The sequence below is a fragment of the Folsomia candida genome, unplaced genomic scaffold, assembly GCF_002217175.1.
Source record: "Folsomia candida strain VU population unplaced genomic scaffold, ASM221717v1 Fcan01_Sc065, whole genome shotgun sequence".
NCBI classification, from domain to species: Eukaryota; Metazoa; Arthropoda; class Collembola; order Entomobryomorpha; family Isotomidae; genus Folsomia; species Folsomia candida.
In genome coordinates, this window is record NW_019091257.1 from 99,346 (window position 1) to 170,330 (window position 70,985).

A 70,985-nucleotide genomic window follows, 5' to 3' on the forward strand; every position below is an offset into this window, starting at 1 on the left:
ATGGTGAAACGCTACATATTTGCACTCTGCGCTTTGCCAGAATTGAAAAGCGAAGAGTGCAAATTGAAAAATGCAAACTGGTGAAACGATCCCCTGGTATGGTCAAATTGGAGTTAGATTTGAGACTGTCAATGAAATACATCATTTCAACTTAAATACTGGGGTTTCACTATAATAACACCTTTAATAACAATTAAACACTCGAATTCAATCAACCTTTCACTGTCTACAATTCAAAAGAAACAGTATATAAATATTTAAATATATTTATAATTCGTCAACTACTTGATTTTAATATTAATAGGTTAAAGACTATTACATAACTCATAAATTTCTTAATTTACTTCGTCCACTCTATTCTTATCCTTGTTTAAACAATATTTAGAACTCACAATTTGCTTGCTTAGTAATCGCAAGAAATTCCATATTTTTCGTGCCACTTTCCCAAATCCTCGCAGTACCCAACTTCCACAATTTTTCAGTCATCCAATTTTCCACCATAAATCCAATCACTCCAATCGCCATGACAATACCACAGAGAAAAAAAGCTGGCAGAATTAGATCCATTGAGACGCGACGCGATTCATGAAAGGTCACAGGTTCCTTAATGTTTCCAAACGCTAACTGTACAGCCTTTAAATATTTCTTTTCTCTCAGAAAATTTTCCTTATCTTCTATAAAAAGGCTAGATGTTAACGCATTGTACCACATTTGAACCAAACCGGACTCACGTATTCTACCCCATTTATAAAGTAAGAACTAAACAGATGTTTATCCCCAGTTATCCAATCTAACGACTGAAATGGCGTGTCTCCCTTATTCCGCACGTAACGACGGTTGAAACCCGATTTTCCCACATTTACGAAGTAATCTAGCACAGCTTCTTTCATTAACAAGACAATCATTGGCGAACCTATCACCTCCACTTTGTCAACCATACTTTCCGCAAATTTGTTATGAATCGGTAGAACCTTAAGTTGTAACTTCTCTAAATATTTAGTAAGCTCAAGATTTTCTCGAGTGTTTGAGACTAGATCCGGGATAAGGTCATCCAGAAAATCGTCTCGTTTGAACAAACCAAACTTACTCAACAATGGCATATAGTTAAAAAGCTTGAATTAAACTATGGTAAAACAACGTACCAAATATTTTACAAAAGTACTGATTGTACTACCCAGAATATGTAAATCGTCCCCTTACATTAGAAAGTGGTTATGAAATCGAACAATTAAAATACTTCAAATATTTGGGAGTAGAGCTTGACTCCACACTTAGTATTAAGGCACATTACGACTCTGTAATTAAACGTGTTTTAATTAATATTAGTAATTTGTATGAGATATTTTATTGGCAAAGTAATGATGATTATGGTAAACTTTCATGTACTCTCGTTAATTGATTTTTGTTTAGATATATGGGCAAAGTAGATAAATATCTTATTAGTTATTTTCTACCTGCTATTGCAAAGAAATTAGGTCACATTAGACAAGATGGTACAGAGAATTTAGACATTAAGTGTTTGTTATAGAATTAGCGTTAGCGTCATGATTCACAAAAACCAGTTTGTAGTAACTGATAATTGTTTAGACATGAATAGAGAATTACTGAACTGAACTGAATTCGAACAGTCGTATGTATTTAATTTTAGAAATCCAACAATATGAACTCAGTTTATTGCGTCTTAATATGTTCAAAATACCATTGTAGACATATGTAAGGGTAAAGCCGAATTGAATGCTGGAAATATTTGTATTATCGCTGTCTGGCTCCTAAATCTGAATATTTTATAGCCCTCGCCAGGGGTTTGCTGGATTAACACGCCAACTACTATTATTAGAAGTAGATTCATGTCGATAAACGTCGAAGGTGGGCGTATATTAAATCCTGCAAATCACTTATGGAAATATACAGAGTGGTCAACTTTTATCTGATACCGCTGGTGGGCATTTTATTGGTGACAGTTTACTTTTTAGTAAAAAAAATAATCTTATGTCCAATTACGTCATGGACTAATATATAGTCGACCCTCCATTGGCAGAAATTATATTCTACGCTATTTTTCATATTCAAACTGAAATGCAAACTTTGCAAAAGTGAAAGTGACAAATATTTCCATTTTTAGGTGAAACGCTTACACAGAGTCCTTATGGTGGCATCTAGTCCTCATATGCTGAAATTTTAAGAATGGGGTGCAAGTTTTTCTATAAATTCAAACCGGGGCTGTTCAACAGCCACACCCACTTTTGAAACTTAGGATACTTTTTTGATACTTTTTTTACTTCCTTAGAGAAGCTTCACCTTTCAAAAAGTCGCATTTTTGCGTTTTCTTTATGTACAGGGAAATACATCAACCTTCATGAAAATAATTTTTTCCTCATTTGGGAATACATCTCGGTTAAACCTGTGTATCTAAATACACCGGTAGTAATTAATACCGCTGGCATTCTCCAGGTTTAGGGATCCGGAATGTTCGACATGATGGTTTCTGACCACGCAAACAAGAAGCCACCTGCAACCTTCACTTTCAGTCCGCCTTTTCGGATTGACGTTACATTAATATCTGTTTAATATCCCAAAGCTTAACCTCTACGGATTACTCTGAGGGTACAGATAAGTCTAGGATGCATATGTGAAGAGGGATCGTTCTTCATCACTACTCAAATAGCAATTTTCGTCCATATCCAAATCTGTCGATCTAACGTTTCAGTTAACCGTATATATATTGACCAATTTTTGTGTTTTTCTCAATAAACCATTAAGTCACGTTCGGGCTGTTACATATCTTCTAATGAAACCACCAGTATACTCTGGTGTCCATCATATCTTACGTTGTAGGTGGGAACCCGGTAACTCCCTTGTTTTAGTTGGGATCATTTTCTAAAAAAAAGTTTGATAAAAAAAATACCAAATAGGAGTAATGCATAAAACACTGTTTTTGGTGGTGTTAGAACAAATTGGGCCGCACTGTACGTCTATCTATGTAGATATGTACTTATCCGTTCTTATAAAACGACCAGTAATGTATGGTTTCAAAATAAATATTCCTTACTGCCTTCCAAACTTTTAGTTTCGTGGCACAACCCGCTTATTCGAATAATATTGTAAACCCTGTTCTACGAAATGCTGGCCGTCACATATATGGAAATAAATATCCACTATGTACAAACAATATTTTGTAAAGTCAAAATAGTCATTTATTTATTTATTTATTTACATTCGTCTTGGTTAAATACTTGTATAAATAATAATAATATATTTATTTATATCTTTTGTAGCTATGGTAAGGAAAATAATAAAGATTGCGTGTTCACAATATAAATTTTATTGTTTGCCGATGGAAAAAATCAGAAAGAAATCCCTACAAGTTTCGCAAAATCCCCTGAAAGAATTTCTGACTGGGATATTTTAAAATCAGTCTTTTCAGTGACCTGATCCAGCTTCCAATCGTTAATTTGAGAATAGTCGGTGGGAAGCAGTCCAGATTCTTGTCTCAGAAAATCCTTGGGAGTCGGAGCAGATTTATCAGAAATTTTGCCTGGAGTGGGCACATGACCCCACACACACACTGGAACATCTAACTGGAGAGTAGATTGGACAAAAGTTTGTACAGTTTTAGGTGCAGCTTTTTGGCTTATAGCAAAATGCAAGCTTTTTTTACTCCTCTCAATAAATGGGACCAAACGCTACATTTTACAAATATAAGATCATATGGAAAATTTGCGTTCACTCCTTGTCGCCCCACCACAAAATCGTTGTTCCATTTTTCTTTCTAAGTTTTGATAGCACCCACACATCATTCGCATAATTTCTCCACTCCTCCCAATTAACGAACTTTGCCATACTGCCGCTCTATATTTATAACGTCTGAATTTATTATAGAGACCGAAAGATCAAGTAGCTTGCCGTAAATTCATTTGGATTGGGAGACAATTGTTAGTAAGAACGTTGAATGCCTGTGGTGACGGCGCCTAATTCGAAAAATAGCTCAGGATCATTCCTTGTGGGATCAAAATTTTTATCTTAATTTTTTATTTAATGTAATTTATTTTTGAGTTTTTTTATTTTGACGAGGATAATCATATTTAGATAATTGCACATATAGGATTTACGTTTCTAAGTCTATATACAACTATATGTTGACAAATTTCATCTAACTGTAGGAACCGGTATTGGTTTTATTTGAATCCTGCCCCCATTAATTTTTGTATTCATGTTGCAATGAGTTTTTGGTAGTTTGATTTGCCTAATTTTATTATGATTGCGTCCCCTAGATCTTCGGACTATTCTAAATGACTTAACATTAATTACGAGCTGACGTATGAATAACATAACACATAAATGCCAATTATACTTGTGGCACTCAATTAGAAAAGTAATAAATGCTAAACAAGACATAACTGAACAAATTATATCAAGGGTCACAATCCCTCCGTGCTTAGTCAACTGAGAAATATTACTAACGGTATCGTTCTGAGCGGGAACCCTCCTTAGATTCATGCGAATTTGCATCTCATATTTTAATCTTGAATAAATCCCAGCACTGACCAAGGCTTGGAAATTTCTCTGCACGGCAGAAATTCTACCCCTGCCCTTATACCTGCCTCCACCACTAAACGACCACACATGGCGTGCATTAAAAATTGGAGTTTGTCCAGATCGGAAGTTTTTAGACGGATATTTCTTGGAAAGATAGTCTTTCTCGTGCTGGACATCTACTAAAGTTGAAATAAATGCACTCTTTTTGTTGCAATTGACAATATCCTTCTCAACTAAACTGTTGACTTCTCACGCAGTATATTCTGAGTTTGTTCTATTGAATCCTTGTGGATGAAATTCATGATCTGGATTCATAAGTAGAAGCAAAATCAGGTCCTCTCTAGTAAAACCGAAATAGATTATCTTTTCTGAAAATAGTATTCTCCAAGTTCCGTGATATATGATTTGCATGCCAACAAAACTCGACCAAAAGAACTGAAGATAATACGCATCAACTAAAGGTGAGAGTAAACTATAGCAATTACTACTTGCATGGTTAGGGAAGTTGCCTGGTTCACTCCAATAATTATCATATTTCATTACTGAACCTGAATCCTTTATAAATTTAGAGAACCCATCTGCGACATCTCCATCAAGAAGGTGAGCATTACGACAGATTAAGTCGTCGAAAGTTTGCGGCCCTTTGTCCTGATTAGGCGCGTTAAATTCAGATATCATCAGTCCACTGTAACAATTTGTTAGTAAAACGGCTACCGGTCCCCATGTTATAAATATTAGGCGAATAAATTCAGTGTTCCTCATAAATGTTGGCAATGGTACAAAGTCATCGAGCAATTGGGAAATCAATGATAACCAAATAGAAAATGAGAACCCGTTGCTTCTTTTCCACGAATATAACGATATACTTAGACAACTCAGGATTACACTAATAATTAAACAAAACCACAATTCAGGCTTAAACGGCATTAAGTAGAAGTTAAAATTCATATATGGTTCAGTGTAACAGCTCAAGAAGTATAATGTAAAATGAGTTAGTTGCTTATTTTAGTGAGATCCTCCTCCTCCTCCCCCCCAAACTCCGGCCTTCGGCCTCCGCTCAAGGCCGTTCTGGGAGGTAAGGATATGCGTTTGGCGAAGCTCGTTTTCTCATGCAAGAGTGTGAACTTGGTCATAAAGGTACATTTCATGCTCGTCTTATTATGCAAGAGTGTGTGTGTTAATTAGTTAGGGCATGCATACATACATATGTGATCAATTGTGAGCTTTGATGAAATTTGTATCATATGTGTGTAATGGTTCATGAAAATGTGCTTCTTTAATGCTGTTTTTTATCTGAAATAAAATATGCATGTATTATTTGTCATAATTATAATTTATTGAAAATGGCCGAATTGAGAAAATTTAATAATTGGACTGGTAATTGGAGATAATTTTTATTCTTATTGTTGAGTTGTTGTTGGTTGGTTTTCCTCATGATTGGGGGTACGTCTCGTTGCATCATAATGAAGTTGGTTCAATTCCAGTATATTGGCTCGCGCATTCTCTAACGTCATGGATGTGATGGTGGTCGTGGTGGCTTTATTCATGGTGGGGTGTGGTGGTGTGGGTCCGCTTTCTACGTCTTCTACGGTGGATGCCTTGTGCCCACACATCGTTCTGACTCGTTCCCAAATCAGCTTTCTTTTCAGAAAGAGAAGGCAACAGGACGGGATGGAGGAGAAAACCAAGGAGAAAGTGAACCAGCCTGCAGTATTACAATATAAATACATAGTTATTACTATGTCCATCTACATATAGTTTGGATGACATGCATACCATAAATTCCAGCGTTGTTGGGAGGAGTTTCGCCATGTGTAGGTGTGCCGTGTGTTCTTGTAGGTGGAGGAGAAAGTTGTTGAGATGGTCCCAATTTGGTGGTGGTTGGACAGTCTTGGCCTGGATCGACGCGTGAAATGGCGTTGCGACTTACAAGTAGGGGGTTTGAGACACATCGCGAACCACCCCCAATTGTTTCAAAAAAGATACAATATTGTGCTAGGCACATAAAACAGTTCAAAATAATTGAGCACTTCATAATAAATGTAGGAGGATGATTGAAACAGATGGGAATGATGGTGATGATGTATATTATGTAAATTTCATGTAAATGAATGAAACGTTACTTTGTTCATGTTAAGCTCATTTGAAGATGGAGCTCGTGATCAGTATTCTTCATTACGGCAATGCAACTGGAATGTGATTCGTCTGCAAATTATTTATGCAAGTGCTGTGTTAAATATTTAACTACATAAGTGGTTAAAATGAAGAAATTTATTTATTTACTGCTTTGTTTATGTGTGTACAAAGCACACTCACAGTGTATTGTAGTAAGAACTTGCATGGCTTGCGTATCTAACAAACGTTGTTTATGGATTTACATACAGAATGAAAAAAGTGCATATTGTGCCAAAAAATCAGATAATAATAACAGATAATAATAAATCCACTATTAAGTATATGACAAGCAATTCTTGTACCAGTTTTGAAATGGCGAAGAGTAAGTTTACATAAATACTGCTTAAAGGCCCCCCCGGTGTAAGACTATGAATTGGGCTAATTCTCGCTGAAAAAATTTAAATTCTCCCCAGAAACGCTCGAAAATATTGGGCCAACTTTTGGGGGTGAATTTGCAGTATCTTTTGCTCGAAAATTAGGTTCATGGAAACTAAATATGTAATTGGGGAGTAAAAATTGTGCCACAAATCCTCTCATTCTTGATACCGTTTTTGATGAATCTGGCGTGTTCAATGCAACAACATATAATTATGACCAAATGCATAAATGATGATACAATAGACATGCGAATATATCTTAATTCATTAGTTATTTATTAATATTAACGGGGAAAGAATCACTATAGCTAAGAAAAGATCATCATTGTCAAAAATACAAATGGAGAGTTAAAATGCATTTAGTGGAGAGATTTTGATTTTTTAAATATAAATAACAAGGAAAACTGGTAGCATTAAGTATCTAATTCTCGATACCGTTTATGATAACTTGGGACTCATTCTATGTATACTGCTCTCAATTATGATGATATGCATAAATGATTATGAAAAATACATTTTCACGTTAGTTATTAATTTTAACAGAGAAAAATCACTTAACATACATTTTTGAGGCATTAACTGACAACATGACATCGAATTATTACCAACAAGTGAATAGTTAATGGAACACGATAATTTTCACAACATGTTTGTATACGACAAAAAATTGACCGCAATTAATCCGCCTCTGTTCCTTCATCTGTCTCGTTGTGGACATCGTGCAAATGGGCTAAAGCGTCCAGAAACTCGACAGACTTCTTCTTCCTCCTGTTTTGAAGTTCAGGGTGGAACAAATAATACCCCAAAAACCAGAGAACCTGAATAATATAAAACATAATTAGTTGAGGGGAATAATAACACAAGATGAGCAATGCTTTATACTTACGGAACAAATGTGACTGCACATGCCGACAGTTCTGGCTCCATTCTTACACTTACAAAAGTAACCTTGTATGGCTTCCGGTCCCTCAAATTGTGGTATATATTTAATCCAGAGATGATGTCCTTCTGATTTTCGGAATCTTGACTGAATTTTGGCACGGACTAGATTTTCTTGGTCTTTGTGTACCATTATCGAATTGGTCGCGATTGAGCCCAGTAAAAATTTCATATTCTTCTGACGTCATTTTTGAATCGATACTGAAGTCGATCGGGAGTTTTTTCTGTGTTGCCTCTTCCGTGATGACTTCTATTCACTCCACTAGCTCTGCATTTGTGACCCTCACTTTATCCTGCGTCCCCTCAATCCGTTGCAACGTCTCTTCGGTGAACATGGTGTCCGTCAAGTGGGCACGACAGCATCTTGACCCCGGAGAAATGTACACCTTCTTCCGTAACCAGGTCTCCTTGATGGCTTCTTTCGGAACACGACACCTACCAGACCGATTGTGGCACAGAAAACGACGACTTTCTGAGCTAGAGTAGCCTCTGATTCCGTGAATTATGTGTGAAGATTGAGCGCACTGAGACGAGATCGAAGATATCACTGTAGACGCTGATACGGATATGGAGATTTGAGACTCGAAAACTGGCACCGATTGATCCATTGGTTGTAAGATATTAGAGTTTAAGACGGATGCTGAACTAATACTGAAGTTTTCATAGTCGATCCGGTAAGACAAGTCTGCATTTTCATAGCACGCGTCGCCAAAGGGGTCAACACTCCCGATTTGTTCTGGCACGGTATCGAACACAGGTTGAGATTCCTGTATATTAATTATTAAGGCATATTGTTATATACATATTAATTATATAGAGCCAGAAAAATTTTAATGTTCCAGGAAATATAGCAAGTACCATTTGAGTCGTGTCCGATAACAATTCGATATGCGAGTCCAGAACGAGATCAGGGTCTGGAGACGCCTCTTCGGAGTTTACTTCGGGGCTGATTCCAGGAAAATCGCCACTCACATCATGATTATTATTGACGTCAACTCCGTCACCGTCATCTTCAGTCTTTTGCCGTTTCTGAGGAGCATGGGTATCCTGATCTCTGCCCTTTTTTTACGTCGCATTCTTACATTGGCCACCTAACAATTTACCCACTTAATTAATATATGATTATATGTAGTTAAAATATATGTGCCACTTACATCTGCACTGCAGGAATTGCAAATAAGGTCAGTACGACTATACTTCTCCCAATCGTCCCCAACTAGCTCACAGAATGCGTCCCACATCTTTGGTGTCCCGATTTTGTTGGACTTCGTCACCCTCTTAGTTCGACAACGAGCAAAATTTATTTTTTTCATGATAAAAATTACCCACTAGGATCTCGAAAATTAAAATATTTTATGCTGCCAGCATTATGAGAATATTTTATTATGTTTGGTCATGCCATAATATTATTTTAAGATATTCCTCCACATAGTTACCATGCTAGTTACAAAAAAAATTGCAAAAAAATCTATTTTCCTCCCAATTTCCATGCAAAAACCCGCTCGGGAGGCATCGGACTAACCCCATCACGCCAAAGTTACTGATTTCTAAAATCAGGATTAATCGAAAGTTTATTAGTTCTCCCAAATTTTCTCAAGCGCACCAAAAATCAGTAACTTTGGCGTGTATCATTTTTATGCGACCAAAGTTGAGCCCAAACTCGTCGTCTTACACGGGGGGAGGCTTTATGCAGCATATCTTATTATGGTTTGGATTTTCAGATAAATTGCTGGGAGCTGTCAAATTTGCAGAAACTTCTACAAACTTAATTAGTACCACCCCCAAGGCTTATCTATGTAATTAGAATAGACACAAAATATATCTGAATTACAATTGTACTATTGATTGACAATTGTACTATTGATTATTGTTTACAATAGATAAAACCTCTATGCCTGATGAAGAATTTATTCTTCCAAATTCTGCACCCACCTCCTCACACACTCAGATAAAGAAGATAGATGAAGAAATTACACTTCCAAATTCACCACCCCCCTCCTCACACACTCAGATAAAGAAGATGGATGACAAAATTTCCCAGGATGAAGAAATTTCTCTTAAAACCCCACCACCCATCACGGCCCCTATTCTCCTAAAGAGGATGGATGAAGATATTACTCGCAAAACCCCACTATCGTCCACCACACCCACTACACCCCCCAACATGATAAAGGGTATGAATGAAGAAATTTTTCTTAAAACCCCACCACCCATCACGGCCCCTATTCTCCTAAAGAGGATGGATGAAGATATTACTCGCAAAACCCCACTTTCGTCCACCACACCCACTACACCCCCCAATATGATAAAGGGTATGAATGAAGAAATTTCTCTTAAAACCCCACCACCCATCACGGCCCCTATTCTCCGAAAGAGGATGGATGAAGATATTACTCGCAAAATCCCACTATCGTCCACCACGCCCACTACACCCCCCATATTATAATAAAGGGTATGAATGAAGAAATTTCTCTTAAAACCCCACCACTCCTCTCCTCGCCCAACATATCTACGCAAACTTTACATCCTCATTTAATGAATGCTTTGCCGAATTTAATAATTGTTCCGGTAATGCATTTACGTGACCATAATTCTAGTAGTAGTCCGACAGCTCATATTGTTATAGAACCTGTGAATCGCATTAAATGTATATCAAAAAATAGGCAGAGACACACAATAGGGCTAAAGATACGAAGACAAATGTGTCGCCTCATTTTCGCGATGGAGCTATATTTTAAAAACGTGTCATTCAATATCAATCGACTATGGTATGGTTGGTACTTGCTAAACCCTATGTTTGAGAAAGATAAATGTACACATTTTAGACGTCAAATTGGCGCTAAACCACGTCACATAATATCAGACTCATTAAAAGTAATGAGAGTTATGTGCATGGTAAAAGCTAGTATGAAACGTTACTTCAGTTTAGCACATACAGGAAACCAGAAATACTGGGAAGGGTGGAATTTACTTAATCCCATGTTACGTCAGACCTGCGATATTATTCGAGTTATGTAACAAATGAAGTACAACTTACATTAACGATTTCGCCTAAGTGTATGACAAAATTGTGTTTGATGTAAATAAATACCCGTAGAAATTAATCTTACTTATACTTATTTCGCATACTTACTGTTGATACGTGTATACACATATATATATACTTTAACTTCATAGCAAATGGTAATTTTTATGCCAGTACAAATCTGATTGTAATGTTTTAACAATCGTTTGGTTTTACCGAATTCTGAAGAGTTATCATTGCTGGTTTACTAATGTGATCTCCACAGTATGTAGTAGATATGTACAATCGGGTACTTTGTAATCCTGCTCAGTGTTTTAGTAAAGAGTTTTAGAAACGTCTGCCATATGAAACTGCGTAAGATAGTAAACAGATTTACGGGCAATGCAACAATATAAAGAACAATACAATGCGGAATGACTAATTGTAGTGTTTGTAATAGGAAATGTTATTTTAGAAACCATCATGACCTCAGCTACCGCGGCTTTTGTATAAAGACGTATTTATGTGGTACTCACATAATTTAAGCAAGCAGTTTCAAGTATCAAACTACCAAACTTGGTTCCACTACTAAAATAAAATACAACAAAAATTCGTAAACCGATTTGATTTGATTTGATTGCGATTTGATTTGTCCAAGTCATAAAATTTGTTTGTAACATTTGCATTAAATATTAATTATACCAAATTTTCCCAACAATGGAGCAGAATTTATTTGCATTAAAGTGCACCGTGTGTGCCTTTCCCTGTGCTGTGCTAGAGGATGTTGGGAAAACTTGTGTCTCAAGACACACATCGTTTACTGTAAACGAACTAGTGTTGTGCCTTCATAAATCTCATGTGACACTTCCATTTCAGCCAACGGTCCAGATAGAGCGTCAGGAATCATCAGATTCCGACTTTTCGGAAGAATCTTCAGTTTTAAAAGAAACTATTTGTAAAAACCCACCAACCACGATCTCAAAACACAAAGTGTGTAAGCAATCCACACATCAAACCCCACCGCCAACGCCAGGCCCACTGAACTTTGTGGGAGTGCCGTTCACTCGTGAGTCCTATCAGCTCATGAGTGAAGATGCACGAAGGATTAAGGCAGGACAGAAAGTGAAGAAAATTAAATCGAAGTTTATTTCCATCAAATCCATGGCTGCTGCTGAACGTAAGCTTCATTACAGTACCAAAACACCATTAAAGGAAATCATAATCATGTGCATCGACTGCACGAAGAAAATCAGATACAAGTGTTATCCCAAACACTATCAAAATTGCAATGGACGCGATATCGAGTGTTATTATTGCTCAGCTTGCAATCAAGAATTTCTCAACTCGGCCGGATTGAAGCTTCACATACGTTCCAAACATTAAATAATAAATCCATTTACTACATATCGACAAATATGTATATAATCGTTTTATGCACGTTCTAGCATTATTATTAGAATTAGCACTCTTATGCTATATTAATAATATAGATATAATATTAATACAATATTGACCAAGAGAATGAATTTTATAAATACGCAGGAAGAGATTGGCAAGGTTGATTTTATGAAAATTTGTACAATGGTTTTTAGCCAACTTTCTTTCGTGTAAATATGTGTGAGTTTAATGCATCAGTATTGTATTTCGAGTTTCGTACATATTTTGCGGTCATTCTAATTTAATTTGTAAATAAATATAAATTCATTTGGCTTGAAATTTTATAAATTTATTATGATAAAATATGTAATAATAAAGGGTTAGAATTGTCTACTTTTTTAAAATTAATTTATTGCTTTCTCCATCGGGGTGCAGGAAACTGCCCCACACTGGAAAAGTCAGAATACAAAATTCATGAGTTGAGTTCATGATATACCATCCCTTTATCACATGCGCAATAATGACAGTTTCATAGCTTCATTCACAAACTATTTTCTATTTTGCCATTTTATCATAGTGTTATAAAGTTCGTATCATATATAAATTTATTGCACGTTCTCTTCATTTTTTGTGCTTCATGACACAGCATAGAAATTATGTTTTGTATTACTGTCAAGATGAATGAAACGCATATAACTAACTACTTAAATATTGTCCCATGGCCGGACAAATGCATATCAATCAACCATGAGAAATCGCTAATAAATTAGGACGGTGGTGTCGTCGCCCGGCCCTCTGTTACAACTTAAATAAGGTCTCCTATTTAAATATTTGAAGAACTGTTGACTATTTTAATTGTCTATTTCCAGCATATATATGTATTCACTTATCTCTACGCTTTTTCTTTCCCATGTTGAACTTTTTTGACAACAATTTGGTTAGCCTGATGAATTTTACAGGTTTAACTAACTCTATCCCTCCACACACTGGTCTCAGATATTCGTGTTGAATATAGGCGAAGAAAGTCTCCTTACTTAGGGTGACATTAATTAGAGAGAGGAACGAATTTATATTACGATCGTAATTTGATGTTAGCACTGAAATATGTAACACAATTAAAATAATAAATCTCTGGCCAAAACTTTAGTTAACTAACGTGATGAAATATTTTGATAATTATCACACGCACAGAGTTATAATAAGTCGGTTAAAGCTGATAACAGTATGGGAGCCTACTATGTAGGCTAGAGCCTACTAGTATGGATCCCTAATCTACCACCGGGTACGCAGTTGTCTCATGTAGTACCGACTTATCTTTGGTAATCACAATACCTGGACCATACTACGGACTGCACTAAATAGGTATTTACTCGACATTTATTTGTCTGAGATGAGAATGATGAAATAAATTCAGTCAAATGAAGTACTATCAAAATGTGCTCATTTAGAGCCCCAATTGTACGCACTCACTTTTATTTCTATTTAAAAACAATGCAATTTGCGTCTGAATTTTGCACAAAGCCTCGTCTCTGCACCATACGGTGGGAAACGATTTGTAAAATCTGTAACTAAATCTGTCAAAAGCGTCAATGCTGCCTTTCCTTTTTGGGGAAGAGAGTACATAAGTAGTAATAAGAATAATATAACTGTGGTGAAGAATTATTGAGCCGATTGCATCTTTAATATTGCATTCACTCACTCATCCACCGGCATGCCATTTACAAACTGGTGGAAGAAAGTGGCTTACTTTCACTCGTGCTGGTCGTCCGAATTGTGGAATTATTGCACCTTCCACAACAACTTTCCTCCCTGTCCAGACCTTGATTGAGATAACTGAATTTCCTATCCTCTGCAGCTGCTGAAATTTAAAGACTTTTCCTAACCTTCGTGAACCAATAGGGTTTGAATATTGTTATTATTGTCATTTCTCTTTTGCTGCATTCGTTCAAGATTTTGATAGTCATTGTTCCTGGTTCTAGCTACTCTTCCTTGCCCACAAATGTGAGGCCGATTTTTTGAATGAATGTTTTGAGAAAGTGAGGAAATCTGAAAACCATTTTCTGACCAATATTTATGTCACTGTCAAAGAGATTAATATTTGTGGCTAGTTGTCCGTCAATCGGTTAGCGAGATATATGATCTGCTTCTCATTTCTTCCAAGTCATACAGCTAGTCAGTACTACTAACTCAGTAGTACATACTAATTATTTTGAGAGACGTTGTCACATTCGACTTCGAAAAACGAATCTGGATGGATCTTGGAGTTATTATTGTCAAATTATCGTATACAATGTTTATTTAAACGATTTTAATGACTGAATCATTCCAGAGGCAAATTATGTACGTATTAGTCATGCATACATACTTTTCTCATGATGCATTCATTCACTGTTGTGTGCTTAAAACTTGAATGTCCTATTGTCCTAAGGATATGATGAGTATTTGCATATGTGTCATGTAATGTGATATTCCTCTATTTTTTCACCTCGACAAGAAAATGCTTCAAATTTTAGAAATAATAAAATAAGATAAATGTGCTGTCATTAAACTTGCTCTAATTTTTAAAGCATTTTACAATCCTATCCATTGATCTCCTCTCTCTGTAGCAATAAATCATTTCGTTATTATTATGACGCAAAAAACAAGGCATCTGATGATACGATATCCTATCCCAACCCTGTCACTCGTAATCACTACGTCATGAAAAAAACAAGGAAACTAAAATCCATCTCGTCTCTCTTAAATGCATACGGTCATCCGAGTGAGATAAATGTAACCCTATTTTTTGCTGGGACTGTCTATAATATAAGATTATTCACTATCTACACATATGTATAAGCTGAAAGGAAGGTAATGCAATACCATAGCTTAAAAAGTCAGGTTCATGGGCGTAATATAATACTACTCGTTTTTATGCAAGAGCAATTAACTAAACCACTACGAGACCTTACTCCTCGGCATAAAAGAAAGTGTTGCTTTGCTGCTGCGTGATACAAATCCTCATTTTATCGTGGCAAAGAATGGTGGCCTTAAATTTCCCTAAGTCTGGTGGTTGTTGTTGGTTAAATCTTTACTCGAGAAGAATAAGATGTTTCAAAAGTCCCTAAAATGCAATCTGTAGGATTTCATTTTTTGTCCACATTTCCTTCTTCTTCTGATACAAAAGTAAATTTTTTGCTTCTGAGGCATTGTTACATTTTCAGCCTTACTACATATGCAGAGGGATGGCAACATTGAACTTGAAGTCCGAAAGGACCTCAAATTACATCTTTATTTTAATAGTTTGACGAATGTTTAACTGTGTATCCTGAGGAATCGATAGAAATGTTCATGAAATTTTACAACCGACCAGTCTGCTCTCATGCTTTTAGTTGTGAACGTTTTACTCTCGGACTATGTAGGGGGGGGTGAAATTTGCACTGAATTTGAGGACAGACCCGCAATAAATGCCGCACACTGCACAAGAATATTATGCTGGATTGTTGGAAAAAATATTTAAAAATCATACACGGAGAGGAAAAGGGAAAACTGGCATTTCTTAGAGTATGGGCACAATTAATTTTAAAATTTAGAGAATTTCCATGCCTAAATTTCTAAATATTTAGCTCCTTTGCCAATTAATGGACGTGACTCCAGGCAGCCATCTACATCAAGGCCTCCCTTTGAATATTACCAAGTTCATAAAATGCACCAGCATTTACTAGACCTTCAGAGGATGGCGAATCCGTCCTCAACTTTGGATAGTAGTCACGAGAAAATAACTTACGAAAAAGAATGTTGTAAGAATCAGTCAAAATTTTCAAAACCAGCGTTTAGTCAGTGGAGACAAGAAGTATCAAAAGAAATCCTCTCCTCTCTGAAGAAAGCCTCTCTGATTCATACTTTTGCGAATAATCCTGGCCAGTGGGGAATTAAGCCAGATTATTTTGAAAAGGGTCCCCACGTTGGGGTAAAGATTGCTCTAATGAGAAGAATGCCAGAATTGTTGGCGAATCTGTTAGACTCTTTGGCGAATGGTGTATCCAAATTGACAATTTTTAACGTTAATATCAATAGAGGCAATTCTGTAAGGAATTCACGAAGGGAAATGTAATAAAGATTAAACATATATTAAACATTAAGCAATTTAAAGAAGTGGTGTGTTCCTGTATCCAGAAATGTTTATGTACATCTGTACTATGTTTTATTTACTTCACTTCATCACCACTCGCAATTCATGAGATAAAAGAATGACCAGAGTAAAATTTGATAAAAAGCACCTCCAGCCTCCAAGGTAAATCCACTACTAAGCAAATTTAGCATTGCAAACTAACTTTATCCTAATAAATACATACATCTTGCTAATACTTTTTATTGGAAATGTTGGCATTTTTGTGTAAATAATGCATATACATTATTATTACATCTCTTCAACGAAAACTAGTTTTGATGTGTGCGATTATCAAGTTGAATTAAAATGCACAATTGCAAACCAGGCAACTTAAATATTGGTGTCTTGCTGTAACGCAATTCAAGTTCAAAGACATTGTCTGCAAAAAATAGCATGTCTGCATGCAATTGGTGCCAATGCAGAAGAGTCGTATTGTTATTATTTGCACAAGAGTTTTTTTATGGCTGCTGCTGTATTGTAATGCATAAACAATTGTTTTTTATTTATGCCGAATTCTATAAAATAGTCATGAGTCATGAGTGACTATAATTTGCACAGTGGAAGATGTATGTATGTATTTCGATAAAAATCCAGAATTCTACATACTATTACCGATTCGCACTTACATTTATTTGGATTTAAAATTATTATACATACATCATATTGTTAAAAGAATCAAGTATTATGGAAATTTAAATTGATATCAAATTAGATAAAAGGGGTTTGCAAAATTGAATCAAAGTAAATAAAAGTGCTTAAATGAAAAGATTAAAATTATTTGCGGGTTCTCAAATTAAAAGGACGCGGAGTTATAGGTGTTGGTGATCTTGATGGGGTGTAATCGCTGTCCCTTTCGTGCCGTGTGATTTCTCCATCACTACTTGTCGAACTTTCACCCTCTGATTCGATGTTGGATACATTATTTTGACGCCGTAGGCGAGGTGGTTGTGGGGAAAGTGGTGGAGAAACGTGATCACGGTCTTGATGGTTGTCCTCATCGTCATCTGAGAAGAATTCGAATATGGGTGGTAGGGAAACCTCACGACTCGGTGCCCGTGACCTAGATCTGGAGTGAGATCTTATCCTCCTGTTAGGGACGTGACTCCTTCTCTCGACCAAATTCGCCGTTGGTTGCAATAATCGTGCAAAATATCCTCTGCAGATTTGCATAAAATTACGGAAATGACCCTCGATTGCTCGGTAAAAGACGAATAACTTGACAGCCAATAGTAGAGATAACACGGTCCATATTATGGCTAAAATAAACAAAGAGAAAGCAAATACGTATTAAAGATGGAACATTAACAATGACAGTTTTCATGTTATTTTGAAAGAGAAAGTAGGAGAAAAAAACTTACTTAGGTACATGGTCATGTCCGAACTAATGCACCGTGTTTCCAATTGTGGAAGAATTGTGGGAAGAGGGGGAGGAGGACATTGAAGGACATTTTCCTTGTCGTAAACGACAGCTTCCCCCCGGACCAAATAATCATATTCCACACAAACCTGTGTGATGCCCGAACTAACCCACTTGCAGTAGAGAGGGAGGAGTGGATCTAAACAATCCGTACAAGAAGCAATGGAAATACACATGTGTGAATTCATTGTAATAATTAAATTATGCTGAGATTATATTTTGCAGTAACCGGATGTTTACACAGGTGAAAGTAGTTACCGCTACAACTTTTGGCCTGATGACGTATCACTAAATTCAATGGTTAACAAGACTCGTTATTTTTAAACAACCCCTCTACTTATATGTGCACATGTACATACTAAGGAAAGTTTCTGGAAATTTTTTGAAAACCACCCGCCACAACTTTCACACATGTACATATGCTTGCTACGGAATGTTTCTGGAAATTATTGACAAACCACTCCCACTTGGCGAATGTACATATGTATGCTACGGAATGTTTCTGGAAATTATTGACAAACCACTCCCACTTGGCGAATGTACATATGTATGCTACGGAATGTTTCTGGAAATTATTGACAAACCACTCCCACTTGGCGAATGTACATATGTATGCTACGGAATGTTTCTGGAAATTATTGACAAACCACTCCCACTTGGCGAATGTACATATGTATGCTACGGAATGTTTCTGGAAATTATTGACAAACCACTCCCACTTGGCGAATGTACATATGTATGCTACGGAATGTTTCTGGAAATTATTGACAAACCACTCCCACTTGGCGAATGTACATATGTATGCTACGGAATGTTTCTGGAAATTATTGACAAACCACTCCCACTTGGCGAATGTACATATGTATGCTACGGAATGTTTCTGGAAATTATTGACAAACCACTCCCACTTGGCGAATGTACATATGTATGCTACGGAATGTTTCTGGAAATTATTGACAAACCACTCCCACTTGGCGAATGTACATATGTATGCTACGGAATGTTTCTGGAAATTATTGACAAACCACTCCCACTTGGCGAATGTACATATGTATGCTACGGAATGTTTCTGGAAATTATTGACAAACCACTCCCACTTGGCGAATGTACATATGTATGCTACGGAATGTTTCTGGAAATTATTGACAAACCACTCCCACTTGGCGAATGTACATATGTATGCTACGGAATGTTTCTGGAAATTATTGACAAACCACTCCCACTTGGCGAATGTACATATGTATGCTACGGAATGTTTCTGGAAATTATTGACAAACCACTCCCACTTGGCGAATGTACATATGTATGCTACGGAATGTTTCTGGAAATTATTGACAAACCACTCCCACTTGGCGAATGTACATATGTATGCTACGGAAAGTTCCAGAAATCATTGACAAACCGCTCCCACTTGGCGAATGTACATATAATATGTGTTCCGGCCCGTGTGGTTCCGCGCGATTATGTAGTATATTGCGAGGCTAGTGGATATTTTTTTTTGGATTTATTATTTTTCGATACGAAATTACATAGGCTTCAGCGGCTATAAAACATTTTGTGCCAAAATGACCAACTCAAATAGGATAAGGTGAAAAAAGTGAACACCTTGTAAATCTAGTTTTGTAACACTGCAAAACCGTCGCCATGCTTGACTCGAACAAGGCGTGCCAGCACTTTAAAACGGTAGAATGTTCCAAAACCACTATCCATTTTTACATTTCGAAGTACAAGGATGCCGAAACCGTGAAGTTTAAAAAAAATCCTGGGACACCTCCTGTCATAGGCACCCCTAGAAAAGTGAAAGCCATGAAAAACTATTCACGACCAACCCTTCCATTTAAATTCGTCCCGCGGCTCGGAAAGTGAAAATTTCCAAAAGTTTGCTGAGCATAATTAAAGCTCAGAAACTGGGGATCACAGCACAAGTTAAACAAAGTTCTCCAAAGTACCTTGGGACTAGGGAAGTAGAGTCCAAAAATGTTGCAAAAAATTGAATCAAAAATTGTCACACAAAAATGTCATCGTGGATGACGAGACCTACGTCATCGTTGTATCTTAAGAGACTTTTGGAGGACAATTTTTCCACGCATTCAACCTCTGCGATGAGGATTACAAAGAAAAAATTAAGGTCAGAACCAAATTCCCCAAAAAATATTGAATTTAGGAGGCGATGGACAGTTTTGGCAACATTTCTCGACCCTATATTTGCCTGGGCACCATAAACCCACAAGTTTATGAAAGTGAATTTTTGAAGCGGTTACTTAAGTGGGTGAGGAAAAGTAACAATCCAGACGAAATTTGATTTTGACCGGACCTCGCGACCTCCCATTATGCCAAAATTTGTACCACCTACTTGGGGAACAAAGGCGTCGATTTTATTCCCAAGAACGACAACCCCCACAAATCTCCCCCAACTGTGACGAATCTAAAAGTTTTGGGCCTTGTGCGAAAGAATATATTACTACCTTTGTAATAAGTCTGAAAATGTGGATGGATTCAAACGCCGATGGACTAAAATCAGCAAGGACATGGCGCATGAGGGTGGAAAATCGCTCATGGCATGGATGCGCCGGAAAATCAGACTAGTGGCAGAGAAAAAAATAAAACCAAAAATGCCAAAGAAGGCATGGCCAGTAGGGTTCCCACCTACAATTTTTCGAAGGTTTTATAAAAACTCATTAGCCCGTTCGAATTCCGCAGGTCATTTTGATCGGAACCACACGGGTCGGAACGTACTATACATGCTACGGAAAGTTTCTGGAAATTTTTGAAAACCACCCCCCTACTTTCACACATGTACATATGCATGCTAACAACAAATTTTTTTTAAAGGCTCACCACAACCTCACAGGTCCACCCCCTTTGATGAAATTCAATGGAACGAGCAAGCGATTAAGCTCCCACATCGTAATGGGATGAGTTCTTGCTAGTGTTAAACTTGGTAGCGGTTAACAAAGATTTTGCATTTAAAAAAGAACGGATTTGGTTTTCAGATTACCTTGGGATAGTGTGAGATTTATTTCAGATTGATTAGAAAGTTGGAGAAGAAGAGAGAAATTATACTGAAGTAAAAGGCAGGATGCAGTCCATTTTATACTCGAAAAATTTTCGCCGTTGAGACTTTTCAATGTGGAAAGAAAGCAGTAGAACTTTCCAGAAGAAAGTGAAAGGTAATGATGATGATGCAATATTATAAATTTATTTCAACAGCTCCTCTGAATTCTATTGCAAGAGATTGCAAGCAAATTACATATACACATTTGCACATGAATTCACATCTAAAATGTTGGCAGTTTACTTTCATTTAATGCATTACGGAGATAGGAGAGCATACATTTTGCCGTGGAACAATCTGGAAAAATTGGAAAGAGTATTCTTTACGCAAAATGAAAAGCAAAGACGATGATGCAATTTAAACGGCTATTTCAGTATATATTCCTTATTTGTCGAACATTCTGGAAGCGTGGTTCTAGAGTAATCTCTTGCATGCATTACGGGTATGAGAGTATATATTTTTTGCAGCCGTTGGTTACATTACGTTGGTAATATGTTGTGGGATATTTATTTTCCTTTAACTCATGTTGGAAAAATTGTATAAATAGACACACACTACTTTTGCAACTCAGTTGCAAATTTGCTTTCTAGCAATCACTTCTTGAAATTAATCCACATTAAAATATAGATTTTTCATCCAACAATTCTTTTAAAAATTAGTGTCACATTTTTAAATTTAATATTTTAAACAACGGCCAGTTTACGAAATCATATTATAATATCCGTGCAACATAATAAAATAAATGACCTTGAAAGACAAATAAAGGTTAGATTGTTGATATCAAGCCTGTTTTAATGAGCGGTGGTGGCGACGTGCAAAACTCAAATGTCTACTTGAATATTTGCGAATACTATGAATAAAAGTGTAAAAAGTTTAATAAGAAGAGCAGGTCCATATTTAATTGGACCACAATTGAATACCTCCACAACTAAATGTGTTAAACACTACTTGGCCAGAAAAATAGGCACTGACATATTTTATACGGTGAAAGTATTAACTCTCCCTCATCCAATCGTTCTTGAATCAATGGACCAGATTCAGGGACATATTTTAACGAACACTGAATATACTTTACTAAAATCCTTAAGACGGGAGAAAGGTGTAGTGCAACTGATTGACCTTTATAAGGAGTTGGTAGAAGTGGGTACGGATGGGCACAATTTTGGACGAATGAGGACAAGAATCTATCTAGTGCTCGAATGTTATACACCACACGACTTTTCTACACAGTATACAAATCTAATAACCCTGCAACAACTCGTGATTAAGGTAAAAAAAGTGCCTGAATATTTTACCATCAGAATTTTGTACAATGTAGTAAATGTGCTGCCTAAACTCCACCAAAAAGATATTGTGCATCGTGATATTAAATTAGGAAACATTGTGTGGGACAAATATACAAAAAAAGTGACATTAACCAATTTTGGACTTTCGAAGCACCTGACTTGTAACGAAGAACAACTTATTGATCAAAGGGGCAGTCCGGCTTATATCAGCCCAGAGATCATTAGTGGCCGTCAATATACGGGGAAACCAACAGATTTATGGGCACTCGGAGTAGTGTGTTTCACAATGCTTTTTGGAAATTTTCCATTTCTTGATACTAGTCCGACCTATCTTTTTCGTAAAATTAAACAAGGACATTATGAAATACCATCTGATGTGATTGTGACTGAGCCAACAGTAAAAATAATTCGCTCGCTTCTTCTGCTTGACCCGCAAAAACGATTAACAGCTCGAAAAACACTTGTACTGCTCAAAGAAATAATTCATAAAGAAGAAATACTTCTCTCCGATGTGAATTTACAAGTCGTGCCAGACATCTAACAGTTAGAACCCAATATCAATGCAAATAAAAGCATCAATGATTTCAAGAAGATATTTAAGAGTGGTAAAATAAGGTTTTCATACCACTACATTTTCAATCTTTGAACAGTTTGGATCTCAAATTTATATCATAGCTTGAAAAAGGTAGTTGTTATACAAGTTTACATGCAGTGATGGTGTCAGATTTGTTGCATACGCTTCCTTTGTATCACGTTGCTTGCGTGAATAATAGCAAGCTTGAATACCTTATTGTGCAGAAAAGGATTTCGCCACCGCCGTTGGTTTTTTACTTCTCTAAAGATGCATAGTCTGAATTTGCAAATAGGTTCTCCTTTCTTGAGTTGGCCGTTTTGTTTCGCCCTGTTCATGTGAGAAACATTTGCAGGTAAAATACTCTGCACATTTAGTTGCTCCTAATGCATTACAAAATAAGAAGGCGTATATTGTAGGTGGAATATTCTACAAGAAGGAGGATACTCTCCATATGGGGTAATGATGACGATGCCAAAATAGATATTCATTTCAACAGATCTAGCCGACACTTCAGCTAAGATTACACTTGAATTCTCATTCTGAAAAGTGGCAGTTTACTTTTAATGCATTACAAGGTTTAAGAGTGGTAAAGTTAGATTTTCATCTCATTACGTTTTCAACCTGTGAACAGACCTGTTTGGATCTCAAGTTTTACCTAAACTCGTTTTTTATCCATGGATTTGCACAAAGAAAAGACGTTCTATTCTCAGATGGTAATATTTAACAGAAAAATTATACATTTTAATTTTACTCATTTTGCTAATTAAGATTTTCACCTTGCATGTTGAGAATATAATAAACCTTTCAAGATTTTCCTAAGATTTACACTTGGGGAATGTAAATATTTATGTAAATTATGTTATTGCAGAATAATTCATCCCAACCTTCACTGACACTCATCGTGGACTGGACCAAGTTACGTCTTTTATTCGGACTTGACGCTCTTCTTCAGTATCCACCTGTGCTCACAAATTTGGGTCAGATGACGAAATGTATCGCAAAAAACATAGGTTAAACCCTTTAAGGTAATCAAGGAGGAAAAAAACCCAATGGGAAAAAACCTCCATTAGGAAAAACCTCAAAGCGATGCAGCATTATCAGAAATTTGTAAATTCTGATAATTAAGTTAATTATCTCTAAATCAACCAAGTGTGCTATATCACGTAGGAAATGAATGTTAATGTGTCCATTTTAGTATGCAGGGTTTGAAATGTTATAATTTGGATTTTCCCAATACCTCGCATTGTTATAATTTGGATTTTTTTTCCCGAATATCCCCCAATGAAATATAAGGAAATCGATTTTAATTTAATTATTTACATTGTTAGGGGTATTCACATCATGCTTATACACTGAAAATAATCTGGTAATAAATATCTACCGGATTCGTAACGTCTTTGTGAGCCGTGTATGTATGACTATTATGTGAATCACGCGTATGTATATTGATATGTATCAATACATTTTACACACACAAACGCTGCACAATCAGAATGTCTGTAATTTCTGATTGTGTTATTTTATTCGTTATTTACTATTTTATGCCCAGGATACCAACGTGATCATCGTACATTTCTCTGTCCGGGTGATTAATATTTGTATGCAATGACAAAAAATCACGAGAGACTTTCGCCCACACTTCGAAGGTCTCAATTATATTAGCCTTCTCCGATAATGCGAGCTGGTTTAAAAGGAGAGGTAATTATGAACAGTTGCATCGTGTTTTAATGTAATAAGCTCGAGACAAATATGGATATAATTATTTTCAAATGTAAAATGTAATTGCATAAAATTACATTGCATATTTGAATGAGGTTATTAGTGAAACATTAAGTTGTGTCTTTTTAATTGTATGCTCTAATGTTATGTAATTATAAAAAGTCTGTGAGTATCACTCTCCGGGGCGAGTTTATTAATTTATTAATTTAACTATAACTTTTACATGAATATGCCTATTAATCCTTGTGGAGAAAGATTTCACGGCACGATTTTCTTTATTAATTTAGCTATAACCTTTAAAAGTGATGTGAGTATGCATCCTGTGCTTCGAGCCAGCTAAATTATTAGTCGTTATTAAATATCTAAGTATTGTCTTCAATGTTGTGCTCAGAGTTTTACGTATACCAAAAGGTAATTGTGAAAATGGTATCGAGTTTTAATGTAATAAACTCGAAACAAAATAATTCTTTTGAGTTTGGATAGAATTTATAGTAAACATAGTTTGGGCTAAGAAAATAAATATATATATATATATATCCCTAACATGAAATTTATTTGTTCGATGCTTATTATTTCACGAAACACGACAAATTCTCATTCGTACATAAATATTGTCAAATTCGTTTGTTAGCTCATCAATTCGTATGAATAATTCAAGTTCATACATTCAATTTCCGTAATCAAAATTAAGAGCCGTGGGCTCACCATCACCACCAAAAAAAACAATAGTAACGCCACACAAAACACAAATCAACAATGCTCATCTCCCCTTTCTTAACAACTACTTTGCATATGTAAGTATGTAACAATAACATTAAAGAGACCCACAGACACAGTTTCGTGAGCGAACAAGTAACAAAGGTTTATTCCCTTTCACAAGAATTGCATCACCATTACATACATATGTACGCGTTATAAGTACTCTACATAAATACATATTACCGCATAAACACACAATTTCATGAGCAAAGCAAAACGTTAATTTTCATGACTTCATACGTCAAATTAAAAGAGCCAAGTTCATCTCATTACACTGGATATGCATTGACATCTTAATTGCTCATCATAAATAATTGCCTTTAATTACTCATCAGAATTGTTATTTATTTATTTATTTGCTCATCATCATAATATTTACATTTTAATTGCTCATCATCATAATTAACTATGATCTTAATTGCTGCTTGCATTTTCAACACATTTTCACGAGCCATAAATACATGAACTTTTCAAGTTCATCTCATTAACACACACACTCTTGCATAATAAGACGAGCATGAAATATGTACTCATATGACCAAGTTCACACTCAGAACGGTTGAGCGGAGGCCGAAGGCCGGAGTTTGGGGGGGAGGAGGAGGAGGATCAGCAGGACGAGCATCCCTTCAGCTTATCCAGCTCATCAAAATAAGCAACTAACTCATTTTACATTATACTCAAGAACTGCATGCCTGATGCAGATATCAACTCGTTAAGCTCGTATATGTAACCAACTGTATTCTCAGTTGTCTCAATAAGCATATCGGTCTTGTGATTGTTATCAGTTAAGGTTAATGTAGCATTTGTCCTGGAGACGATTATCACTGCCATGTAAACTGGAATAGATAAGGCTGATTTTCTACCAAAAGGATTTGCAGAAGGAGGTGGTACATATTGGTTTTCGTTTTTAAACTGGACTCCATAATGTCCCACCCAACTTGATGGCACCGTCGTCAATGTTTCATATTGTTTCATAAAGTTATCTCTATTTTTACAAATATAATTGTCTCTAGTTCGCATTGCTTTACCTGCTTTTTTTATGCACAACTGAAATACTGAATTATGGTGGACACAGTACTTATTTAAACAAATTTGTGCCAAAATTTGAAAAATTATATCTATTTATGTATTATGAGGAACTTTTAAAACAACGCTGGCTGACTTAAATAAATTTGTAGGTGGATTGGTTTGCCTTTATCAAATAACTGATATTTGCATATATATATAAACTTATTTTAATTATTTTTTCGCTCAAGCTTGATCGTGCGTGTAAGAATATTTAATGTAAATTTGTTGAATAAGGCGTATCCATCACGGAACAACTTACGTATAGGCAGTGTTCGTCTTAACTTCCATCCGCACATATTATTATACATGTCCCACGAACCAACCTGATCAGGCCTTGTTCTTACATTGCACAGTCTACAGGATCCCTTTGTTGACACCGTGAGGTGAAGGGATGCGTTGGGTTATAACAGTTTTGTGGGAACCGGCGAAATAAAAATGTAGAAAGTTTTCGACCTTGGCGTTGTTGCAGGTGAAAATGATGCCACATTTTTTTAACTTTTTCAAGAACTCAATAAAACATTGCCATTCAACATCGTGTTTCCATCAACAAATTTATTCTTCTCAAATTACATCCTTCCTAACTAAACACACCACTTTATCTTCACCAATATACTAATTTCTCAGTTCAAGCAGCAATACCGCCTCTTCCTATTGGGAAATCCGCACCTCTCAATGTTCACTTCGTGCCGGTGCTCATCGCACTTTGGCCACGGGTTCCCACATCTAGTCCACTCGCATGCGTTGGGGTCTTGTCCCTCCACCTGGTCCACGTTCTGCATGACCAAAATTCCCACGAAGAAGACCACCGTCAGAAGAAAGAGGGGCTTCAAATTCATTTTCAGAAATTTCTACAGGGTTGGCAAAATTATAAATTAAATTATTAAATTTAAATTTAGCGCCTTGTCCCCAAAAACAATGACCGAAAATGAAATATTTTCCATCTTCCTGGCAACAAACTTACCTGTTGCGGAGCTCCTTCTGATCACAATATCTATTTCGCAGTTGCTTTTCCATTTATATGTTCTCAATTGCGGTGCAGCCTCTTTTTTATACCGACTGTAGTCAAGGTAAGCCCGATGTTTGCCTGTGTACCCAAAACATGTTAACAATTTAATTCCTCGAATTGCACCCTTGTCTAAATCCAAATTTCGCATTATTCCAGCTCTTTTATGGCTTGCAAAATACCATAAAACTGTTTTCATAATCCTCTCTCCAATTATTCTGCCAGATTTTTGTTTACACAACTTCTACGTGGTTAGTACAAATGCGCACTTGTATTTCCCAGAACACTGAGTATTTATTTATACAAACTAACTATTTAATTTAAAATTTTCAAAGTACTTACAACTGATTCAGAATCTCTCACATACAGTGAAATATTTCTTCAGTCTGGGTTGGGTTGCGACTACATGGACACAGCAAGATGAAGACATCAAACCACGTACATATGCACAAATTAGTAATTAAGACCCCAACCATCCTTGATATAGATATATATCAATGGCATTGATTCAATGCTAAAGAAATGTCAAGGAAAAATAAAGAGAAGATAAGCAGCCAATTCGTCATACCAACCTAATCTAACTTGCGTAATCCATAAACACACCACTTTATTATCTGCACCGTCATGCTCATATAAAATGCACTTTTCCATGAATATGACAGTCTCAGCATTTAAACATGTATGCATGTATGACGAGCCGTTAAATGACCTCTCCTAAAATATGGAACACATTTAAAAGTAAGAAATCGTTTTTGTTATTAACCTACAAACCATAATTAATTGAGTACACTTCACGCTAAGTCAGTTAAAAAAATGCTGAAAATTAATTATTCCGTTATTTATCGTCATCAAACACTTAATTTTTATTTCTTTCACAAAATTATGACCACCACCACGTCGCACCATGCCAAATAAAAACATCTCAAAATACCCCATTTTTTAAAATCTTTATTATTCCATCCACATTCCCGCTTTATTCAAATTCATTAATTACGCCTTCTTCCCCTTACAAATGATCTCGTAATTTTTTAACATGCAATCGTAAACTTTCTGAAACGCTGGGCATTTCCCATCCACCTCGACCATGTCAGCATCTAAACATAGAAAATATTTAAAATAACCCCCTAAAATTTTAAACCTTCCCACTCACCATCTTTCAAACACTTATCCACTCCCTCTATGATTTTATCCTTCGCGTCCTCATCCCCCATGCTGGTCTTCCTCCCCTCTTTCTTCATCCACAACTTGTTCAGCTTATTTCCGATCATGGGGCCATCCATGTGTCGGAAGACGCAGAGTTTAGCACACTACCACCAATCTCAAAATAAATTCAAACTTCCGAGCACAAATTTAAAAGAAAACTTACAAATTCATCCTCCACCCCTAAACAATTGCCGCCGCCAAAATCCCTTTCGTCACCGTCTCTGGCGGGAAAACGACAGATTTCCCGTTACAAGTCGAGTACGTCGCAATCTCTTTGTTCACATCGATGCCTCCACCGACCTGTAAAATTTCCAATTTACTAAATTTCTTCAAATTTAAATTACAAATCTCCTCACCGATTCCGAGATTGTCACCGCGACTAGAAATAAAACAACGAAAAATTGCATTTTTATCAATTTTTTTTAAATTTCCGGTTGTTTCCTCCTTCATGGAGCAGACTTCAAATTACAATGACGCCAGAATGGAGGCCAACTCTGGTTTTATTCTCCCTCCAATTCCTCAAAAGTTGTTTACAACAATTAATTCTGGAATTTCCGATGCTACGTGCCACGCGTAAGGAACTCGACATACGAAACGTCCCTGACGTCACGGCGGGGTCGTGCAACGAATACGCGATAATTTTAGACCACATCCAAATTTCATCTCCATCAAATAATAAATAATTTTAGTTAAACTATGGTATGGGAATTAAAATTAAACCCAATTTTGCGTTTTTTCTAAACTTCGAAGTGGCCGACCTTGCAATGCCTAATAACATTGAAAATTGAAATTTGAATTACTTTTTCATTTTACAACCGATTTCAAAAATCTCAACTGTCTTGAAAACATATGACCGTTGTGCAAAATACATATTCTCAGATTTTGAAATTTCGACCACACCCTCTTATGATCAAGGTCAAAAGGTCAGAGAAACATCCATTTCTCTGAACCAATTAAAATGATGAAATTTTAATATTTGTCGGCGGATAAGCCTATAACTCTTATCACCGGAACTTAGGTCATTATTATACGCCAACAGGTCACGAAACGCTCACTCAGGTCAATGTGGGTGTGGTCAGTGGGAGTGGCAAATATTTAAATATACAAATTTTAGTATCCCACGTTATTTATTTTAAAATTAGACTCAACCTATACGTCAACTTGTGACGTTTGTCGTCTCCCGACGTCGATGAATGGCCACACCCCCAGTGGGTGTGGTCAACGGCGCTTTCGCCAAGATTCATCGAAAGCATGGCATGCGACATATCACTTTTCTCAGCTCCACACAGCGAACTCGACAGTGTACCTGAAGTTCGAAAATTGACAAGCCACACCCCCAGTGGGTGTGGTCCACGGCGCTTTCGCCAAGATTCATCGATAGCATGGCATGCGACATATCATTTTTCTCAGCTCCACGCAGCGAACTCGACAGTGTATCTGAAGGATGAGACTTGACAAACCGTCCCCCAGTGGGTGTGGTCATTGTCGCTTTTGTGGTTATTAAAGATAACCATGGCGTTTGATACATATTTTCTATCATCACAGAGAACCTGTTAATCCTGTAAACTCTAGTTTTAAAAAACCACACCCTCCTAATAGTGGGTGTGGTTATTAGCGGTTATTGAATTACTTAAACAAACTCTGTCATGCGGCACATATTTTTCATCGCAAGAGAAAGGCAGCTAACTATTTAACTTCCAATTTCGAAAAACCACACCCCCTATTTTAGTAGGTGTAGGCATCAACACCATTTCTTGTGACATATTTTTGATAACGGTTGAGAGTGGAGCGACCTGTTTCGACCAATCGTGAAATACATCCTCATCCTCAATCCTCATCATAAAAAAATCATCACTACACTCTAAGCAACTGGGTATTGATTTTCAAAAAAAATTAATACCGCATGACAGTATTAACAGGTAGTACTGCTATGGTATTAATGTATAGTATAAAATTCATACTAATATTTTTAAAATTAATACCGGCGGAGTTTAAAGCATACTTAGTACTGCAAAGTATTATTCATTACTAATTTGGTATTGAAATCATACCAACTTTTAATGCCTCAAGCTTGCCCGTACCCGGCATCACTCAACTTGATCATTTCGCCAACATGTGTGCTAAAAAGTTAGTGCGAGCATCACATACCATTAAATTAAAATAATTAATTATAAGTGACGGAAATTGTATATACATATTCGTTTTCTCAGGTAATCATTAAAAATATTATCATAATGTGATACTTGAGTTGTAAAAGTCACTGGGATCGAAATAAAGATTTTTGATAACTCATATACTTAACTTGGGCCCATGCACATATATGAAATGCACATTTAGTCGTTTGACTGTGCATTAAACTCAAAATCTTGGCACGGATTTCAATTTTTTTTTGTATTTCACCATGGGTCAGAAAAGGTTATATGGTTAACGACCTTTCCATTGTGATAAAAAATATGTGTCGGATTTCAGGGTTAGCTTAACTAATTCAATAGGCGCTTGTAACCACACCCACTATAAGGGGGGTGTGGTTTTTAGAAATTGGAGGTTAAATAGTTAACGGCCTTTCTCTTTCTAGAAAAAATATTTGTCGCATGACAAGGTTTGCTTAAGTAATACAATAAGCGCTTACAACCACACCCACTATTAGGGGGGTGTGGTTGTAAGTGTACCTGGAATTTACAGGGTTAACAGGTTCTCTTTGATGATAGAAAATGTGTATCACACCTCATGGTCATCTTCAATAACCACAAAAGCGCCAATGACCACACCCACTGGGTGTGGTTTTTCAAGTATTTCAAACTTCAGATAGACTCGTGGTCACCATGCTCACCTGCGAAAAATGATTTATCGCATTCCATGCTTTCGATGAATCTTGGCGAAAGCGCCGTGGACCACACCCACTGGGGGTGTGGCTTGTCAATTTTCGAACTTCAGATACACTGTCGAGTTCGCTGTGTGGAGCTGAAAAAAATGATATGTGGCATGCCATGCTTTCGATGAATCTTGGCGAAAGCGCCGTTGACCACACCCACTGGGGGTGTGGCCATTCATCGACGTCGCGAGAAGACAAACGTCACAATTTGACGTATAGGTTGAGTCTAATTTTAAAATAAATGACGTAGGATATTACAATTTTTATATTTAAATATTTGCCACTCCCACTGACCACACCCACATTGACCTGAGTGAGCGTTTCGTGACCTGTTGGCGTATAATAATGACCTAAGTTCCGGTGATAAGAGTTATAGGCTTATCCGCCGACAAATATTAAAATTTCATCATTTTAATTGGTTCAGAGAAATGGATGTTTCTCTGACCTTTTGACCTTGATCATAAGAGGGTGTGGTCGAAATTTCAAAATCTGAGAATATGTATTTTGCACAACGGTCATATGTTTTCAAGACAGTTGAGATTTTTGAAATCGGTTGTAAAATGAAAAAGTAATTCAAATTTTAATTTTCAATGTTATTAGGCATTGCGAGGTCGGCCACGTAACCTTTTGCCAAGAATTGTCTTTAATAAAAATCTCCATACCATAACAATGCAGGTTTTTCTCATGTAATACTCAGATCTTGATGGGACTAATTTTAATTTGTTCACCATCAAAAATAAGCGGACCCCTATTTTTTCTTTTTTTCCAATGGTCGCATTTGAGCGCGTGGCGGGATTTTCAAATATTTTTCCAGCCAAAATTTCAAACTTTGAAATCGCTATAACTTTTTGAATTTTGGGGCGAATTCAAAAAATCAAAAACATGTTTGCTTAGAATTACTTCCTCTACAATATAAAAATCCATTTTCAAAATTTTTCGAAAATTCGAGTTTTTTTTTGAGATTTTGTATATTTCGAAATTCAAAAATATGGTTAAAAACTCGAATTTTCGAAAAATTTTGAAAATGGATTTTTATACTGTAGAGAAAGTAATTCTAAGCATACATGTTTTTGATTTTTTGAATTCGCGCCAAAATTCAAAAAGTTACAGCGATTTCAAAAATCGTGATTTTGGCTGGAAAAATATTTGAAAATCCCGCCACGCGCTCAAATTCGCGCATTGGACAAAAAGCAAAAATACGGGTCCACTTATTTTTGATAGTGAACAAATTAAAATTAGTCCCATCAAAATCTGAGTATTACATGAGAAAAACCTGCATTGTAAGTAGTTTATTTTTAATATATATTTTTTACCACTATAAAATATTAATCCTAAAGTTTCCTAAAATACTTCCATCTAAATTTATGAACGCCTCTATCACAATTTTTTTTATAAAATTTAATTACGGTTTACAATATCCTCCAGTCTCGACATTAAGTAAATATTTTACACACGACCATTGTCTCGAAAGTGAAATTTCCAAGTTATTTTTTTTAAACATTATTTTTTGCCATTGTTTAAATTTACAACATCAAACCCACTTTTGACGAATTGTGAAACATTGAACAAAACCAATTGTAAATGTCTACTATAAAATGAGGCAGAAATTTACGAAAAAAATTCCTCCAAACTACCCCCCAAAAAAATAATTCTTTCCGCAAATACAAATCTCCAGTATTTTATTCAGATAGTAACAACTCATCCCCATTTAGCCACACATCCTACACGCACAAAATTTTAAATAAAGCTCCAATTATTTATTTATATCCGAATTGATAATAAGTATAAGTTATGGCATGCGTTTCACCATCCCTTTATTCCCTTTAGCAAAGTTTTTACCGTATTGCTGTCTAAATATCTTGGAAACTTACCAAAGTAAGAGATCTCGTAATAATCCATCATTTTATGGCACAATTTAAATATATCTTTTACTTTTCTTACACGGCACCCATTAACACCAAAGGCATCACAAAATTTCACTCTCCCTCTGGAACCAGCTGCAATAAGGCGATCGGGATTTTCCAAAACATGAAAATTTCCTTTTTTCCCTTGTCAGAAAAAAATATTTTTCTAAAGTATTCATACAGAAAGTTAATTTGTCAGTACTTGCTCAATCATATTAAGTATGGTACGATTCATACCTTTCAACTTTTTGTACCGTCATTGCCAAATGCGTCTTGGATTAAATTACATTCTCAAATTTTCTACAAAAATTCATGAAACACTTGCATAAAATAAATTATAAATTTATGTACAGGGCAAGTGCCTTGCAGTGAGAGAGTAGACGAAACTATCATCACGCATGAATACGTAACCTGAACCGTTAAAGTTTTCGACCTCGTGGTGAGAAGGTTCTGAGCAGAAGCACGATCCGGCAACTGTACTCCGCAGAAATCTTCCCCTTCTCCATTCTACGGGGTGAACTGCAAATTCCTCATTTTCTATACTCCGGAAGTTATGGCGAGTGAAATATTTCAAAATTATTTATACTTTAAAAATTCGTATCATTAATTATCATTGCGATAAATTAATTAGTCAACCTCGCCAATAATATTTTGCATAATGCAAACACGCCGTGGTACGATTACAGGTGTTGAAATTGCGTTTACTTAAATCTTACTGAAAGCTCACATAAATAATTATTATTTTTATCAAATTTTATGTCATAAAAGTAATGCTTAGAAAAACGTAAAAAATATCATTTCCTATCTTATCTCAATATTTGGACTAATATTATTTGCATATAACAAGCTCGGCATTCCATCGATGTTGACCGACAAGCATGCAAATTTGCATAATATTCTCCCTTATGAATCTTATCTCATCCTGTCTGCCTTACAAATATTGTATTTCGTTCCAACCACTTCAACCTAAAATAATCCCCAACTAAAAAATATATCACAACAGACACATATCCCTTTCTACCTACGAAGATAACATAAAAATCTCACCACCTTTCGCCTAAATACCAATCCCTCCACATTACTCGTCCACCAGTACTTACAAGTTGTTAGTCAAGGTTTATTGAACTTAACACATTTAAAAAACAGTTTTCACCATGAAATATTCATATTAATAATTTTTACAGAATAATTAATAATACTTAGCTTTCCGTCATTAATAACAATATTTCCACATATTAAATATGTCTCCCCTCACTACCACGTCTCTCCTCCTGTTGACCACACTTTTTTCCAGTGGATCCACCTTCTCACTTTTCCCCATTAAAAATCAATCTTCCCTTGATTCCCAACCGGTAAGATCAGAATTCCACCCCATTTTATAACACTCACTATATTCTACTTAATCCAAATTAGTGTCAAACTGAAGAGACGACGTGCAAATATAACCAACACACTATCTGCTATTGCGGTGATGCAACTTATCAGGATAAGTGCTGCCCTAATGTAACCACCTGTTGCCCCAAATACACTTATTGTTGTGGCCAATCTTGCTGTAATTATGGCGACACCTGCAAACTTGACGGGTGCTATCAATACGAACGCCAATGGTCAAGATACGGATCTTCTGCTCTCAAAATTATTGGGATTGTGGCCGGCCTTTGCATCCTTTTTGCTTTCGGGGCTACCAAGGTGCTCCATTCTTTGAAAATAAAGTGTCCAGTGCACCCATCACATCGCGGGGAAATTCAGCCAGGAGAGGATGCGCGCTTGGAGGAAATAAAATCTCCGGCAAAAAGTCTGGGCGACGAGGCAGAGGAGAAAAGTACAGCAGAGAAATCAGTTTAGACTGCCAAAATATAATTACTTGTAGTCACAATTTGTCCTCTTTTTAATTAAATATTTCATCAACTAAATTAACCTAAATTTTTGTGTATTTAACATATCCATCCAGAATCCACCCAAGACGAATTTTTCCACATACTTTAATCTGACAAATAGGTAGATCCAATAAAGCTACCGGCAGTACGAAACTCTCAAACGAAAAAAGACACTCAACCCCGTCGACACATAAATCCCAAGCTGTACACTCCTATCCCAAACTTAACGAAGGTTACGTGAAAACCCACAATGTTGGATAGCTTTATGACCAACTAGTACAGTAAAACGTTATATATTTTCTCGATTTTGTACTTATTTAGGTGACCGAAATATAAAATGTGAAAAATCTAACAGAAACATGCACAAGTTAGGAATGATTTATTTCCAAAATTTCCATTAAACAATTTAAATATTTGTCTAATCGATACGGGCTAATACATATTTAGATTTATAAATTTTATTATAAAATTCCATTTCAACCTAATTTCAATACAAATTTTAATAACTCATTTATATATCTCTTCATTTTCTCAAAAATATTCAAACAATACCCTCACACCCAATCTTTTTCAATTCCAATGAAAAAATCACACTTTTCGCAAATTCGATTGAATTATCATTCCCCGTTTCAAGTACGGTTTTCCTGGCAGAATTTCTAGTCACGTTGTACTTCCGCTGGACATATCGCTTCAAATCAAATCCTTTCTGCAACATTTTAGATACATAAATATTTACACAATTTGTTTTGTATTTACTCATTAATGTCTCATCAATTTAAAATATCACCTCCTCCACAATCACATCAGTAACACCAGATCTGTTCCAGGCTTCAAATTCCATACCGCAACTTTGCTCCTCACAAGGATCTAGTGCATAATTCCAGACACAAAAGGTTCTATAGACACAAGAGGAAGTCCACGATACGTTTCCGTCCGGTGTGACCAGCACGCTCCCCAATTTTGAACAGTCGCCACTTGGTTTTGGTCTATTTTAATTCTTACAGTTTCACCATTTTTTATACAAAATTCCGCTATACATAATTAATTACAGTATTTAAAAATAATACCCGTTTAGCAGAAAAATTTCTGGTCTCCACAAATTATCCTCTGCTACCGTCATGAATTCTACTGGAGTCAAATCCATATCCCATTTCAATCGGCTATCGGTCCAAATCTGTGTAATTATAATTTAGTTAAATAATTTGATTTAAGATAAATACATACATATTTATAAAACTAAATTTAGCAGATGTACCAATTTTGTCCACACATTGGCATCCATGAAACCCTCGGTGTTCTACAAAGTAGAAGTAAAAATAAGTAAATACGATTTATAAATTTGTCAAAATTCACTAATTCATAAAAATATTTAGTTACCATGTCCACATCAATCAAACTCATTTCAACTAGGATAACAGCTCCACCGTCTGGGTACAAATTTTTATTATAGTCTCCAAATAATTTTGACCATAATGTACTTCTAATTGCCAGTGGTGGATTCTGAAATCCTTTGTCAGCCCCGTTCTTGTGCGATATGGTTCGATTCGATTCTGAAAATACAATATTCAGTAGTAAAATATGCACTTCAAAAATAAATGTGTGGATATTTTCACAATAAAAACGTACCGCTAAAAATTTGTATTTCAGTAGTTGCACGCTCTGCCAAAAAACGAGGTGCGTCTGTGGCCACCTCACAAATATATGAACCACTCAGGGCTAGACTTACATTCATGAGGAGGACCTTAGTCTCATCAGATTTGTCCGACTATTTAAATATGTCGATTAACAGAGAATGGGTAAATTTTTGTCACAAATAATTTGAAGAAATTACATCGATAATCATCCCATCATGTGGAAACGCTGTAGTTCTCGGTGTCTCGTCCTCAACATAGCGAAAGAATTCATAAAATTCATAATACCATTTTACAGCGTACAATTTCTCGCCTGTAAGATTGTAGACGCAATTCAGTTCAAGGTTATCATGCTCATAAATAGGTGTAGGTGTGTATTCGATTCTGTCGACGGTTAGTGCAACTGAAATTTAAAAAAGTATTTAGTAAATTGTAAAAAAATAAAATAAATTAGATATGGAAATATTTTACCAGCAGTGGAGAATAACCCGAAGGTAAAAATTATTTCAAACAATTTCATATTTTAGATTTCTTGCATGACACTTATCAATGTGAAATTATTTGCATACTAGTGATACTAAAGTGTGGTGATATTTCTCGCTACTACACAATTTGGACTAACCTTGAAGTATTTAATGGACTGTTTCAAGTGGTCGTTAAGGCGATTGCGATAATTGCCTTAGATTTTTTAATGAACTACTTTAATTAAAATTTATTACGACTAAAACCACTGTGATTTTCACATGTCGACACACTACGTCAATTAATTTCTTAAAATAACATGTCCACAGATTATACGTGTATCTTAAAAGCCTAACATGCATCAGTAGTTGAACTCAGTAAATACTTCAATTTTTTTTAATTTGAATGTTTTCTATACATCCACTTCTTTCCATTCCATAAGCATGTCTTAATAACAGTACATGGTTACTAAAATTATGGCAAAGTTGTGTTATAATTAATGACACCTGCATCTCCTCATACATACTTAAATATACAAACTATTACAAAAGCAAGTAAGCCCGTCTCAGCCAACAAGATTTAAGTATTAATATTGACTAGTACAGTCCAATACTTTTCATGATTAACGTCAGATTCATAATTTGACACATAAAGCTCAAATTAAACCATGAAAACGAGATTTCCAGTAAAGTCACTCTACTCGCTTTCTCTTTTTCCCTCATTTCTAGATTTTAGTACTTTCATTCTCTATTTTAATTCCATAGTCGACAAAAAAACAAGGGCAGAAAGCATTAACTGAAAAATATAATTAACTTTTAAACGCTACTTTTCAAGGAAATAAAAAAATCAAAGTACCGGAAACGCTGAAAAATAGAAAGCCTCATTTTTTTGCATACATATTTCCGGGATATAAATTACATATGTAAACATTTCCCCTATCTGAACACATTTCAGTCCATTAAATTCCTCTCATTAGACAGTCTGCTCATTAATTTTTTGTCCATATGAAATATACATACCTTTACAAACTATGCTTCGCCGGGCCCCACTTGAGCTTATTCGCATATGCTTTTTGAGACGGGGCTTTGCCTCACCTAAGAAGTATATATGATTTACATATCAGGTAAGTCATGTTTTCGATTATGTACTACTTTCTACCGTTAACAATACCAATCATTCCCTGATATCATATCAGTGATATGCAAACATGCCCTCTGTCTGACTGGTCTGACTGGGTGTCTTCGCTCCTTATAGTTAGGATTTACATTTATTTTTTTTGATATATCTATATATATTTTTTTGCTGTTTGCACAAATCTTAATCTATAATTCAAATGTTGATATCCAAGTCTCACAATGGAAATGTCTGTAAGAACTGATGGTTAATATATGGACAATAAACATACATACATGTATGTTTATTGTCCATATATTAACCATAAAAACAATTTATTTCTTACGGTCGCAAATATGTATTATGTCTGCCAATATATACTCTGTACTGAATTGAGTAATTACGTAATAATGAGTCATGAATGGCCGATGAAATAAAATAAACTTTCGTGACTAGGTAACGTTCATAAATTACGTAACGGCTACGGGTCTAGACTGATAACCTGCCTATATATGTTACACATGTTACAGGGGGGTATAAAAATCCGGATTTTAGGATTACGTAATTTATGAACGTCCCCTTATTACAATAATGTTGATTGTTTGTAAATTATCATACAACATTATGTACATCTTTAAACACAAAGTAAAATAAAACCTCTCAGTACAGCTTTGCAAAGCCCGAACCAGTAAATTTATTTCTGTATTTTCGTAATATCTGAAATAAATTTCGCACTTTATATTTTTTATTCATGCCAAATTTCAACTCAAAATTAGCCAAGATACTTTCCAAGTGCATAACCGCAACACCTGGACAAAAGCAGTACAAGTCCAGCAATATCAAGCTACAAATTTCTCCAAACTAATTAATCCTGCCTTGAAACATTTTACACCTACCAATCATTGACAAATCGGACCACTAAGCAAAACAATGGTAACACCATAAACAATAGTTTAGTTTGGTAGATATAATTTCTTGTATATTGACTAACCGTAATTATTGGAATATGAATTATTCATAGTTTTAACAATACCATTGGTTTGAAATGAAAGATAACAGCATTCCATCTCATATCATTCGCATACACCTGTCACGAGATAATGGAATTGTCAACCTTTACAAATTGATTAATTGGACTTGATTAAAGCGATAAATTGGAATAAATGAATATATAAAACCTTCGGCATTCTTTAATTCATTCCAGTTGGAACCAGGAACACAATTAGAAGCGTTAGTCATGTATAGTTTGTTAATCTTGTTTCCTCTGTTTCTTTGCGCAGTTGGGCAAGACGTGCCTGAAATCGATGCCGGTGTTCTGGGTAAAATTCTAGGAACTTATGCTACAACAATGCCCGCATCCCGTGGGAGAACGTACATGCAGTTCCTTGGAATTAAGTATGGGGAACAACCAGTTAGATTTATGGTATGTACCTTTATTTAAGCCCCAAATTCAAACACTAATTTTCTCCCTTGATAGCCTTCTGAGTTACGGGAAGAACTTTTGAGTGAGGATGGAGTCTTTAACGCCACCCAGTATGGAAGTAGATGTCCCCAGCCGGACGAAAGAGATACTTTTTTTGAGGATTGTCTCTTCCTCAATATATTTGCTCCGAATGTATATTAATAACTTTATTAGAGACCGTTACAGTTAACAGATGGCGTTTTCCACTTGATTTTAGATTTCAGAGAAACGCCACCCCGTATTATTGTTTATCCCTGGTGCTGGGTTCACATCCGGAGGTGGAGACTGGATGCGTGGCGAGCGACTACTGAATAAGGACATTATTCTTGTTATCCTTAACCATCGACTGGGAATTCATGGTGCAAAACTCTTAGATAGCCTATACATTTTATAAATGAAATACGACTTACTTCTATTTCGGCACTAGGAGCCTGTAACCTAGAAATAGCTGATTTGGCTCCAGGGAATGCAATGCTATCTGACACGCTAACCGCTTTAAGATGGATCCAGTCCTTCATTGGTTACTTTGGCGGGGATCCAAATCTTGTGACCATCGCGGGTCAGAGTTCCGGGGGAGCTATGACATCGCACGCTCTCGTTTCTCCTAAATTTAGAGGTCTTGTTCATAGGGTTGTTGCCGTTAGTGGGAGCACCCTTGACCCCTCCACGTTTTCAAGGGATCATTCAACTGCAGCTTTGAAAGTTGCCGGGTTTGCGGGATGCTACGATCATTCCCTTCCTGTAAACAAGACTCAAGTCGCAATATGCCTCAGGGACATTCCACATGAGGAGTTAAGTAGAGCACAAGACAGTTATTACATTGACGAAATGAAAATGGGCACTAGTATTGGATTCGAAGCTATTAACCCAAGTTTACAATCGTTTATGGCTTCGGATCAAGCTATAATTCCCCAAATGCCGTAAACTGTGTTAGAGAAGGGGGAACAGAACAATGTCCCCCTCATGATGATGATTACAAGAGATGATGGAAGTTTTGGACTCACTCGGTATCACGAGGAATACTTAATTCCTAATGGTTTGGTAAATGATACTGAGTTTATGAGAGACAAGATGGTGCAGGCCGTGTTTAAGGCTATTGGTAAACATAAGTAGTCATCTACATATTGTTTAATTAAGGACGAGAATTTTATTATTTTATCAAACCCGCAGGTATTCACGATCCTGGACACACAGTTAGTGGAGCATTTACCAAAATGTACATGGTCGAGGAGGCAAGGTTGGCTGGAAACTTCAGTTTGATGGTTCCCTCCTTGTTTGACGTATGTAAAGAAGAATTTCCAAAACAAGTATAATGGATGCGATGTTTCTAATGCGAGTGATATATTTTCTAGTTGATGAGCGTCATTTTCTTCAAAGCAGGAACTCTTCGAACAATCCAACTCCATTCTCGGCTGAACTCAGATACGTACTATTTCAGCTTTGAGTATGAAGGGAGATACAAACGTCACCCGTTCTATTCAAACTATCAGGGTGAAGTAGGGCATGCAGACGATCAGATTTATTTGTTTAGTCTGTCTGGTGAATTTAATGAAGAGGAGCAAGTATTAAGTGATATGATGGTCGACTACTATGCGAACTTTATGTACACGGGGAATCCAAACACCTTTCCCCCAGGGGAAGCACCATCCAGCCTTCCATTCTGGCCAAAGTTTGACACCAACTCTGAGAAGTATTTGATTATCGATGAAAATACGAGGGAAGCTTCTAAATACGAGGACACTTGGGCTGTTGCCAACCGAAAGAGGAAGTTGTGACATGTCCTTCCATACCCACTGTCCTCAGTACAACTACTTCTGCACCAACCACTACTGATGATTCTGGAAAATCATCTGCTAACATTATGTACAGTAGCATTTTACATCTACTATCACTTTTAATGTTAAAGGTTATTATGTATGATAGAATAAATTGATTTACTTATCTTGATAATTACATGACACAATAATTCGTATTTAAACAAAGTGTATGGACGGTAGATTTTAGTTGATACTCACGTGGATACTCACGTATCCCTTGAAAAAACGTCACAGGAAACTGCTAAATTCTTCATTTCCACTTCTGTATAAACACGTTAATCCAGCTGTGACACTTTCCAAACTAGATCAATCCTGCCACGTTTAGGTATTATTTGACATATTTTCAAAGCGTAGGGTATTTCAGAATTTATGGTTTTCTCTCTTGATATCGTTTTAGATTTTTTTTCCAAAAGTGGTTTTAAAACATTGTACACATAATATGTAGCATTTATCTTTACATTATGTGGAAATCAAATCAAATCCAGTATCCGACGACCACTCTAAGCGCCGACGATCATTACCTTGTGTGCAGACTTTTCTCTTTTTCGAACACAAACTTTTCAATTTCATTTCCGGACTTAGAATAGCATATCCGGCGACTCTTTTTGCAATCATCGACGAAGAATAATGCCTCGTCTAGGATGACAAAAGATTCAGATTTTTTCCCTCAAGATGACTCCGGTACGGCTTCCGAGATGTGGTCTTCCGTATTTTTTTGGCGTGGTTTGACGGCATGTACTCTGGTCTTCTTGCAGGTCTGTTTGCCTAAATCTCGATGAATAATCCGATTTATTGGACTCTGGTAGTTGGGGGCAACGATTATGGTAGGATTTTTTAAATTAGAGCCAATTCTTGGTAAAAGGTTACGTGGCCGACCTTACAATGCCTAATAACATTGAAAATTCAAATGTAAATTACTTTTTTATTTTCTATCCGATTTTCAAAATTCCAACTGTTTCATAAACCTCCGACACATAGGCCAATTACGTATTACCCGATTTTGAAATTTCGACCACACCCACTTATAATAAAGGTCACAAGGTCAGAAAAATAACCATTTTTCTCAACAAATTAAAAATATGGCATTTTAACATTTGACATCAGATAAGCCTAATTCTTATCAATGAGTATTTAGGTCATCGCCATCCGTCAATATGTAAGCAAAATCCCCCTTCAGGTCAATGTGGGGGTGGTCAGTGGGAGTGGCAAATATTAAATTATAACAATATAAATATCCCACGTCATTCTTTCGTGCAATATGCTCAAATTGTACGTCATATTGAGCTGTGTGCCGCCTGGCGATATCGATAAGTGGTCACACCCCCAGTGGGTGTGGTCCACGGCGCTTTCGTCATGTTCCATCTAAAATATAGCGTGTGACATATCATTCTTCTCAGCTTAACATGCCGATCACGATAGAAGTCCTGGGATTGGAGAAGCATGAAAAGCCACACCCCCGGTGGGTGTGGTCCACGGCGCTTTCGTCCTGTGGCATCTAAAACATGGCAAGTGACATATCATTCTTCTCAGCTCATTATGGCGATAATGGTAAAAGTCCTGGGGTGGGAGATGCATGAAAAGCCACACCCCCGGTGGGTGTGGTCCACGGCGCTTTCGTCCTGTGACATCTAAAACATGGCAAGTGACATATCATTCTTCTCAGCTCATCATGGCGATAATGGTAAGAGTCCTGGGGTGGGAGGTGCATGACATGCCACACCCCCAGTGGGTGTGGTTTACGGCGTTCATCAGATACGTGGCATCCGACATATGGTTTTTTACAGCTCAACTTCATGGCGGCAACTATTGTCTGACAAACTTGACAAGCCACAAACCCACTAGCTCTAGTCCACGTTGTTTCGTTTAAAAATTCGGATTTGCAACCAGTTTTCGAATTTCTAAATAAACAAAATCTCGGCAAAAATCTCATTCTCATAATTTTTTGAAATTTTTATATGTAAACCAATTCAATGCATTGATGTTTTTTTGTTTTTTTTAACTCGCCCCAATTTCCTAAAACTTAGCGATTTTAAAATCGAAAAATTTGCCGGAAAAAAAATTGAGTTTGCCACCACCCGCTTAAATGCGCCCCTTCTGGCAAAAGAAAAAATACTGTTCAACTTGTTCTTGAATCTGAAAAATCTAAAATTAGTTCTATCAAGATTGGAGTGTATCACGTCATGCCTTCTCAATGTTAGAATAACCTGCTCATATCATGAAATATGATCCTAACATGAATGGGGCCACATAAATTAGACTGCACTGAAGGTTTTAGATGTTACCCTCTGACGATAATTTTTAGAAATTATCAGATATCGTTAACCAAAACCGCACCCACTGTGGGCGTGGTTATTGTACAGGGATTAGTCTCTATGATTTACTCAAGTTCAAGAGCCTATATCTTCCGATATTTCAGCGCTAGGGAATCCAAATTAGTTTCAATTTACTCACGAACATTGTCCTGTGAAACTGTAATTTTAATTTAGAAAAAGTTTGAAAAATGCAAAAAATTCTAGCCCCCGATTGCGAGCTGCCCATAAAAACAGTTTCCGGAGATGATTTCACCCAGTGGGGCACTGTTTCGAGGTTGAAAACTGTCGGAAATGAAATTAGTCAGAAGAGTATATCTCATGTGATAAAAAACCACCGAAAAATTCGATATGCAAGATCGTCCGGTGAACTTGCACCACTATTTCTTCGACGACGCCGGGCAAGAAAAAAGCAGTGATCAAGAAAGTTGAAGCAATGGCGAGCGAGGAAAACTTACGCTCCCAAAATTTCATGGCAGAATCTACGAAAGTAAGCCAAAGAATCATAGGGGTAATGATTCATACCGATTTAGACAAAATTTCCTGAATAAAATCAAAGGTGAATGTACTGAAGCCGAGTCATGTCAAAAATAGGAAGACCAAGCCGCGAAAGCTATGTGAAAAATATGTTTCTGATAAAAAGTGTGAATTTCTTGTCACTTTTAATGAATCATGGTTCTATCTATCCAACTATAACGGAAAAAGACAGATTTGCTACCAAAAAAGAGGTTAAAGTATTCCATCAAACTGGGTCATGCAACGTCGCGAAAGTTTTTATGGTTGTTGGAGGAATGTGAGAAAGAGGAACCCTTCCACTTATCCGAGTCCCCCCAAAAGTTAAAATTAACTCGGGATACTATATTTAGAAGGTTTTGAATCAATGTTTGCAAGTTGGAATTGCAAAATTGTTCGAGAACGATATTGACAAAGTTGTATTTCGTCCTGAAAATGCTTCCTCGCATACGTCCCGGAAGACCATGGCTTATGCAGCCAATTTTAAACAAATATAAGCAATTACAATTATTCTCAATGAAAACATTCTAGGCACGTCCGCTGATATCAATCCGATTGATTTTTATGGATTCGGTGCCTTAAAACAAGCATTATTTCTTCGGAGGGCGACCAAAAAAAGGAGTTTGGAAAATTTTGAAAATCGAGTGCGACAAAACAATCCCTGTAAATATTAGAAAAGTGATCACCGAGTGGAAAAACGACTTGGCCTAGTTAGCATAGTTAATGGGCAACATATTGAGTCGTTCAATAAAATTCACCAACGGAAATTACTACAGACAAAATTTAGATAAGCTTGAGTAAATCATAGAGACTAACCCTCTGTAATACATCAAATTTAATTTTCATTGTTGTGACGGCAATATAAAGCTGCGAAATATGATACATTGCATTACATACCGCCGTAAACCACACCCACTGGGGGGCGTGGTTATACCATGTTACTTAATTTCATAAGAATGTCCTGGTAGAGTTGAGAAGAATGATATGTAACACGTCATGTTTTGGATGAAAGATGAAGAAAACGTTTTGAACCACACCCACTGGGGGTGTGGCATGTCATGCATCTCCCACCCCAGGACTCTCACCATTATCGCCATGATGAGGTGAGAAGAATGATTTGTCACTTGCCATGTTTTAGATGGAACATGACGATAGCGCCGTGGACCACACCCACTGGGGGTGTGGCTTTTCATGCTTCTCCAATCCCAGGACTTCTATCGTGATCGGCATGTTAAGCTGAGAAGAATGATATGTCACACGCTATGTTTTAGATGGAACATGACGAAAGCGCCGTGGACCACACCCACTGGGGGTGTGACCACTTATCGATATCGCCAGGCGGCACACAGCTCAATATGACGTACAATTTGAGCATATTGCACGAAAGAATGACGTGGGATATTTATATTATTATAATTTAATATTTGCCACTCCCACTGACCACCCCCACAATGACCTGGGGGAGGGTATTGATGACCAATTGATGATAATGATTGCCGAAATACTCGACAAGATAAGAATTATTCTTATCTGCACACAAATGTTAAAATGTCATCTTTTTAATTTGTTGAGAAAAATGGTTATTTTTCTGACCTTTATTATAAGTGGGTGTGGTCGAAATTTCAAAATCGGGCAATACGTAATTGGCCTATGTGTCGGAGGTTTATGAAACAGTTGGAATTTTGAAAATCGGATAGAAAATAAAAAAGTAATTTACATTTGAATTTTCAATGTTATTAGGCATTGTAAGGTCGGCCACTTAATGATTTAGGAATATGGCAAAATTGGCTCTAATTATAAAAATCCGACCATAGTTCCTTTGTAAAAAGTAGGGTCGGGTTTGAACAAGTGAATAAATATGCAGATACGGCACAACAAGTACTTGGAAATCAGAGGGAGCCTGTAACATTTCACGAGTCGGTTGCTGTCTCCGTGGATCTAATTGTTCCGGCCTTCTCCCTCTGTGCGGTTGTTATGGCGTTTGGGGTTTTTGGATTCTTGGTAGAGAACAGGAAGATGGTGACACTTTTGGTAAAATACCTTGTCCACGGTTTCATCCGAGGAGCGCGTCTTGTTTGGAAAAAAATTATAATGCATGCTTATAGGGGTATAGGTATGATCTTTAATAGGAGGCGGGTCACGTTTGTACAGGTGAGACCAAAATATCTATGTAGAGAGGGTTATTGATCCAAAGTGTAGCGCAAGTTAAGGCATTTAAGCGTAACATAGCAACGCATACTTGCGTAACCCGTCTAAAAAGTTACAATTATCACCGCTTACGCTTTCTTCATATTGCAATACATAATGGCTAGCTCTGTGGAAGTCGACGGAAAGATGTAGGTGTTTGAAAAATATTATGTTAAGGGAAAAATACATGTAGTTTGCTTAATAGTAAAGACGCTTCAAGAAATGAAGGTCACGCAGACGCAATAACTGCAATCTGTACCCTTGAAATATCGTATTTATCGTATTTGAAATTAGATGGTTTACAAATTCAAAATATAAATTTCTTCTATAATAAATAAATTACATATACTTAAACATGTTTTACTTCGTCACCAAATATAATAATACAAAGATTAATAAATACTAATTACTTTTAAATGACAATTATATATTTCAGCAACGAATATCTAGGAATTAAAAAGAATTTGAAAAGTATGTAAATAATTTGTAATGTTACTTTTGCCTGACTGAAACTATCATGTTGAATAAGCTGTTTAAAGTTGCATGAGTAAGGTGTGTGTTTCACTGAAATGTAAATAAATATGTATTTGCTTATTATTTATTGAAACTTTTGAAATTTATAAATAAGGTGTGGGGACGATTAAGATACACCGCGTTCCGTGACCTATAGAATTCGAAGTACTTATTTTATTTTTATAAAATCGTAGGATACGTGCAGGTGTATACTATACCCGTCAGTTTTTATGTTTGAGAATTTGTTTAACGCCCTTCGTGGCTACCAATCCGATTTTGCGGCGCAACCCAGCCATGAGCGATTTTCCACACTCTTTCGAAATGTCCTTACTGATTTTTCCCCATCGGCGTTTGAATACATCAATCTCTGTGGACCCTGGGTGAAGGTTGGAGTATCTTCTTTTGCATAAGGCCCAAAATTCTTTGATTGGTCGCAATTGTGGGACATTTGGGGGATTGTCGTTTTTAAGGACAAAATCGACTCCTTGGTCCGACAAGTACGTGGTACAAACCTTGGCGTAATGGGAGGTCGCGAGGTCCGGCCAAAATAACACTTCATCCAGCTTGTGAAGTGTTTTCACCCAACGGAGTAACCGCTTCAAACATTCAGTTTTATAGACAGTTGCGTTTATGGTCCCTTCGCAAATATAGGGTGGAGAAATGTGTCCAAAGCTGCCCATCGCCTGCCAAACTAAGAATTTTTTAGGGAATTTAGTTTTCACTTTGACTTTGTGCTGATAATCCACATCCGCGGGGTTGGCTGAGTGGAAAAATTTCATCCCTGGAGTCTCTGGAGGATCCGCGTATACGTAGGTGTCGTCATCAATGATGACAATTTTTGATGACATTTTAGGGTAGAGTTTTTTACAACACTTTTGTACTCTACTTTCTTGGTCCTTAATGTACTTGGGGGCAGTTTGTTTGGCTCTTGCTCTAATCCCAAGTTTGTGATTTTGATTGTTTGAGTTGTGAACTTTAATCTTGCTCAACCAGCTTTTTGAAATTTTCACTTTCCGGGCCGCAGCATTATTAGATATCGAAGGGTTGATGGTGAAAGTTTTCTTGATGGCTTTCACTTTTTGGGGCGTGGCTATGATAGGAGTCCGGCCAGGATTTTTTTTGAAAATCACTGTTTCGGCATCCTTATATTTCGAAATATAATTGTAAATAGGTTTTTTTGGACATCCTTCAGTTTTAAAGTGCTGCCACGTCTTATTCGAATCACGCCTGGCGATGGTTTTGTAGAAATGAAAAACACGATTTGCGAGTTTTTCACTTTCACTACGATTATTCTTGAATTTCACCATTTTAGAGAAAAATTGTTTACAACCACTGATAGCCTATATATTTGCGTTTCAAAAAATTGTTATAAACTAATCTCTCCTAATTGCGCAGTTATATCTAAAGCCGCGCGGTGTATCTTAATAGTACCCACACTATAGTTTGCTTGTTATTTTTTGTGATTCAATAATAGTAGAAGGAATATTACCAATTTCTTATAGAAAACTGCTTCCTTAAATGGAATTTGTCTCGTACTAGGAAAAATAATTAAGATTATTACTAAATCTTATCAAATACAATATAAATTATGAAAATACTTATGTAACGTGTTAACTATAAATTCTCTTACCTTGACAATAAGTGAAATAAATATAATGATAACTAGGAAATTCGAGACGGTTTATTAGTCTCACAGGTTAAGAACGTTAAATTTTGTTTGTGATTTAGATAAGACGACTCCGGTAAAGCAAAATTTGCCGTTCTTAACCGATGAATTGGACTAAGGTTTTAAATTTGTAAATTATAAACAGGATCCGTAAATTAGGAAAACCTAATCGACACAATGAAAAGTATGAAATAAAATTTATATAGAGAAATCAACATAAATTTACGTCTTCGCGTATCGAATTATTTTAAAGATATATTTATTTAGAAGCACATTCATAAGGTTAGGCTTTGATTCTTAATATGATCGTAGTCAATAATATTATAACCTATAAACTTATATATTTATCCAGTCCTGTCTGTCAGTAAGGCATCACTGCAATGCTTTATTTTGCATTGAAGGGGAGCATTCACGTACTACGTCGTTTCCTCATATGCAGTATGTGTCTGCGTTTCTGGTTCCCCATGGCCAGATAAGCTGCCGGAGCCATGGATTGAGGATCTGGCCGTGCAAGCTCACATAATAGGCCAGATCATCTTTTGCAGCCAGAGTCAGGACAGATTCAAACCAACAGATTATATAAAACATTATATTGAGCACTTAAGGAATAGCAAAGTGGGGTGCTCACATTCGCCGCTATTAGCTTATGCCTAGACTACGTTTTGATGGACCGGAACGCAAGCCTATATCAAGCTTAGCTACATATGCGGATAATTAAAATTTCTAGCAGGAGAGGAAATCTGAAATTATATAATTTATGAACTTCTACGAGTATGTATGTAAGTTTTAACAAATTGATTCCGTGATCAGGTTTGGTGCTACGGGCACCACAGAATAACCTAGTAATGTAAATATTTTATAAACTCCAACTTTGCAACGTGTTCGTGTTTGCTTAAAATAAATTCAGTCCATTCCCTATGTCTAATGTATCACGGTGTTCTGGCCTTCTTTAACTTTGTGTTCATAAAATAGCGTGAACAAATATTTGATGAAGTTGCTAGTTTCGAGAGCTTGAGGCTAATTACGAAGAGTGGAATCCTTTATAGACAGGAGAGCTGTTAAATTATTAATACTATGTATGTATCTATTTTGTACCTGTATTGTCGGTTTTCTTCTTAGGTGCAGCAAAGTAAACCAAAGTTGGAAGAAAGCAACACCGATTATAATTTTTTGTAAGTTGACAATATTCATAAGCTGCCTTAGGTGTGATAATGAGATCTGCCCATGTAAGTATGTAGATACTTACAATTTGGGCACCGAAATTGAGAAATTCATCAATTCTTTAATGACTACAACATTTTCCCTTCATTGAACTATTTAAATTCAAAACTAAGGAAATGTTTCATTCTTAATGTATTGTCTGAATAACTATCTAACGGGATAACTATCTCATAAATATTTGGGGAGCAGAAAGTTTAGTGCACTTCCTGTTAAAATCAAGTTTCGGCATCGTCGTTATCGTTATGGTCGGGGAGGAGGGGATGCGGCATCCACTCCTCCCCGACTAGAGATTACGCTTAGGCATCCCGGATGCCTAAGCGTAATCTCCACAGCCTAAACTTTCTTATCATAAAGATGGTGCCGGTAGAGGGGACGCACTTCCAACCACCACCATCATTATTATTTTCGAGCCAAGGTACGACGCGAGGGAACATACTGCTGGAAAGCAGCGTCGCAATCGGGATGCCGTGTAGACTGCTGCGACACATTTTAAGTGGGTTTTGGCGAATTGGAACCTCGATGGAAGACGAGTATTTCTCCGTACATTCAGATTGGTAGCAATGAATTTGCCCTTCTTCCCACGTTTAAATCAGCCTTCTCTGCCTTGCCTGCCTGCCTTTCTACACTAATGCATCGTAACTCGGACCGGATGTCGCCATCTGAACTATATTCTTTTTTTCCCATACCAATACTATCCACAAAACTGTTTCGTCCCTCGCTCAACAAGGAACTCTGATGACTCCTATAGATCTGGACTATATTTACCTATTTACATGTCTATACTGTACATTTTTGTGACTGACTTATTTCAACCTTGTGAAAGTTAAAACTTTACTATATTGCATGTTGGATGTAATGCTTATTTATATTAATAATTATTAAGTTAGTTGTACTTGTAGAATAGTTGCTTTATAGTTTTATTGCTTATTGTGTCATAGATTTCAAACCAGTTTATGTAAACTGATATCTATTAACATGTGAATAAAGGAAGAAATGAAATGAAATGCTTAACTTTTGTTATTTACGAATGTATCTAATTCAGAATCACCACTACATAGTGTCATATGTAACATGCAATCATAATTGTGCCGAACCCTTGTTTTAAACTTTTATAAGTTTTGAAAAATCTGTACCTTCATGGGACCAAAGTGGTCTGAATGAGGATAGAAATAAAGTCTTACTTTTAATTTTGTGCTTAATGAATGACTTGTGAAAATAGACTCAAATCAATAAACGCAGCTCACACCTCACCTAATAATCCTTATTTTTCCGTTGTTGGAAGTCGACGTACAGATTAGAATCCACCCATTCCTTTCAGAAGTGAAATTCTGAAAGGTATTTCTTAAGTCAACCTCTTTGTTTATAAATACAACGTTGAATATAAATATGTATTTAAGGTGCTAAATAATTCATTTGGTATGCCCGTTAATGCAAAAGGTAATCATAAATTATTCATAAGTGAAAGGCAAACATTCGATTCGACATTCGGGGTCAATAATATTCTTCTAGAAGGCAGTTTCAGTACTTGTTTATTTGCCGGAATTTCCATCTATCCCTGTTCGAAATTTTAAAATTTTGTCCCAATCTTGAAATGTATTCTTTTATTCGGTTGCTTTTATTGTTATTCGTCACGCTCTCGATTTTTTCAGACATTTCAGAATGCTCTAGCTTATCCAAGGGTCTATTTGAGGATGCCGATTTATTCTTTATATTTATGACAGATAATTTCCCGTTTATCGACGTGGACTCAGATTTCCCTTATTTTAATTTTCTCATGGTGGAGAATTCCAACACCCCACTGCGTCTACTTGTCATGGATACAGAATATAATTCCGAATATGACAACTTTAAAAATTCGTTTAAGTATCGCGATACGGAAAAGTGTACACGACCAAAAGTTGTTTTCTTACCGGCAACACCCAGCGGATTTGAGGAGTCGTTGGGTAAGTGGACATGTGAGTCCTTGCTAGTACTTGCAGATACGGATTTTCGACAAGATTACGTGTTTCTGCAATCCCACGATGTGGAATGTTTCGCACATTTACCCGGATTAATGGGCAGCGCGAAGTTTGTCACATTTGAGAAGAATGCGGCCTTACACTTGTCAATTCCTTGTTTGACGTGTAATCCGATCATACTTGTGAAATTGGAAAGTACCTCATTGCAAGGCATCTTGAAGGCTTGGGATGCCCAAAATAGCGACATGCACGGACAATCGGTCTCCGTACGGCAACAAAAGAGCGTATCGTGTGGCCTGTTATACAGCGGATTTAGAAATTTAGAGTATCCATTCTTCTGTTACACGGCAACAATTGCGGAAAAATATAATTTGAGCTTGGGAAATGGAAATTTGGGAGTTTACCATTCTCTAAGGAACAGGAATTTCGGCCTAACACTATACCAACGGACACACATTCCATTATATTACGTTTCACAATGGTACATTTACCGTGTGCAGATTGACAGATTTAATTTTGTAACGGTTACCAACCCAGCGATTTCTGAGAGCGGTATGGCAAGCTTCGCGACGCCGTTCGACAAGGAGACGTGGACGTGTCTGGCAGTAAGCGGCGTTTTAGTGGCGGCCTATTTAGCCTGGGTTGGAGCAAGGAAGAAAAAATCGTGTCTTGGCTACGTGAAGGCGATGAAGGATAAGGTAATCGCTGTAACATATATTCTTCTAGGGCAACCTGGGGGGAACTCTGGCAAAGTGGAGCTGGTCACCGTGACTCTCATTATATTTGGGAATATTTTCCTCATGGCGAATTTGTACCAGGGGTCGATCTATTCGTGCATGACGGTGCTCATCCCGCCCCAGACACCGAGCGGGTTGGATGAACTTCTTAGTTGGAAAATTCCCATAATTGCGATGGAAGTAGGGGTTCGTTGGATAGGTTGGCACTACTGGCACTACACATACCTCTCGGAATTCGCTATTAAGCCTCTAAGATCTAGTGGGGGTTGAAATTCAAAGTTTATTCAAACTTTGGATACGCTTGAAAAAAGAATTTTATTCTTTAGCAATACTTCGGTGTACGCAATGGTGCAAAAAACTCTGCTCGAAAACACTACCAGAAGGCATCCAATGATGTCTTTATTTGTTGCTAATTCCGGTATGGACAAATTCGTGACGGTGGTAAATCTACTGGGGAATCGACACGTTGTAAGAAATAAGGAAGAGATGCCGTTCAAGACGGTGCATTACGTTATTGGTGATCGAAACTTGCTTGTCCGCTACTTCTCAAGGGGATTGGGACAAATTGAGCAGGCTGGGTTAGGTAAAGTGTGGAAAAATGCGGAAGTGGTTAGTTCGTATTTAAAAGGAAAGGATGGGTTTGTACATCTGAATAAATATTCGGATGCGGTACGAAAACTGCTTTTAAATCCGAGGGAGCCCGTAACATTTCACGAGTCGGTCGCTGTCTCTATGGAACTAATTGTTCCGGCCTTCTCCCTATGTGCGGTTGTGATTGTATTTGGAGTTTTTGGGTTCTTGGTGGAGAAGAAGAAGATTGTGATAATTTTGGGAAAATATGTTGGCCGCTGTTTTACTCAAGGAGGGAGTTGTTTTGTTTGGAATAAGGTAAATAATTCATGCCAATTCGGGAATATTTGCAAGGAGACGAAAGTCGCGTTTTTACAAGTGAGAATTTAGTGGAGAAGATTGAAGATGCATAGTCGAAGAAAAGTTGTTATTATCACCGCTTACGCTTTCTAGTTTAATTACAGCTGAGGCTTTGGAATTCCTCGGCAAGATGTAGGTAGGTATTACAAAAATTTTATGTAATAGGAAAATATAAATACGTAGTTAACTAAATAGTAAAGAGGCTTCAGAAAATTATTGTCGCGCATTGTTGTTTAAGAATGAGCATATTTTAGAACTTACATTACGATATCTAATTTAGTTATATATTTGTTTAGATAAGTATTACGTTTAAATATATGGTTTCAATTTTATTTTTGTTTTATTCAACGAGTCAATTTATAACGGAATAATTGAAATGAAATGTAATTTCGTGGAAAAACTTTGAATGCCATTGAAGGTTGGTTTGAAGACGTCAGACTTCCAGTTGTATATGATTAGTGACTTCGACACGGTGCGAGTAACATCTCTACAATGACGTCATAAAACCTTTGTTGGCGAATATCTGTATTTGTGTATAGTATTGAATAAATGTAAACAGTATTAGTGAATTGAGCCCGTTTTGCATTTATGCTAAAGTACTTGAAGCATAGATATTTCAATTAAATATTTATTCAAGTGACAGAAATACATAATGTGTTATGATACACATTGTTTCCAGTACTAATAGTACCAGGGTTGCTGTAAAGCGGAGCCGTGACCTATAGCAACCCTGCACTAGCAAATACTGTATGTACTAGGTCACATTAACTACATAAATTTGAAACTTAGATAATAAATTACTTAGAGTGCACGTATTTAAATACAATCTAAAATGACGGCACTTTGGCATTTCAAAAATTAAGCAGAGAATGTACTTCGGTCTTTTTAGAATTAAGCCGAGACAGAGTCTAGGGCGATCTGGGACCATACAAATTTTCGTGACTAACCCATAATTTGTTACAGGTAAGTCATTTGGACAGTTTGTAAGTTTGAGACGATTACCAAAGCATTTAATTTTAAGAAAAGCGTATGCGATACAAATTTGAGTTGATTTTACTGTAGTAAGTTTTATTTTAGACTTTTCATTGCATTGACGAAGTTCTTCGATTTTTCGGGTATTGTAAATGTGAATACGATGCTATAAGGATAAAATCTAGTATGAGGAAAATAGTAAATAAATTGAATATTTTGCATGTCCATAACTTATTTGTGCACACAGGAGTCAGTAGCAACCTCAAGTTTCCGTTGGAATTTTAGGTTGAGGTTGACATTCAGTTGAACGAATGGATATAGTTTTTGGATGAATTTCCTGTTGATGTTTCAGAATATCGATAATCTTAAAACTTGGCCATGCTTACTATACAGTGGGTAGTCATGAGACAAACAAGTCTGTGTAGAATCAGTTTATCACACTACAAAATGTTGCAATTACTAAACTAACCACAAAATTATCTGTAATTAGTCCTACTTCGGAGGATACGATACGGGACCTTCAATAATTCGCCATTGTTTTTATAAATAAGGAAATCGCAGAGGTAATTTGCACAGTGGTTTTGAGGAAAAGTGCAATTGTATTGAACATTAGGATAAAATATGATTTAATTCATGAGTTGATTTTATTGGATGGTTAGACAGTGGTAGATACGAGGGTATATAATTATTATATAAAAAATGACGGGAATAATGAACCGTCCTTGGAAACGGAGCGCCACCTTAGATTTAGAATGTCTCCACGTAATAGGAACTGGTAGTTTTGGCAGAGTTTACAAAGCTAGACAAACTCTGCTCGGAAATATTGAATTTTACTACGCCGTAAAACAAATATTTGTTTATAAGACGTTACAACATTTTGAGTGGGAACCCTGTGAAAATGTTACGCGAGGTGATACTTTTGCAGGAAATTAACCATACGAATGTCGTCCGGTATTATTCGTTTTGGTTGAATGGTTGCTTAAGTTGGAAGGGAGATGCAAATCTGTACAGTTGTGCGGACAGCGAGTTTCTCTATATTGTGATGGAATTGTGTGATTTTTCGTTGAAAAAGTGGTTAGCGGATAATGTGGAGTTTAAATCTCGTGAAGTGTTTATTCCAGGAATTATGCTGAATACGTTAAGTGGGTTGGGTTATCTGCACGAGAGGTCAATCATCCATAGAGACTTGAAACCGGATAATATACTGGGGAGGGAGGTTAATGGGAGGTTGGAGTGGAAGATTGGAGATCTTGGTCTTGCCAGGAAACATGGGCAGGGAGACGAGCAAAGTGAGATGGTGGGCTGTTTGGAGTATAGAAGTCCGGAGAATGAGAATTCGAAAATGGCGGACGTTTACGCGTTAGGGAAAACGTTTTTAAATTTGTTTCCGAAGGATGTACTGAATTTGGGGAGAACGGCAGAATGTGCCGTTTTATGTCAGATAGATAAAAGTAGATTCCAATATGATAAAGTTGTAGGACTTGTTAAAAAAATGTGTGATAATAATAAAGATTTAAGGCCTTTAGTCAAAGAAGTGAAGTTGGAGATGAAATTAATTTTGGCAAAGCAGCAAAATGCGGATAAGGTGACAATATGTTCGGAAGTCGATGAGGAAGGTACTGGTTTTGATATGAGTGTAGTAGTGTTTTTATACATGTTAAATGTATGTATGTATGTATTTATTGATATATGGCCTGCAGCCCTCATCAACATGTCACAGAGTTTACATAATGCAGTAATTAAATTCATTCATAGTAATAAGTCGTATTCATAGTAATAAGTCGTAGTAATTAAAAACATCAATCCAAAAGCAAAATAATGATTTAAAAAAGTTTCGATTTGTCCTGTTATCATTATACATTTCAGAAAGGGAGGGAAAATCTTTAGCATATACATACAAATATTTTTCTCTACTGGGAGTGAGGATTCTACATTTTAGTGTGAGGTGATCAACGGTGGCGTCAGATCCAGATGTACAAAATGGACAGCAAGTGTTAGTTGTTACTTTTCTATCACCAAGTTTTATAGAGTACAGTCCTATTCGTAGTTGCGAGATAATGCTGCAGATTGCAAAAGGAAGATTCATTGTTAAATATGGTTCTGTGATGGCATGTGACTTCATGGCTGCATATTGCGCCATTCGACTAGAATTGATTAATCTGGAAGAGTCTTCATTAATTGATTTGGCGAAAGATTGGCTGACTATTTTTGAGAAATGTTCTGTAATGCGTTCCGAAAGCACATCAGCGTGTTCATCAAAGTGTCCCATATCTGTTCCTTCTAAGAGGGATTCAACCTTGCGTATCCAATTGAATTTGTGATTGTTGCCTTCTCTCCTTGCCCACTTTATCTGCCATCGTATACATTGGCCAAGGATTGATTTCTCTTCTCGCATTAGTAGTTTCTTGATGAATGTCAACGTCTGTTTAATCAAGAGTTTTATAAATGTTAAATAGTAATTAAGAATTTTTCCGGTTTTAAAAAATATAGGCACAAAGAGACCATGCCACAGTTATCCTGTGACAATCTGCTTGTCGTACATTGTTCTCATACTGGCGACGATTTTGTCAGTATTGGTTTTCCAAACGTATTGGTGGCGTGTTACCGTCGAGAAGACAAATCCTCCATGCCAGTTCGAGAATGAAAATAAAAAACTGAGGACTAAATATGAGCGCGGTTTACGAAAATATTCAATCAACTCGACCACCGGGGATGTCCTCGTTGCTGAGACAGGAAGCATATATTTCGTATCAAATTATACCTATGCCACATCACATACTTGGACAATTAGGGCAAATAGTTTTGAGTTTGTGTGGATTAAATTACTGAGGAATGAGTTACCAATTACGGCGAAATTAACGGTGACCCCTGTCATGACGCTGCTGCAAATTAACGAGAGGAATGGTACAAACGCCGACCTCAACGAGGCAAGGCAACTAATGTACGTGAACTATATATTTGGATTATTTATGGTATTAGTTTTAATTTTGAGCCACCCACGCAATAACTACTGCCAGAGGTGATGGATTTTATTATTACCTTTTGGTTACCAAGGGCGTCACCGAGTGCTGATAGATAACAAGGGCTACACTGGTAGAATAATATGTAATCAATGATTGGTGGTAATATTTCGTACGGTTACTTTCAGAAGCACAAATAGTGATCAGAAATACGTTTTCCACGGACCAATCCTACTCTTGACGTTGGAATTGAAAGCAAGAAAAATAAATGAGGAAACCAAGCCATACTTTTTCCTAAAATTTGGAGGATTTGGAAACGAGTCGAGATATTTAAACAGAATTTTCTCCCATTATAATTACATCGCACCGAGTGGGCATATTAATTACCCAGGGAACGAGAAGAACTACAGAAATAATGAGATAGCGACATTTGTGATAAATCCGGTACAAACAATTACTATGCCTGGGTTCCTCTATGCCGCCAACATGGAGAAAAACAACGCTTGTGGGGACAGTTTGACAGTATTTAGAGTTATACCAGAAAAAATTAGTAGATACGGGCATCTCAGATATAATTACAGGTAAGTTTTGCATACATGATTATTCAGACAAAATAGAAATTGGATAATTATTTATTAGGATTTGCAAGATTGTGGAAAACTCACAGGCGAAGTATGAATGGGAGCGATTGTTCTTGGTTTTCGTTAGTAATGAAGATATAACGGGGAAAGGGTTCAGATTCGGGTGGTGATGGAGATGTGGATTTTTTATTGCTGTGGGAAATAATTATTTGAAAATCGGTTTATAAAATGGGTACAGTTGGTAGATTTAAAATGTTGAACAATTGTAAGTATTTGTAATTTTGTCATATTTGCCTGAAAGGGACGAAATTGAATTAGTAATAAAATCTGAGATACTTATTTAAGAAAATTCTGATTCATATTAGTTTTCGTTAAGGACTATTAGCAAAACAACTTATTTAGCAGAAATAAATTTGGTGTGGAGAACCATTGTTCGTTACGTGGCTGCATCTCTACTTTGCAACTTGGAGACCAGAAATAATTTTGGTAAAATGTTAGATTTTGAAAAAAATAAGAATTATTTTTACAATGTAAATGGGGGAAGGGTGGTTTAATTTTTTGGCTGCAGTAGTAACTGGATGAATCTCTCCCTACGGGAACTGGAAAATCTCCTCTTAATTATTTATAAATATTTATATTTATCCTTAATATTTTTTTCAGCCACGAAATCTAGAAGAGTTGTTATTCTACATTAAATGCAGCAAAATTAAGTAATTTTTTATGGGAATGATGTAAAAATAAGATAAATTATTACCGCAAGGAATTAAATATGATTTAATGAGTTTTAAATTGTTACAAAATGGATTAGTTAGAATTGATAATTATTGCCATTGACAAATTTATTGATGAAATTTTAATAATCAGTGAATTTAATTTGGAAATATGTAATTAACCTTGGAAATCTGTTGACTCAGCATCTCGTGCAGCTGGGCAAACAATATTAAAATTAAGTTAAGGAATTTTAGAGGAAAAATTAGTAAAAAGGGCAATAATTTATTTATTAGGTTCTATTTATTGATAATTTAGTGTATTCTGGGAAAAAGTAATTTGCGGTGAAGTGTTTTAAAGTTTTAATATAAATGGGAAGCTATTACCCAATTAATTTTACACTTGTATCAAAATCCTTGTCCTTATTGACGGAAATATTTGGATAGGTTCGTTAAAGATGACGAAATCGAAAATAATTATCTCAATCTGTTTGCTATTTGTAGTGCTCGTGACTAACGTAAAATTGCAAGGTATGCAAAATTAAATAAATAATAAAATTATATTTATAGAAAATAGTTGAAAGATAATTTGGGTTCGCGTGTGTAGAAGTTAATCTCTGGGAACATTCAAATTTTGAAGGTATGGACGAACAGATTTCTGCAAACATTTATCGTGTTATTTGTATGCACAACTAAAAACATTTTAGGGCGCATGGTGACATTCAGACTGGACGGGGGACGATGCAGGAACGTTTTGGACCTTGATTTTAACGACAAGACGTCCTCCGTCAGGACCAGTGCGTATATCCGCCTCTGGGAAGATGCAGACTGCAAGGGGGACCGGTATCAACTTGACAGAGCCGGGGCGGCTAATTTAGGCGGATTTAATGACAAGTTGACATCTGTGAGCGATTGTAAACTTGGCGGTTAGTTGAGAAGTTGGGAGATTTTTTGAACTTTATGGCGGTTTCTGTGTAATTTTTTAAATTATTAATTAATTATCAGAAACCGTTGAAATTGGTTGAAATTGAGGGGTAACATAGAATAAAATAATTTTCAGGGTAACCAATATTTCTAGATACGGGGGTAACTATCGAAATTTAGCGAACATATGTTGGCAAAGTTTAAATAAACAATTCATAATGAGAAAATAAGTTATGGGAAATCACATTTTTTAATTTCTGACAATATTGGTATTAAGAAATTGGTTTTAAAATTGTTGTTATATTTTGAAAATATCATATATCCTGTAAACTGCGCATGCCAGAGGTATTCGCTATATAGGAAATTTGTATTACAAATAAATTAGTAGGCAAATCTTGGCCGATCATATTAGGTAAGAAGTAAAAATATATTCGGCTAATAAACAATTCTTGGAAAGCGGTCTCACCATTCATTAAATTCTATTCATAAATACAGAGCTGTCCTGTCCTGCTTGACTTGTAAGTAATCGTATAAATCGTATTCTGAGAAAATTCATAATAAGTAAATATTTTGTTTACGAGGATAAGCTTGTTGATGATATCACTCCAGTTGCGGATGTAGTGATCCTCGGCTATGGACAGTTGGCTAAAATTAACGTAAGCAAGATGTTTACATGTTTTCTGAGAATGGAGATACGATTAATTTTGCAAGACAAGTACACAGTCCAAGGTGACGGAAAAGAAGTATCCAAAGGCGAGGATTTCTATTTAGTTGAGCTACAGAAGTGGGAGGATTATTGTGAACATCACTTTCATAGTTTTTTATCAATTGGAAAAATGGTATCTGAAAAAATTAGACGGTTTCGGGTCTTGGTGTGGACCATGGTTTTGGTGCTTGGGAGCCGATTGCCGATTACAAGTTGTGATTATCTTGATGATTTTTGGTCAAGTGAAGAAGTTACGACAGGTAAGAATTAGGCCGTGATGCTATATGTATGTTGGTGGTGAATAAATATATTTACAAATGATATCTATGTAGCTGGAAGCACGCACATTCGGTGGACCGGATCGCTAAGTCGTTTAAATGAAGGTAATTATCTATGAAGAACAGTTTTAATTGTTTTTTTTTTGCTTGTTATTTTGGGATTTTTTCCGGCTTATCAGGTTTTGTTTCAAAAATTAAAAAAAAATTTGTCTTAGCTGAGGCTAATTTTTTATCTTATTCAGAATGTATGAAGGTATTTAAGTTCAAGAAATATATTTTTAAATATCACCTTTGTTAAGGGTGCTAGTTAATCATTTAATGTTGAACAAGGTAAATCGAAAATTTTAGGAAGCGCTCATTTTTTATCATAATTTCTTAATATCTTATTAAGTTTAATATCTTATTTTGGTATAGTGTTGGACCGTATTTTGACAAGTACTCCTCGACCCCCTTATTACTACCATCCTGAAACTAGAGCGGATCCCCCTATCCGCACGCCGTATAGGTTGACTTCTGAACGGCTCGGAACGATAAGGTCCGAACTGCTGTATCCAATCCAAACTACAGAAGAATTCTATCTGAGTGATAGTTTTCTGGGAAAGCTAGACAATAATGGGAGAAATTTTGCCCTCGGAATATTAATTTTGGACTTGCCGTTTTTTGGAAAGAAATATAATCAGATTTTTGAAGTAAGATTTGGCGTAAAATTGGCACGGTTAAATATTTAAATAAGCGGGTATTCGAGGGAATGGCTCGTAAGGGACATGCCGATGTGTGCAGCTCCTAAACCTATTTTTTAGGCCGTCGTTTTCGTAAAATTGCGTAAGAATTTTGTGAAGAACCGAATTTTTGACATTTATTGATATAGAGAAAACTCCAAAATTAGTCAATATTTTAGGATTTTTAAAAGTAAAAAATAACATAAAAAAAATTTTGATAAAAGTTGGCAGGGTAAAAAGTAAATCAGCAAAACCTAAGTTTTGCAATTTTCGGGTGAATTTTTGCAAGAAAAGATTTACAACTGGCGTGAACTTAAGAATTTTAAGGGGTTACGAAATATACGAGAATATAACATGCGAATATATAGGTGTCGCTTCATGGCCATGTAGCATTGAGCTATGGCAAATATTCAGCAACGTATCCGTTCGTGTTTCCAAATCCTGGTTATCCAAAAGAATTCGACGCATCGATTATTGCACCGCTGTATTCGGAATTCAAAATTAGAGCGGAGCCGTCAGATGGGGATAAGACAGCAGGCGTATATTTGCAGTAGGTTCAGTCTTTAATTTAGCAAATTAAATTAAGAATGAAGGATAAATAAGTAAAGACAGGTTGGGTCCGTTTTTGACAGGGTGGAAAGACACTTAGGAAGTAGGACTGATGAGATAGGCGTGGAATTGCGGGAGCGTTCAAAATGGGACGTGCGAGACGGAATTGTAGGGGCAGAATCGTTCCAACCGGAACACGTGATAGTGGCAACGTGGAGAAATGTTTGTTTTGCGGGAGATCCCAATTCAGGAAATGACACCGTTAGTGACATATAAATAATGAACTAATTCGATAATTAATCATTGGGGGGAATCAAGATTATAGAAAATTAAAGTGTATCCAAATACTTGCAGACGACGACATTCCAAGCAGTGATAGTGACGGATGAAACAAGGACTTATGTGATCTACAATTATGAACATATCGGGACTACGTCACATCACATGAACGACGGCGGGAAGATAGCTTTTGTAGCGGCTAGTTCAAATAATTATTTTTTTAAATGTGAAATATCAAAGGTTTAATTTAATTCAGGTTGGATTCAATGCGGGAAATGGATCTGAAGCGTTCGAATATGTAAAATCAGAGAGCATCCGGAAACTTTTAACCTCCGGGAATGTTAATGGATTTCCGGGTCGTCATATTTTTAGGGTGGACGAAGCCATTTTGTCTGGCCAGTGTGGTTAGTGATGAGGTACTAATAGTTCATAATTTGGTATTTGAAGGGTGATTTTTTTAGCGGGGAATGACACCGACAAAGGAAGACTAATTGTTGCCCCGGAGAGCGGGAATATGCTTGGGGGAACAATTGTGAACGTGACAGGGCCGTGTTTCAACTCATCGCGAGAGTATTACTGCAGGTATTAAAGTTCTTTTCAAAGTATGGAATAGGAAGGTATGGAATAATTAGTGAGAAAAATGAACCAGGTTCCAGAACACAAAAGTAAAAGCTGTCGTCATGAATGGGAACCGGGCAAGCTGTGTGATGCCACAAATTTTGGCAGCTGGGTATATTAACATTTCGGTTGGCGCGGAACGGAATGAAACCGCGGACGCGGAATGGCGGACAAAGTTTTTTGTAGAGTCGCCAACACGATCCCCTGAACTGGTGCGGTTTCCGAATATTGATATCAGGAGTAGGAAACTGTCCACTATTACTTGGGACTATAAGAACCTGACTGTAAACAAGGACACACTGGTAACCTTGGAAGCCTGGGAATACAGGGACAATTTGAATTTTAGTGGGCCAGAAATTGTTTTTGTAGGCGCGTTAGCGGTGAGTTTGAAGTTATGTATGTTTGTTTTCGATGGGATTAATGGAATTGGGTGGTTTTTTTAAAGGAAGCGATTCTGAACAGTGGCAGACACGAAATAGGGAACACTTCAAAATTAAAGAGATCGGAAGAAGAATTCTTTGACAGTAAAAGAGTAGCTTTAGCATCGGTTAGATTTGCAAATGTATCTGCAGGAGAATTAAATCCGTGAGTTTTAAAAATAATTAGTGATGGCGGTGGTCCTTTTTATGGGGAATATTGGACACAGAATTTTATGGAGTTGTCCCGTCCCGTTGGTTCTATTTTATGGAAATACGGGAATTAATAATGTAACGTGCCAAGGATGGCTAGCGAGGGAAAGGCATCGTCCAAACTTTACGGCTCAGGTAAGAAATTATATTTTCTGATTTAGCGGAGGATATGAATTTTGCGTAAAAAATCCATAAATTGTTAACCTAAATGGGAAATTATGTAATTACTACTTTGCAGCTTCCAAAATGTCCTTGTACCTTGACACAAGCAGTCAGTGACGTTGGGCGGTTCATTCCTGATCCTGAATGCGATAAGGATGGGAAGTTTTCTAACTGTGAGCTTAACCAGAATGCGAAACATTGTGTCCAATCGGCAATTCCAACGTAGGTCGAACACATTTTGTGTATCGCAATCGTGCTTGTGAAATGAAGTTGTATTAAGAATAAAGTTTTTTGTAGTGAGTCTGGTGCAGGCCAACAATGCTGTTACGACATATTCGGTGATCTTATGTTGAGCTATGACAATGTTTGGAGTGGAAAACCACGCCGGTCGCATGCTGCCGGGGCACAGCCGTTCAATGAAATATACAAGGTTTTGTAATGGTTAAATAGTGGAACGTTCCTAATTGGGGTTTAAATAATTGTTGCATTCAGGTCCCCTCCTTGTCGCACTATTTGAACGATATCGCTCCATTTTATTCTTGTTGCGTCTGGAACTCAGAAACGAGTCCGGGTTGCTATGCTTTCCGTGAGGAAGTGCGAGTTTCTCAGAATTGTGTGGGCTACGATCCGCCCGGATTGTGTAAGGGAAATAGAGTTTAGGTCTGACTTGTTTCAAAAATTGAAATTCGCGGTAATTATTTAGCCACAGTCTTTGGTAGCCTTCATTTCTACACGTTTGACGGAGTTGCGTTCACCTTTAATCCAAAGGGGGAGTTTGTTCTGCTAGCGTGAACTCGAGCCTATTAGAGATTCAGGGACGATTTGAACAGCTACCGCCTAGAGAGGGTGGAACGTCGGTGAATTCAACGAAACTAACCGTACTTGCCGCTAGGGAAGGAAACTCCGCCACGGTGGAAGTCCGACTTCGTCCTGTGGAAGCGAGATGGCGCTACAAGTTGGATGTTCTGGTAGATGGGGAAAATGTGTTTTTTGACCGATTGCCTCAAAAAGTGCAACACTTTCCAGGTAATTTGATAAATTTCTGAATAGTTCAGCAGGAAAAATTCTTACAGTTGTAAAATAAAAGGTTTGACCGTGCACACGCCGACCTACGTGCTAAATCAGTCGACGGTGATTGTCATGTTCAAATCTGGCACTGGTGTGGAGGTTATAGAAAATAAGGGTCACACTGCGGCTAGAATCTACCTACCAACGAGTTTTAAAGTGAGTTTAAATTATTTATATTTTGCAAATTGAAATTGATTAACGCCTGCTGACTTTGCAGAACACGACTACTGGTCTTTTCGGAAGATGGGATAACGTGTGGCAAGGCGAGTTCCCACTTCCTGACGGGACAGAGGTCGCTTCAGAGATGATCTATGATTTAAAAGGATTTTACCATAATTTTGGGAAACACTGTAAGTGGTTTTTGGATTGTAATTCATACTTGGGAATTAGATAATGAATATTCGTATTTTATTCTCTCTGTAGGGAAAGTTCAGGAGAATGAGTCATTATTTTCGTATCCGCCAAGGAGATCAAGCTTGGATTACAGTGATCCCAACTTTGTCCCAGTTTCAAGTCTTGAAGTCTCCAAAATCCTCTCTGACCAGGGGTAGGTGGATTAATTAAGTTTTTTGTAGTAAAATGTATTAATTTTGTGGTACTACGTATAGGGTTCACCCAAACTTGACGTATACGATGGTGGACGATTTTTGTGGGGATTCGTACCAATGCAAGTTTGACTACGCGATCACGGGGGATAAATGGGCTGCCCATTTTACAAAAGCGTACCAATGGCAGTACAACAATGTCAGGAATAACGCACTAAAACCAGGTTTGTTTTGCTAATTGATTAGTGAGGTGTGGTTGGGGTTATAGAGATAATTTTATAAATAATTTCTGGTAAAAGTGGTGTCCTGCGGATGGTTACCGACACCGCGGAATGGGGACAAGAGCACGTTCCGCTTCACGCCTGGGACGATGGTGGAGTTTGAGTGTGACTGGGGGTACTATCTTTTGGGGTCCACGCGACGGTACTGTTCTTCCGGGGGGGAGTGGACTTATCCTAAATACAATGAGTGGGGGCGTGCTTTCAACAAAAGTGAAGGAATGACTAGATGCGTTAGTTAGTGATGAAATGGGGGAAGATAGAATAATATTTGGAATATAAATGTGTAACGAAATTGAGAATAATAAAGTTTGAAGGGCTAAATCTAGATCGATATTAGATTTATTTATGTTAATTATGTAATTGTTCACATGTTGCATTCCTGTAGTACATTGCAACTGACTGCATCCTAAAAGTAAAAGTAAAAAGTAATCCTAATAGTGGATTTTGGTATAAATTAAATAAATGAGTTTTCGTAAGTCATATTTTTTGTAGTAGCACATAAAATATGTAAGTAGTTCAGAAATAGGTGTTAAAATTGTATTTATTTTTGAGATTTGAGATTTAAATGATTATTTAGTTTTATGCTACGCAGATCGACAAGTTGAGATATAGATTAGTTAAAATTCAGCCATGCTGGAAAAATTGGAGTTTGGGACATCAATCACTTTGACTGTGACGAGTCATCTATGTAATTTGGCCGGAATTGGGGGATTAATGATATTAACCTTATCCATTTCATTACAATGGAATGACGCAAGTTCTGGTCGCCAAGGTGGCGTCGCATAAAGAGACAAGTGAGATATGAATGCATTTTATTATGTAGAAGATTCGTATAATGGTGTATGCCAAAAAATATTTATGTTCGTAAGGATGCGGTAGATATTGGTTGAAATATATGGCGGGAGTGTCACTCTGAGAAGAGGAGAGGTGTGGTAGGAGGAGGACAAAGGAGGCGAAGTAAAGAATGGACGGATTCATATTTTATTTTTATTTGGTTTTATAAGGAAAGGAGAGGTTGGAACGGTGGAGTAATTGAAAATGGTGAGTTTGTCGGATAATTTTCTGTATTTATGTATGCGATAGAGAAAGAAATGGTGGACTGTGGAGTGCAATTTTTGCACACGGATGATGAAGTTAGGAGAGATAAAGGGTTGGATAAAAAAAGTAATCTTTTAGACATTGATTTATTGGTTTGGGCATCCGGTGGTGATATGTATGCGAGGCAGGCAAAGTTCAGGTGGAGGGATTAAATACGCATCGGAAAAGAACCAAAGTGGGAATGCTAATTGGGATTATGTAAGTGCGAATAGGTATGTAAAATGTGATGTAAATATGCAGTGGTGATTCAATCAGAATCATTTAGTTGATATAATTATCGTTGATGTCATGGGAATAGTTGAGTCTTATGTGAGATCTTGTTAATTTGCAGATGATTTCTATTGCGGATAATAGGTACCAAGTGATATCTCTGTTCGTGGGTGGCCTGCCAAAATACTTTAGTTAAAGTTATCTACTTAAAACAAATTTAATTGAAGACTAATGTAGTTAATATGTATAAAACCTCCAGTGTGCAGTGTCCAGATAGCCCGAGTCAGGCTTATTGTCCGAAATACTAAATTTCAGGTTTCTATAATAATTTCTGAAAACCGGTGGGGGTCACCCTATAGTGTATCTCCGAGTTAAATTTTTCCAAATTCTACTTAATATGCTTTCATTAGTAGCCATCATGGACCTCTGTGCCAAATTTAAAGTTTCTAGGAAATAATTTCTAAATCGGTGGGGGGTCACCCCATAGGGTACCTCCGGGTAAAAATTTTCCTAATTTTAGTTCGTATTATTTCATTAGAAGCATCAAAATATCCACGTATGTATATGTATGTATGTTTTTGTCTTTTGCTAGTAAAACGAATGCCAACGTCATAATAGCCAATTCTTTCAAAGGATTGACCAACACGCGGAAGCAATGTGCAAAAATACCACAATTACTGATACAGAACTTTCAAGTCCATCACTCAATAAAAAGTGTATAAATTCAGATAAAATGAATAATACAATAAGCTGCCGGAAAACCTATAACTCATAGGTGACTGTAATTGCAAAATATACAGATTAGAATCATGGAACAGTTATCATTGATCTTTATTGCACCGATAATATAGGCATATACATTTACTCTGCTTCTAAAATATTTCACTTAGTCTGTTCTTATCCTCACTGTAGCTCCGAATGAACCAGGCAACATTTGGAGAGAGATTTTTGCGTTTAGCCTATAAAACAGCAATTCGATTATTATCAAAGGAAGCGAAACTTTTCCCTAGAAAGTACAAAAAATTAAGAAGTAGTAAAAACTTTAAAAGAAAACAACTTCTGGAAGGAAACTGCACAAAATATGGATAAAAAATCTAGCAAGAAGAAGACTCAAAGTCAGGGACAAGAGAAAGTAGCAGTTTCAGAAGTATCAACTCCAAACATCCCTACGGAAGTAAAGGAAGCGTTAGTGGAACAATTTAGGAAAATGTCCTTTGAAGGAGGAGGTGAGCAAATGAGCTATATATTTTAAGTCATTATTAAATTGCATAGTCAAATTGAGAAATAAATCTAAGAAAATTTATCACGTACATAAACATATATGTATATACTATAGTAGGATTTTTTAAATTACAGCCAATTCTTAGTAAAAGGTTAGGTGGCCGACCTTGCCATGCTTAATAACATTGAAATTTCAAATATGAAATACTTTTTTATTTTCCAACCGATTTTCAATATTTAAAATGTTTTATAATCCCCCCACACCTTGGCAAATTACGTATTGTCAGATTTTTAAATTTCAACCACACCCACTTATAATAAAGGTCACAAGGTCAGAAAAATTACCATTCTTCTCAACAAATTAAAAATATGGCATTTTAACATTTGTCTTCAGATAAGCCTAATTCTTATCAATGAGTATTTAGGTCATCATCCTCCGTCAATTTGTAAGCAAAACCCTCGTTCAGGTCATTGTGGGGGTGGTCAGTGGGAGTGGCAAATATTAAATTATAAAATATAAGTATACCACATCATTCATTCTGGATTTAAACTCAACTGCTACGTCATATTGAGCTGTGTGTCGTCTGCCGACAACCTAAAATCCAATAGAAGCTAAATGTTTGAGACATTATGTCCATAATTACTTCAATCTTGCTCCTTGTATTGCTGCCACGAGAGGCAAGTGCTGAAACACAAATGTTTTCCAGATCTGCTGTAATTGACATTCGGAAGAACATTTTCTAGATTAAGGCATACTTGCAATTGCAAATGAAGCAACTATTTACTAAAAATTTAGTGTTACACAAAAACGTGCAACAGACACATTTTAAGGCTTTATTCTGCCTTGAAATTTTGCAGACGTATGACATCTCTGATGTAATTACCGTCATAAATTCCAATAGAAGCTACATGTTTGAGACATTTTGTCCATAATTACTTCAATCTTGCTCCTTGTATTGCTGCCACAAGAGGCAAGTGCTGAAACACAAATGATTCCCAGATCTGCTGTAATTGACATTCGGAAGAACATTTTCTAGATTAAGGCATACTTGCAATTGCAAATTAAGCAACTATTTACTAAAAATTTAGTGTTACACAAAAATGTGCAACAGACACATTTTAAGGCTTTATTCTGCCATGAAATTTTGCAGCCGTATGACATCTCTGATGTAATTACCGTCATAAATTCCAATAGAAGCTACATGTTTGAGACATTTTGTCCATAATTACTTCAATCTTGCTCCTTGTATTGCTGCCACAAGAGGCAAGTGCTGAAACACAAATGATTCCCAGATCTGCTGTAATTGACATTCGGAAGAACATTTTCTAGATTAAGGCATACTTGCAATTGCAAATGAAGCAACTATTTACTAAAAATTTAGTGTTACACAAAAACGTGCAACAGACACATTTTAAGGCTTTATTCTGCCTTGAAATTTTGCAGACGTATGACATCTCTGATGTAATTACCGTCATAAATTCCAATAGAAGCTACATGTTTGAGACATTTTGTCCATAATTACTTCAATCTTGCTCCTTGTATTGCTGCCACGAGAGGCAAGTGCTGAAACACAAATGATTTCCAGATCTGCTGTAATTGACATTCGGAAGAACATTTTCTAGATTAAGGCATACTTGCAATTGCAAATTAAGCAACTATTTACTAAAAATTTAGTGTTACACAAAAATGTGCAACAGACACATTTTAAGGCTTTATTCTGCCATGAAATTTTGCAGCCGTATGACATCTCTGATGTAATTACCGTCATAAATTCCAATAGAAGCTACATGTTTGAGACATTTTGTCCATAATTACTTCAATCTTGCTCCTTGTATTGCTGCCACAAGAGGCAAGTGCTGAAACACAAATGATTCCCAGATCTGCTGTAATTGACATTCGGAAGAACATTTTCTAGATTAAGGCATACTTGCAATTGCAAATGAAGCAACTATTTACTAAAAATTTAGTGTTACACAAAAACGTGCAACAGACACATTTTAAGGCTTTATTCTGCCTTGAAATTTTGCAGACGTATGACATCTCTGATGTAATTACCGTCATAAATTCCAATAGAAGCTACATGTTTGAGACATTTTGTCCATAATTACTTCAATCTTGCTCCTTGTATTGCTGCCACAAGAGGCAAGTGCTGAAACACAAATGTTTTCCAGATCTGCTGTAATTGACATTCGGAAGAACATTTTCTAGATTAAGGCATACTTGCAATTGCAAATGAAGCAACTATTTACTAAAAATTTAGTGTTACACAAAAATGTGCAACAGATACATTTTAAGGCTTTATTCTGCCATGAAATTTTGCAGCCGTATGACATCTCTGATGTAATTACCGTCATAAAGTCCAATAGAAGCTACATGTTTGAGACATTTTGTCCATAATTACTTCAATCTTGCTCCTTGTATTGCTGCCACAAGAGGCAAGTGCTGAAACACAAATGATTCCCAGATCTGCTGTAATTGACATTCGGAAGAACATTTTCTAGATTAAGGCACACTTGCAATTGCAAATGAAGCAACTACAGAATATTTACTAAAAATTTAGTGTTACACAAAAATGTAATTACCGCGCCATCTGGAGCTTGCTCTGCGATTTCTGATATGTCGATTTCTATGTCGATTGATACAGGGTCGAAATTTAAGACTCT

At 36.5% G+C, this 70,985-nt stretch overlaps 9 protein-coding genes and 2 long non-coding RNA genes across 14 annotated transcripts; 7 read left to right on the forward strand and 4 right to left on the reverse strand.

Moving 5' to 3' along the window:
- Positions 1-9,918: 9,918 nt before the first annotated feature.
- Positions 9,919-10,473, forward strand: LOC110862671 (platelet glycoprotein Ib alpha chain). The gene has a single exon (XM_022111885.1). It carries the CDS (start codon positions 9,919-9,921, stop codon positions 10,471-10,473), a length of 555 nt encoding a protein of 184 aa, XP_021967577.1.
- A 6,693-nt stretch (positions 10,474-17,166) lies between these two features.
- LOC118433632 lies at positions 17,167-21,010 on the reverse strand. The gene is made up of 3 exons (XM_035845783.1): positions 20,974-21,010; positions 17,917-18,114; positions 17,167-17,814 (listed from the first exon to the last, which is right to left on the reverse strand). Exons 2-3 carry the CDS (start codon positions 17,930-17,932, stop codon positions 17,333-17,335), a joined length of 498 nt encoding a protein of 165 aa, XP_035701676.1. The 5' UTR covers positions 17,933-18,114; positions 20,974-21,010; the 3' UTR covers positions 17,167-17,332.
- A 605-nt stretch (positions 21,011-21,615) lies between these two features.
- On the forward strand, positions 21,616-25,159 carry LOC110862672 (serine/threonine-protein kinase 40). 4 transcript variants are annotated; one of them, XM_035845804.1, is made up of 4 exons: positions 21,616-23,242; positions 23,307-23,346; positions 23,522-23,603; positions 23,759-25,159. In XM_035845804.1, the coding sequence occupies exon 1, from the start codon at positions 21,883-21,885 to the stop codon at positions 22,855-22,857; it is 975 nt and encodes a 324-aa protein (XP_035701697.1). In that variant the 5' UTR covers positions 21,616-21,882; the 3' UTR covers positions 22,858-23,242; positions 23,307-23,346; positions 23,522-23,603; positions 23,759-25,159. The 4 variants fall into 4 exon arrangements, with proteins under 4 accessions (XP_035701697.1, XP_035701696.1, XP_021967578.2 ...); XM_035845803.1 differs by having other exon boundaries at positions 21,616-23,346; XM_022111886.2 differs by having other exon boundaries at positions 23,307-23,603.
- Positions 25,160-26,968: 1,809 nt separating this feature from the next.
- On the reverse strand, positions 26,969-27,578 carry LOC110862688. Its single transcript, XR_002549213.1, has 2 exons — positions 27,398-27,578; positions 26,969-27,284 (listed from the first exon to the last, which is right to left on the reverse strand). It is a non-coding gene; the product is annotated as an uncharacterized LOC110862688 (long non-coding RNA).
- An 814-nt stretch (positions 27,579-28,392) lies between these two features.
- Positions 28,393-29,424, reverse strand: LOC118433650. Its single transcript, XR_004833484.1, has 4 exons — positions 28,999-29,424; positions 28,806-28,942; positions 28,590-28,746; positions 28,393-28,533 (listed from the first exon to the last, which is right to left on the reverse strand). It is a non-coding gene; the product is annotated as an uncharacterized LOC118433650 (long non-coding RNA).
- A 5,008-nt stretch (positions 29,425-34,432) lies between these two features.
- LOC110862685 lies at positions 34,433-35,644 on the forward strand. Its single transcript, XM_022111898.2, has 2 exons — positions 34,433-34,770; positions 34,832-35,644. The coding sequence occupies exons 1-2, from the start codon at positions 34,660-34,662 to the stop codon at positions 35,261-35,263; spliced, it is 543 nt and encodes a 180-aa protein (XP_021967590.1). The 5' UTR covers positions 34,433-34,659; the 3' UTR covers positions 35,264-35,644.
- Positions 35,645-35,785: 141 nt separating this feature from the next.
- LOC118433651 (neuronal acetylcholine receptor subunit alpha-5-like) lies at positions 35,786-37,513 on the reverse strand. Its single transcript, XM_035845806.1, has 8 exons — positions 37,398-37,513; positions 37,127-37,329; positions 36,922-37,060; positions 36,673-36,845; positions 36,551-36,592; positions 36,363-36,469; positions 36,083-36,281; positions 35,786-36,001 (listed from the first exon to the last, which is right to left on the reverse strand). The coding sequence occupies exons 1-8, from the start codon at positions 37,444-37,446 to the stop codon at positions 35,837-35,839; spliced, it is 1,077 nt and encodes a 358-aa protein (XP_035701699.1). The 5' UTR covers positions 37,447-37,513; the 3' UTR covers positions 35,786-35,836.
- Positions 37,514-39,719: 2,206 nt separating this feature from the next.
- LOC110862673 (carboxylesterase 4A-like) lies at positions 39,720-40,912 on the forward strand. The gene is made up of 4 exons (XM_022111887.2): positions 39,720-39,924; positions 39,979-40,116; positions 40,181-40,322; positions 40,391-40,912. Exons 1-4 carry the CDS (start codon positions 39,739-39,741, stop codon positions 40,885-40,887), a joined length of 963 nt encoding a protein of 320 aa, XP_021967579.2. The 5' UTR covers positions 39,720-39,738; the 3' UTR covers positions 40,888-40,912.
- Positions 40,891-41,914, forward strand: LOC118433630 (carboxylesterase 4A-like). The gene is made up of 3 exons (XM_035845779.1): positions 40,891-41,062; positions 41,134-41,243; positions 41,316-41,914. The coding sequence occupies exons 1-3, from the start codon at positions 40,927-40,929 to the stop codon at positions 41,736-41,738; spliced, it is 669 nt and encodes a 222-aa protein (XP_035701672.1). The 5' UTR covers positions 40,891-40,926; the 3' UTR covers positions 41,739-41,914.
- A 13,542-nt stretch (positions 41,915-55,456) lies between these two features.
- On the forward strand, positions 55,457-59,070 carry LOC118433642. Its single transcript, XM_035845795.1, has 3 exons — positions 55,457-57,727; positions 57,935-58,327; positions 58,386-59,070. Exons 1-3 carry the CDS (start codon positions 57,660-57,662, stop codon positions 58,495-58,497), a joined length of 573 nt encoding a protein of 190 aa, XP_035701688.1. The 5' UTR covers positions 55,457-57,659; the 3' UTR covers positions 58,498-59,070.
- A 283-nt stretch (positions 59,071-59,353) lies between these two features.
- Positions 59,354-66,119, forward strand: LOC110862674 (protein mesh-like). The gene is given in 24 exon segments (XM_035845781.1): positions 59,354-59,565; positions 59,642-59,674; positions 59,742-60,476; positions 60,540-60,924; positions 60,997-61,047; positions 61,357-61,631; positions 62,030-62,211; positions 62,294-62,471; positions 62,565-62,681; positions 62,746-62,893; positions 62,951-63,071; positions 63,139-63,487; positions 63,553-63,692; positions 63,754-63,871; positions 63,975-64,120; positions 64,196-64,328; positions 64,391-64,538; positions 64,602-64,679; positions 64,682-64,924; positions 64,986-65,122; positions 65,184-65,316; positions 65,390-65,513; positions 65,575-65,735; positions 65,811-66,119. Coding segments are annotated over 21 exon segments (3,504 nt in total). The 5' UTR covers positions 59,354-59,565; positions 59,642-59,674; positions 59,742-60,476; positions 60,540-60,623; the 3' UTR covers positions 66,032-66,119.
- Positions 66,120-70,985: the final 4,866 nt, after the last annotated feature.

Coding starts and splice junctions, on each gene's coding strand:
- LOC118433642 (XM_035845795.1), top strand. CDS start 57,660: ATGACGCTGCTGCAAATTAACGAGAGGAATGGTACAAACGCCGACCTC. Junction 57,728..57,934: donor AACGAGGCAAGGCAACTAAT/GTACGTGAACTA, acceptor GGTTACTTTCAG/AAGCACAAATAGTGATCAGA. Junction 58,328..58,385: donor CATCTCAGATATAATTACAG/GTAAGTTTTGCA, acceptor ATTATTTATTAG/GATTTGCAAGATTGTGGAAA.
- LOC118433651 (XM_035845806.1), bottom strand. CDS start 37,446: ATGAAATTGTTTGAAATAATTTTTACCTTCGGGTTATTCTCCACTGCT. Junction 37,061..37,126: donor ATGATGGGATGATTATCGAT/GTAATTTCTTCA, acceptor ATATTTAAATAG/TCGGACAAATCTGATGAGAC. Junction 36,470..36,550: donor CCAATGTGTGGACAAAATTG/GTACATCTGCTA, acceptor ATAATTACACAG/ATTTGGACCGATAGCCGATT.
- LOC118433630 (XM_035845779.1), top strand. CDS start 40,927: ATGATGATGATTACAAGAGATGATGGAAGTTTTGGACTCACTCGGTAT. Junction 41,063..41,133: donor GGCCGTGTTTAAGGCTATTG/GTAAACATAAGT, acceptor TCAAACCCGCAG/GTATTCACGATCCTGGACAC. Junction 41,244..41,315: donor TGGTTCCCTCCTTGTTTGAC/GTATGTAAAGAA, acceptor TATATTTTCTAG/TTGATGAGCGTCATTTTCTT.
- LOC110862671 (XM_022111885.1), top strand. CDS start 9,919: ATGCCTGATGAAGAATTTATTCTTCCAAATTCTGCACCCACCTCCTCA.
- LOC110862672 (XM_035845802.1), top strand. CDS start 21,883: ATGAATAAAAGTGTAAAAAGTTTAATAAGAAGAGCAGGTCCATATTTA.
- LOC110862673 (XM_022111887.2), top strand. CDS start 39,739: ATGTATAGTTTGTTAATCTTGTTTCCTCTGTTTCTTTGCGCAGTTGGG. Junction 39,925..39,978: donor AACAACCAGTTAGATTTATG/GTATGTACCTTT, acceptor CTCCCTTGATAG/CCTTCTGAGTTACGGGAAGA. Junction 40,117..40,180: donor TCAATATATTTGCTCCGAAT/GTATATTAATAA, acceptor ACTTGATTTTAG/ATTTCAGAGAAACGCCACCC.
- LOC110862685 (XM_022111898.2), top strand. CDS start 34,660: ATGTCTCCCCTCACTACCACGTCTCTCCTCCTGTTGACCACACTTTTT. Junction 34,771..34,831: donor CTTCCCTTGATTCCCAACCG/GTAAGATCAGAA, acceptor AATCCAAATTAG/TGTCAAACTGAAGAGACGAC.